This window comes from Apium graveolens, chromosome 11, assembly GCF_009905375.1.
Source record: "Apium graveolens cultivar Ventura chromosome 11, ASM990537v1, whole genome shotgun sequence".
In the NCBI taxonomy this organism is placed as follows: domain Eukaryota; kingdom Viridiplantae; phylum Streptophyta; class Magnoliopsida; order Apiales; family Apiaceae; genus Apium; species Apium graveolens.
Window position 1 is genome coordinate 44,754,440 of NC_133657.1, and position 72,089 is coordinate 44,826,528.

General features: G+C 35.2%; 1 non-coding gene across 1 annotated transcript; it reads right to left on the bottom strand.

Annotated features, from left to right (window-relative positions):
* Positions 1-25,393: 25,393 nt before the first annotated feature.
* Positions 25,394-25,500, bottom strand: LOC141699339 (small nucleolar RNA R71). Its single transcript, XR_012565808.1, has one exon. It is a non-coding gene; the product is annotated as a small nucleolar RNA R71 (small nucleolar RNA).
* Positions 25,501-72,089: the final 46,589 nt, after the last annotated feature.

Here is a 72,089-nt window from a genome sequence, read left to right on the forward strand (position 1 = left end):
AGTCAGGAATCTGAATCTGTCCCGCAGAACCAGCCCCATGCTAAGATTTTTAATAGATAGAAAAATTGATATATTTGTATACAATTTTAATGAAATATTCCAGATCCTAACATCTAACTCCAGTAAAAATATCATAAGCAAAGCTCGAGTTTAAGGTAGCAAAACAGGGCCTCTAACACAACACAACCTTCCCAGAATTTTCTGCGTATCATGCACGAAAACATATATATCTTTTAGCCCGTTAAAGGAAATTTTGAAATTCTTTTTTGTACTTGATCTAGAGTTCAAGGAGCACATTATTACAGAAATAATAATCATATAAATTGACTCAATGATCTCATAACTGTGCTACAAAAACAGACCAGCAGGAATCTGAAATTTTAGCTTAATTTTGTATAATTCTAAACATTTAATCCGCTACTTTCACTCTTAAAATACCATTCTAAAAACATATACACAGTCATCACACTCGTACAAATATTCTTAATTCAAAAGATTTGATATTTGATCATATACTCTAGTTAATACAAGTACACAACTCATATAGTTATATTACAAGTTAATATGGTAATTCTAAAATAAATTCAAATATCAACCAAGCACATAAATACAAGCTCATTAAATCATTTTAAAATACTCCCACCTCAAAATAAATCCAACTATCATTTTTAAAATGTCTCTAAGGGTATTTAAGAGTTAATAAAATAAGTTTTATGATTCGGTCATATAACGATGATTTAATACAAATATTTAAAAATCCATTAAACCACATTTTTCACACAATAAATCATTAAAATATATAAAAAAATATTTTGACCACAAAGTTACTCATTTATGAATCAAATAACACATAATCACATCTCTCAATTAATAAAATCTCATACTCACCAATTTTCTATTCAATCCTTTATTTGCAATTTATTTTGTATAATCACTGATCACACTTCAAACCTTATACTGACCAGCCAAACCGGAATAATTTATTTTTAAATATTTACTCACTAATTCACATAAATATCATAAAATTCAAATAACTCATATAATAATATTCACTTAACATGTACCAAAATAGTCATTATATACTATTTTTAAATATTTTCACAATTCACACGTTACGAGGAAGAATCTAGATAAAACCGAATATGTTATTGAAAATAGTATAAGTAATTAAATACTCTCACAATAATGACAGAGATCGAACTACAATTATCAATCATTTAAAAACACGAATTCATCAAAGAGGAATAAAATATCCACAACTTTATTCTCTCCCAATTTTATACAATCACATAAAATCATCCAGATACTAATATTATTAATTCCTAAAATTATGGGATATCACAATCTACCCCCCTTATAAGGATTCCGTCCTCGGAATCAGCAGAAGAAAGCACTGAGGAACTTTTTGCCAACTTTTCAATTCCTAATAATATCACTTCACTGAAATATCAGTTAGCACCCTACATTCCTCGTATGACACAATTATCATGAGTGCCGCACTTCACACTTCTATTTCTTCCTTTTAGAATTTTACCAACTTTTCAGTATAATCATTTTCACTGATAGAGAGAGAAAGATAGGGAGATAAAGAGAAGAGAAAGAAAGAGAGATGGAGAGAGAAATAGAGAAACCGACTAATTTTGCTACATAGCACTGAAATTTTAATCATATGGCAATCCACTGACATTCAGGGTAGCTCTAACACGAAGTCATATTGTTATATTGACCAGAGTGGCTTTTCCATACTTATTTGGCATACCTTTAATTATTTTGAGTAATAAAATCATGGAACTCTGGAAAGAAAAGGGTTCCAGATCATAATGGGTGTCCCACAATTGTGGTTACCAAATCTGAATTTAGAGAAAGTATTGTTGAAATGAAAGAATAACTGAGAGATCAATATGATCAAACGAACTTGGTGTTGCGTGCCCAAATTAAGACACTACTAAAGGTTATTAACCTTCTTGTAGTCACAACACACAAGAGTGATTGTGTCCATCCAACTCCTATCACACACACAGGTATACCTTGTGTCCCCTATTGTTAGGGTTGTTCATCTCAGTTAGAATAAAATAATATAAAATGAATTCAAAATTAAATGAATAATAACGGATTTCTATTAAATGACTTGTTAGGACAATCCTTGGATCAAAACTGAAATGGTTTCAAAGCTGATATTTCCTGGAGAAAATGAAATCCAAAAAACAAAATTCTAGCACGAAAATGGCCAAGTGGTGTCATGTCACCAATAAAACTATCCACCATATAAGAAAAGTGGAAGTCCAATATCACAACTTGACAGAGCTATCAAATCCTGAAAATAGGCATCATGACAGCCTCTAACACATTTAAACATAAATATGTTTGAAAATGAGTGTTAGGGATTATATCCTCCAACTGATACCTCTCCCTGAGAGATGTCAAATGAAGTTATAGAAATAGAAGGTATTGCCAAGGTCTTAATACTTATCTCCTTTTTGAACTCTTCGGTTGACTCGTTATCCGACTCTAGACACTTCTTCATGTTCTAAGGATATCGATAATCTTCATCGTCGTCAAATCGTAATAGCCTCGGTAGATTCCACAATAAACGTTTGCTGCTGCCAGGAGTTCTATCCAGCTCAACATAACTAACTCAAACTAACACGCCTATCTTAACTTAATCATTGGTACTATATCTATTAGTCCAATACGAACTCAATAAGAGCTCTATCGTCCTTAAATAACTATACCCACTCTTACACACTCTCGTTTCTAGGTTACTATAACCTTAGCTCTGATACCAACCTGAAACGCCCCCAAATCCAGGGTCAGGGGATTTGGTCGTCACTATGAAACCTTAATCTAAAATAACCTGTTTAATCAATAAACAAATGCCAGCAGAAGATATTTAGCATCTATGACCCCAAACTAATCCAAGATCTTTTAAGGTTACAGTTCTAGAAACAAGATATCCAAATTCCAAAAATAAATTTCTCTTTTTTTTTCTTTTCAAATCATTTTCAAACTCAATACTAAACCCGCTAGTATAATTTCGAAAAGAAGTATACTAGGCCAACGATTTAATAACATAACTAATATATACAAACAACTTTATACAATAGATTATACACTAATTCCTCAAACCCTAAACCAACCACCTTCCAAAAGCTTCTTCCTTCGCTTTATCGAATTATACAGCTAAACAACACAAGTTGATCCTCACTTGAAGATTAAATTTAAAAACAGGCAAGTATGAGCGAAAGAAATGCTCAGCAAGTTCATTATTGCATATATGGTCTTTTTGATATAAAACCGACACATGCACTAGAGCGGAACATTTTAAATCATTATGTAATATCCCATATTTGCAGATATTATTATTATTATATGAAATTGTTTATGTAATTTTATGTGAATTTTAGTGAATTATATGATAATTGGAATTGACGTTTGGATGTTTATATGTGATATTATTAGAGTATTTTTCTGGTAATTTTTGGATTGTTATATGATTTTATAATGATTTATAGATTTAATAATTATTTTCGTATAATTATAAAACTAATTTTATAAAACCGGGAATTGTCCAATCTCAGCCATTTTTACGTTTTTATAACCCGAAACTCTTTGTAAAACTCCTTCCTAACCTAATATGGTTATTCTGAACATTTTCCGTGTTTTAACTTTTTCAATCCGGGTTACGGTTTGACCCGTACGCGTCTCAGCATACAATTTTCGATACAATAATCATTTCGATAAATCAACAAAATCCGTATTCTTGAAAGGCGGGATAATATTACATTAGTTTTATAAGAAGCCCGAATTTGATGATTATCCAAATCGGGTTGATAATTATCCAAAACGGATCTTTTTTGCAGTTACTTAGCGGAAAAGTAACAAATTTATCGATCCAATAAGATCCAACACGAACCAATATTCCATAAACATATATAGCCATTTTCTTACTTTATTTTATTCGTTTAATCATAATCAGTCAATAATAATATAGAATTTACAGGGAAAACCCTAAGTATTCGTTACGTTCTTGAAAATCAAATGCACAAACGAAGGCGTTATCGAACTCCGGTTCGGGCGTGCCATATATCAAATCGAAGCTCTCGAAAAGTTCTTTCTGAATCAATCAACCATTTTAGTGCAGAAATCAAGGTGATTTTCTTATTTATTTATTTTAATTTGAATTATTTTGTGGCCCAGTAAAGATACAATTGTTTAAGGGGGATTGGATACAATTGTATAAATGTTTCGAACAAGTAATAAAAATATAACAGTTCTTTATATTTCTGATAAAAACTGTTACAAACTCTCTCAAGAAATGCTGATGTTCTTGAGAGCTGCTAGGTCGTACAATACTCAAGTTAATTCACTATGTGATGACCTAAACTGTGTTCATATAATACACAGCTGCTGTTAATCAATCTAAGATATGCATTAACAAAAACTAACCGAAACTGATACATATCTTCAACTGAATAGATAAAGTCCTATAACTCAGACGTAAGAGATATTTATTCAACAAACCAAGGAACAGAACAAATCTTCTAAGCTGACTGCCTCCAGATAATGATGACATACAAATGCTGATGATGTGTCAAATCCTGATGACACATCAAATACTGATGACATCCGAACACAGCCAGATCCTGAGCTTCTTCTGATCATTGAGAATTAGTACGTAACAATCTCCCCCAATTTATGCTTAATATAATGAAGCACCAATTTCATTCTCAATGATGACAAAACCAATTACAAAATGTACAAGAAGTAAAGCTTACTTCAGTATCTTTCCATAACTAACAATTGTTTCCAAAAAGTTTTTCAACCTTTGTTCCTCCTGTGTTGAAGGACTTTAATAAGCTTTTTCTTCAACTCTCTCTTCTCTCCAGTGTCTTCTCCAAGCTGATAGATGGCTGATCTTAGTTTAGAAATTGAGCTTTTCTTTATCTCAAGATCACCAATCAACATAAAGCTTAAACTGACATCTTCATGATCAGGACTGAAGGATAACTGAGGACTATTGAGAAAAACTTTTAGAACCGCAGCTCCCTTTTCCATCTTCATTTCTTGACCAGTATAAGTTTTGTACATAGGAACATAATCACCATTGTATTTATCATTCTTTGTCATGACTCTACTTCTGATGACTTCAAGTATCATAGAAGACCAATTTCTGGTGACACTGTTCTCAACTCTAAGAAGATAGTGAATGTATTTCAATTCTGTCACAATCTTCATCAAGAGTTGCTACAAGGTAAAACTCTTTACATTACCATCTCTCAAAAAGTACAGAATCTCTTCTCTAATATCATTATCATTTATCTTTCTATAAACAATCTTCACAGCTTCAACTTTCTCAAGATGTGAAGGAGAAATCCTTTCACCAAGATTATCAGTCAGAGTATTTGTATCCATCAAATCAAACCTTAGAACCTCCATTTCAGAATGACCAATACCTCCTCTGGTTCGAGTTTTGATAAATTTAGCTTTTCATTATATTCCACCCAAGAAGGTTTCTTGATGAAATTATCAACATCTTCTTATTCTGAAATAGAATCCCTTAGCCCTGCTGACATAAATTCAACATGCTTGAACCCTTTAAAAATATCTTTCCATCTTTTATCCTTCTTGCTGAGAGGAGCATGACTTGTAGACAAATCATGAATCTTTCCTTTTATTTTATGCCATAGCTCTTTCTTTTATTTTAGAACTCTCTGCACATAATCTTTGCATGCTTGATCAGCTTTCCTTCTGTCAGCTCTTTCTTTTTCATCAACCTCTGAATTATGAGAAATAACTACTGTAGTAAGAGCTGACACATTCAATGTTTTGATCACCTTTTCATCAGAGTCAAAATCAGCTATCAGGTTCATAGCATCAGGATCTGCTTTTACTTTAGGATTTATGTCTGCTTCAAGAGTTACATTCTGATTTGTTGTACCAGCTTGATCAATGTCAGTGGTCGATCTTTTCTTCCTTTGAATAATCAATTCTTCTGGCTTCTGAACTTCTTCTGCTCCTTCATGTCCTTGTACAGGAACATAACCTTCTCTGGATAGAACATTCAGAAATGCAGTTAAATGCAGTCACTTGACTTGGTTTAGAAGTCCTTCCTCTTCCTCCTCTTCCTCTAGCTCTTGTAGATTTTCCACCTCTTTTTCCTCTTCCTTTAGAAGTGTTGGCTTCAGCTTCGATTTGAGCCATTAACTCCTTCTATTGCATAACTGCTTCTTCAGCTATTAGATCAATAAATTCTTTAGTTATTGATCCAAGAGCACTCCTAGCATTCTTTTGCTCAAACCTCTTGTCTTTGTAGTACAATACAATCTCTTCACCTATTTCCTTGTGTATGTAAGGAAAGAATAACCCTTTAGCATCTGTTAAATTAGAGATTGTAACATCATCAGCCTCAGGAACATCAGTAGTAGTCTTGTGCTTAGCTTTATGAGCACCAGTAGACTTCCCTTGTCCTGAAGAACCAGTCTTCTTGGAATGTTAAGGTTGTTGAGCAGTAGAAGCAATTTGAACATCTGTAACTGGATTTTTATCACCATCATCATCAATACCTTTATCCTTTATCTGAATAAAATCTGGTGTAAATTTTTTAGCAACTATCTTCTCCCCCTTTTTGGCATCAATATTTGAAAGAAGAGAAAACATAGCATCCAGTTTATCAGCTATAGAAGATACCTTATCTTCTAAAGAGGAAAGTCTAGAGTCCATGCTGTGTTGAGATTGAACAACACCTTTAGTGACAGTTTTCACACTCATGATTTCAGCCGAGGTAGGTGTGTTGAGCATGAATGCATCAATTTTGTCCTTGCCAGCAGCATGAGACTTCTTCATATCATCAAGGTCAGAGTGAATTTCTTTGAAAGAAATAGTAGAGGCCTTAAGATGCAATTTCAGATCACGAGTTTGAATTTCATCATAGGCGCGATGAACATGTTGCAGGCCAGTAGTAGATGAGATAGTAGAATTTGCATGTCTCCACTTAAAATCCCATTCAGTCTGTCGAAACTGCTCAGCATCAGCTCTGCAATAAGAAGGATTTTTAATGAAATGTGAAGAAAAACCAATATTGGACTTCATAGATGCATCAATTGCAGTCTTAAGCTGAGTTGTGTCAGAATTATCATTATGACTGCCATCATCAGAATCAGACAGACCCTCAGAAGAATTTGCAGAACTAGGCAGAATTGCCTTGCCTTCAGAGAAATCCTTTGCAATAGGTGCATGTGGCTGATGAGATCCTGAAATATAAACATGGTAACACCTAAATCTCTCTTTTATTTTTAAGTGATCTCATCACTTCTCACACAATATATTAATTTTAAGAGTAATATGGTTCTCACAAAAGAAACTTTATAAGTAAGAGAAAAAAACTTATAAGATTCTTGTCTCAAAGCTACCTCTCCTTTTGCCAGTACAGGAGACTGCTACTCAAAAATTTAATTTTCTCACATGGTATTTTCACACAGTCTCACAGAAAGGCTCAGTCACAAATTTAGCAAAGAAATAAGAGATGGTTGAGAAGAGTAGTATACTTGTCATATAAATAGAGGCAACCTCAAACAAGAGACTATTTATAATCATACAAACATGAGAAATATATGTGAAAATTAGCAATACCTGAAGGTGAGTCCTCAAGTGGAAGTGATGATAGTGGAGGAACAAACATCACATCAGGATGCTTTTGCAAACTAGCAATCAGTAGGGGATCATCAATGGTAGCTGTTGCAGTTGAAGGATGAAACTCCGTAGAGTCTGATGTAACATCAGGATTTGACTTTTCAAGAAGAGGTGAGAGACCAACATCAGTACTTTGAACTGATGGTTCTTGTGGTTTTTGAGAAATGTGAGCTGCTTCAGCAAATGTTGGTGAAGGTTCTTGTGTGCTCTTCTAAAAAATAGGATCATTGATAATTGCATCCACCTTTGACAATATCTCCTGATGAACCTTCTTTTCTTTTAGTAGTTGATCAGAGTCGACAAGAAGATCACTCTGAGCAATATCAAAAATGATTTGTGGTGCCTCTTTGTCTCCATCTTCCCTTTAAAAAGATGGTTCTTGTGTGACTGGATGTGTTGCAGTTGCTAAATCCCTTTGAGACTTAGGTTCTTGTGGACTGACATCCATAGCAAGGGGCTGATTCTTTTTCTTCTTTTGGATTTACCCAACCATTTCTTCAATTTTTCTTTTCAGCTTTCTTGAGCACAGCAGTTTCTTTGATCACTGGAAGCTTGTTGAGCAGAGCACTAGCATCAGTAGTTGGCTCATTGGTTCCAGTAGTGTCAACAGAGTCATCAGGATGTTCAACAGTTGATTTCTTGATTTGCAACATAGACCCAATGGGCATCTAATCATCAGAGTTAGAATCATCTTTCAGTGTCAACATCTTTAATTCCATTTTTATAGCCAAGACATTCTTTCCAGTTTTTCTTTGAGATCATCTCATAAACCTTTTTTCCTGAATCATTCCAGGCTTTAAGGGTTTTTCTCTCATTTTCTAAATCCTTTTATAACATACTATACCTAGCCTCAAGGATCTTTACTGTATGTTTAGCTTTTTCACATTCTTTTTGAAATTCAATCTGATTTCTTAAGTCAGACTCTAACTGGTCATTCCTAGATTTTAAGATCTCAATTTTAGTTATAAGTCTATTATTCTCTAATGTTTTATTCTTAAAATTACCATACAGAGATTTAAGAATAGATTTCAATTCAGATATATCCTCAGTATCAAGAGAAAAGAAGGATGTTGATACCTTAGAATCAGGAGAAGCAGGATTACCAAAACTAGCCATCAGTGCATAGTTTGTTCCTTTAGCTTCAGAGTCAGTAGAGTCCATCCAGTCCTTGCTTGATGTGATCAAGGCTTTGTTTTTTCCTTTGTCATTTCTTGACTTCCTGCATTCAGTAGCAAAGTGACCAGGTTCATCACAATTGTAGCACTTGATCTTTTACCTGTCAACTTTTCCAACTTTCATATATTTTCCTTCTCTTCTTCCAGAAGGCTTCCTCTCTCCTCCAGTAAACTTCTTCTTGAAGCTTCTATTCTTCTGAGACTTCCTGGATCTCTTGAAGCCTTTAACCATCATAGCAGCCATTTTGCATGACATCAGAATCTATCATATTCTCATCAGTTTCAGAACCAGTATCATCATCAGGATTTGATGATGAATCATCAGTATCTGATTCTGGAAGATAGTTCTTCTTCCTTGTAGCTTCCACAGTCTTGTCTTTTGAAGCTTTAACATTCACCTTTAAGGCATCTAATTTTGCCTTGATGCTTTTCCTCTGTTTACTTTGCTGAACTTCCTAGTCATGAGTCTTCAGCATGCCATAGATTTCATCCACAGTGACATTTTCCAAATCATACTGGTGTCGTATGATTGAGGTTTGTGTCTCCCATTCCTCACTCAAATCTCTCAGAAACTTGGTGTTTGAATCTTCAAGATCATACACCTTTTCCACCAAAGATAAGTCATTGAGCAGAGTAAGAAACCTATCATAGATGTCTGTGAGACTCTCATTAGTCTTTGACTCGAAATGTTTATATTCTTGAAATAAACAACCCTTATGTTCTTCTTGATGGCTGTGGTTCCTTGGCATTGAGTCTCAAGAGCATCCTAGATTTCTCTGGCATTCTTGTAGGCTATAACCCCGTTTGACATCACAAAATCAAGACTGTTATGCAAAATGTTTCTTACCTTTGCATCTTTCAGTACAATGACTTTCTCTTCTAGTGTCCATTCACTCTTCTCCTTCAGCTGGAGATGTTCATCAACAGTAGGAGTTGCAGGTACCAATTTTGTTGGCTTGTAAGGTCCATCATTGATTACATCGAGATAGTCTGGATCTGTAGTTTCCAAGTGCATGAGCATCTCCACCTTCTATGTAGGATATTCAGCCTTCTTCAGAATGGGGATTTTAATACTTTCATACTTGTTTAGAGACATGTTTAGATCGATTCTGATAGTAAATTATCCTTCCGCTCTGATTCCAATTGTTGTCCAGTAAAGATACAATTGTTTTAATGGGGGTTGGATATAATTGTATAAATGTTTTAAACAAGTAATAAAAATATAACAGTTCTTTATATTTCTGATAAAAATAGTTACAAACTCTCTCAAGAAATACTGATGTTCTTGAGAGCTGAACTATGTTAATATAATACATAGCTGCTGCTAATCAATCTATGATATGGATTATCAAAAACTAACCGAAACTGATACATATCTTCAACTTAATTGATAAGGTCCTATAACTCAGACGTAAGAGATATTTATTCCCAAAACCAAGGAATAAAACAAATCTTCTAAGCTGACTGCCTCTAGATACTGATGACATACAAATGTTGATGATGTGTCAAATCCTGATGACACATCAAATACTGATGACATCCTAACTTAACCAGATCCCGAGCTTCTTCTGATCATTGAGAAATAGTACGTAACTGTTGAGTGGCATTTATGACATTTTATTATGCTCTAGTAAGCTTCGAATTGATGCATTTGTACTCAAGTTGTTAAGCGTTTTAATGTGTTTTCTAGTGTTTTTGCATTTCAGGCATTATCTAGGTAATCAGGTGAATTAGCATTGTTTTGGTGCTAATTTGGTGTCGAGGTGGTGTTGGAATAAAAGCTCGTGGAAAGCCAAATCGAAGCAGCAGGTAAAAGATGAAATCTGATTTTTTCCCAGAAGGACAGTGCTCCCGCGCTGTGATAGCGCGCGGCCGCGCCATGATTCCAGGAAGGCAGCGTGCCCGCGCTGTGATAGCGCGCGGCCGCGCCGGGTCATTTTTGAAGAATCCTGTATCTACTTTGATTCTAAAAGGGAAGACTTCCAGATTGTTTAGAGCTGCTATATATATTCAAATAAGGTCATTTTTAATAGAGGGACGTACCAGAGCGCAAGGAGAGCCGTAAGAAGACCGTTTTAGCATGGATTCAATGATGACATAGAAGATCTTGTTTTTACTTGTGAATCTTTGTTCTAAGTTGTAACTTGGATGCTAGTTTTCTTATTTGTAAACCTTACTCTTGTTTCGTACTTGGTTTATTCATTCATTATAAAGACTACATTTATTATACCATGCTTTCATCAGAACCGACGTTGATGATGAGTCCGATTATGGGCTAATCATTATCGTGGGGTTCTAGCGGATTTATTTATGGATTTCTTTAGTTAAATTTTTTGTGTGCCTTAGTGTGTGGTGATTGTATGATAACCTAGTATTGGTTGTACTTATTCGTCTTATAAGGGTCGCAAACTTGTAAGATAGCGTGCTAATTCTTAATGAAGCGACAGTGAATTTAAGGATTTAGAACTTGCCATGCTAGCATAGGTTCATGTGTTATTGGTACGCATGATTCGTAGGTAATTTTAACCATCTTACTTGCCCTATGTAATCATGATAGATAACTTGTGCTTTAAACCTTTATGTTGTCAAATTCTACAGACATGTAGGGTCTCAATATAATTGGTGTCTATTCAGCTTCTATCTCTTTTGTGGATGTCTGTTAGTATGTTCTTCATGCAACGAAAGTTGGCGATTATCAGTTTCGTGTTATCTAATTAGTGTCATCACCATTGCATGCTAAGGTTAAGAACAATAAGGCTATTGAATGAAGTATTTAATGAAGTTAGAATCTCATGTTTGTCTCATATAATTCACAACAATATTTATTCTCTTTGTATAATCATTAGCATAATTCGTAGTATAAACAACCCAAATTTGTTATCGTCTTAGCATTGGATAATAACCATATCATCGGTGCATAAATTACATAAGTTAACCAATTTAATCTCTGCGGGAATGAATTAGAAAAGATTCTATATTACTTGCGAATGCCTATACTTGCGTGAATTATTAGTGCATATTTTGTAATATCCGGGATATATCGTGCAACTATTTTTGCTAAAAGATAATTATTATATGTATTCAGTATCTATCCTGTGAATTAATTGTTAAGTGTTAAATGTGTTTGGATGTTTAAAAATATTATTAATTGAGTATTTCAATTTTTATATGCTCAAAATAAAATATAGATAATTGTCATATCTTCCTAATTATTTTTATGTTGATTTATGAATTTATAGGAATCATATGGATTTTATAAAATCTTTTTCCGGGTATTTAAAATCTATTTTATAAAAACGGGAACCAACCACCGTTACCCATTTTTACGTTTTTAGAACTCGAAACTCTTCCGAGAACTCCTTCCTAACCTAATTGTAATATTCTGAGCATTTTCCATGTTTTGACTTTTTCGATCCGGCATACGGTTCGTCCTGCGCGGGTCCCGGCGCAATATTTTCGATACAATATTCGTTTCGGTAAATCAATTAAACTCGTATTTTCGATAAACGGGAGCTTTTTTATTAAACTATAACAATTATCACTTCGTAATACGTGTAACCAGGCGCTGAGACCAAGACCGCAGTACAAATTGTACTGGTTTGGATAATTATCTCGAAAACCGGTACCGTTTGGATCAGTTTTTATAAATAAACGTACCATTTTATATCTGGAATGATCCAACGGGATACTAATTTCCCGTAATTATAAATAGCATCTACCTTATTTTATTTTGTACCGGAAATCATTTGCAAACAGTATTTACAGAATTTTTACAGAGAAAATACTATAATTCTATTTTGTTCTTCGTAATCAAACACAAATTCGGAGGCATTATCGATATCCGATTGTGGCGTACATATACTCAAAACGAAGCTACTGAAACCTAGAATCAAAATCTTCCATCAATTTCAACCCAGAAACATCAGGTGATTTTCTATTTAATTATTTTTATTCGAATTTCTTGCTATTTAAATTATGAATTTTTGTACGGATGGTTGTTTGAATGATTTGATGATTGTATGTTGTAGAGCTTGTTTTCCTGATCATTTTGGTATATTATACTTCGAATTTGGAGTTCAATAACATGTTCAAATTAGGGTTTGATTCTCGAATTGATGAACTAGGGTTTTTAGTAGTTTGAATGTTTTTAATTAGATTTAGGCGTTTCTTTGTTTGGGATTGAAAGCTGAAATTGATTACATCATTGAGTAGATCGTGGAAAAACAAATTGATTCATGTGTAGCTTGTTAACTGACGATCTCTGGATTGCGTAGTTCAAATTTTGCCGAAAAACGAACCCAGGCGGCGGCGGGATTTTCCCGTTCGTTTTTCCGACGATTGGCTGAATGGTTGACTGATTTGAGAATATATTTGAGTTCCTGGCAACGTAACGAGCAATCCCTGTCAATTTGGTGTGATTCTGGGCGGTGTTTCAGTACGCCGGAAAGCTTGGTGGTCGCCGTTAATGGCGGCCGGCCACCGGAGTTTGAACGGGGAAGACGACAGGGGAAAATTACAATTTGACCCCTGAAGTTTCCCTGTTCTGCAGAAATAGTATCCTACTTTTAAAAACTTTCAAAAATTGTATTACTGTTTTATTATTCTCAAAAACTGTATTTCCTTTTTATATTAATTTCAGAAATTGTTTTTAATTATTTTAAATTTCAAAAATTCATTATTTTAAATTCTGAAAAATTTATTTTAATTCAAAAATAAATCCAAATTATTTAGTTAATTAATTTTAGTTGATAAATAATTATTTAATTAGTCAATTAATTTAAATATTAATTGATTAATTAATTTAATTAGTTATTAATTAATTTTAATTATTTATTTAATTAGATTTAATTATTTAAAAATGATTTAAAAATTCTGAAAAATAGTTTCGAGCTTTAAAATATTATTCTAAATTATTTTCAAGGCTAGATAATTATTATAAAATTGTTTTGAAGCCAGAATTGGCCAACCGAACCCTGTTTATTACTCCAAAATTGATCCAACGACCCGTTTTAATTCCGAAAAATGTTTTAAAAATCATTTTAAGTAACCGAAAGCCTATTCATGACCCGGGACTTCTTTATAAATGATATGTCATTGATTATGTGACGTGCTATGTGTTATATGTAACTTGTTGGTTGACTGTCGGTTTATATATTCGGTGATTACTTGTTTATAGCATAACTTTCAATCCGTTAATCGGATTTGGGTGAAACGAAGGGTAGATAGAAGTGTATGTCAAATAGAATCGTATGAGCTAAATATTGATAGATATTTATAATGCCTAGCAGAGTAAGCAAGGCGTAAGAAAGGGAAGCAGGTGATCAGAAAATAGAATTGACATGTAGAAAATACAGCAAGTAATCAGATGATAGAAGCGAGGCATAAGAAAAGCAGACGAGTGATGATTGAATGGAGTCATTAGACAAGTACAAGTGAAGTTGAAATCGATTATGATAAGGCAAGTATTCCTAAACCTTTCTCGAGATATAATGCAAATGTTTTTAAAATTCTCTTGTGACATACTGTTAATACCCAAATAGCCCTGTTTTATACTGTAAATACTTTGAATCCTTCAGCCTTGAACCTGAGCCACATCATTTGATCTTTGAGCCGCAAGCCTTATTCTTTGTAAACCATTTCTTATTGATTTACCAGATAGTAAACCACATAAATACGATACTACTCCCTAAATATATAACCATTATATACCAAACACTGGAACAAAATTATTTAAACATACAGAAACATTCATACTCACCCATACCTTGTGATATCAAAGTACTAAAACCTTGTACAAACACTATTCATCTAATACCCGATTATCCTACCAGCTGGAGGCCACTTCTTTTATGTACTTTGACATACCCTTTCGATAACCATGAATTTTTATTATGCTCTTATACAAGTGTTTTATTGTTATTGATTATGATCCGGTTTATTGAACTCTCTTGTTTATTATATTGTAATGCTTTAGAATTGGATAGTTTTCTTTGTATGGACCAGATTCGTGGTCAGACCATATCGATGGTCAAGTTAGGCCAATGTGTGCCTTGGATCCAGTAGTTAGAGCAGTGCTGTGTACTCTGCTCGGGGTTACTGCGTGACTGATCAGCAGCCTAACCTTGGTTTTAAAAACTTAAAATGAATATCCAATTCTATTGGTTGTTTAACAAGAAACTTGATTCCTTTAAATCACCTCGTTTATTATAGTTTAACCTCAGTTATTGATAATATGACTTGCTGAGCTAGTGAGCTCACTCTTGCGAATCTTTTTATGTATTCTACAGTTAAGAAGGATACGGTTGATAGCGAGGTTTCCCAGTTCAATGTTCGAGCTAGTATTCCAGATTATGATTGATCGAGCTAGCAGGAGCTTAATGCAATAGTGAGATAGTAAGGTTGTAAGAATAATTTCATATCAGTTATAAATTAAATTAGTTGGGATTTGGTACATTGTAATAAAAGTTAAGGTTGTGGCTTGTTTTCATACTTTAACCTGTTGCGATCCGTGGTTAATTTAAGTAGGGTCATTACAAATAATATTTTATATACAGGTTTATATTTTTGTGTATGTGTTGTGGACCCCAAACTTCTGACCCGGGTTTGGAGGGCGTCACAGGTTGGTATCAGAGCTACAGGTTATAAGTCACTGAAACAAGCCAAGATTGTCGGGATTGGGTAGAGGGTTAGGATTAGGAATAGGAAATAGAAAAAAAAAATAGGACATCGTGAGGTTGAGTGCGACTGTAGAGTAGGTCTCCGGCACGGTTCGTGTTGCGATTCGGGATTCTTGACTATCGACGTGATATCCGGGCAACGGCAATGGCAGATCCTGATTTCCCTGCATCAACTGATCATTTGGAACCTTCCGTTTAAGGATCGTCATCTTCTCTCAGGTTCAATTTGCGCCTTGATCTTCCATCAGTATTAGCGGTATTACCTTCTGTTATGACAGTTACGCCTCTCCAAGTTATTCAACGCTATTCTATCATCTCTCGATATGAGACTACCTATTCAAGAACCTTCATTTGCTTATTCTTGTTCTTTTGAACATTCAACTATGAATGTATCTTTTCTGTTTATTATACACCATATTCTACATCTTTAGTTTAAAAACCTTTCCAATGAAACAACAGCGTTTACGAGAAGGGACGCAATAGCGGCAGTAAACGGTGAGTATTGAGATATAAATTAAGGTGAGAAGGAGTTTAGAAAGAAGATTCAAGTGTTCTGGAGGATGGCTGTTATCAGGTTACCAGAAGCTATTAGTAATTAGGCCACTCATGACTAGTTTGTGGAATAGAGTAGATAAGTGTTGAAGAGAGAGAGTTAGAGGAGATTAGGGATATGAAGATTTCTTGAAATTAATGGTATTGTAATGATATGATATATATTTTAACAAGATGATGTGACATTAGCTGATTTGTTGACTATTGGATAGTCTGTTTCCCTTATTGATTACAAAGTGGTTAACGAGAGTACTACCGGTATGGGAGCCTTAATGTGAAGCTGCGAATAGATAACGTGCAACGATAGCAGAAGTTTTCATTGATTACGGAAAGTAATAGACCCCAATAAAGGAAAAGAGATAAATGAAAGTGAATAGACCTTTGAGTGATCGTTCTTTAACTTGGTATTTGGTCATAAGAAGGACAACAACCAACTCATATAGTGAGGACAACCAGAGGTGTGATTTTCAAAATTTTCAAAATTTTTAACAAGTTTTCGAAAAAGATTTTTCCTCGCAAAATTTTTAAAAGCCTTTTTGAATAAAATAAGTTTTAAACCTTGGTTGTCAAGTTATTACTTGAGTTTCTTGTTTGTTAAAATACCCGGATTATCTAGAAGGATGTTGTTTCAGACTCAGTATTGTTAATTCGGAGAACGAGGTAACCTGTGATTATGAAGAAGTGGGTGCAAGTATGGTCTGATAGGATTAACAACAGAACCAGCGTACGAGTAACTATTCATCCAATTACTGGGATTATCAGAGTTCGAAGAATTTATTGATTAAATGGAAGCCTGAGCATGACCGAAGAAGATTGGGAAAATTTCCAGACTTTTCTAAAGGAAGAATATTATTAATAAAATGATCATTATGTTGAATGATTTATGGTTATTCCAAATTAAAAAGAGGAAACTCAAGGTTATCTGATAAGAACGCCATTATGATCGAATTGTTAAAGTATTATACGTGTAGGTGTGACGTTACAGACGCGAGCCTTAACAAGTAAGAATCTACCATAATGCTTAGTTGCGAAGAAATTTTACTATACTACTAAGGTTGTTATGTGATACAATTGGGAAATGATCGAGCAATCTCGAAAGATGAATACAAGTGAAATATGGATGGTGACCAATGGTATCATTCTTGTCCCCAACATTACAGCGTATATTCCTTTTTAATTCCTAAAAATGTATGAACTCCTTTTCTTAATAAATTCTTTCTGGTGACATCAAAATGGAGGATTTTGCATTCCTTTCAAATTTAATTGTTCCCCTCAAGTTTTGCTTTCTGATTGGGACAAACAGTGTTACGATGAGACACTTTATCGGAATGACGAAGAGTCGGGTGGGACGCCACCTAATCATGTGCTGTATGCCATACGGTATGAAAGACTGTCCATCTTAAGTACCGATGTTGTTGTCTCATTCATATTCAAATCATTACTTCTTCTTTCTCTTCAACTCCAAGTTTATTAAAATTGTGAATCCTTCTAGTTCTTTCGTTATACTGTTGTTCCTTACGAGAGCTTTTCAAACAAAAGTCAACGTATTATACACTCAGCGGGCAAAGTCTCATCTACCTCTCATGCATGGAAAGGAAACAAGGGCGTAAGGTGAGAATTGCAATTCACTGGCCCTAGCTAGGAATGCATTATGAGTCAAGGAAATCTACTTCAATAAGGAATACATCTCCGAGAACGAGAAATTGCGATTTTCCTGAGAAAGATGTTATTTAGAATATGAATGTGATAACGTGGAAGATTATTGCAGATACCTTATGCGTTAAAGTATTAAAAGATGTGGGAGCAACTTGATCGTATATCTCTCAAGGTTTTATTAATCAGATGAAGTATCTTGTCGAATCAATAAGTTTATGACTAAAGTACTAGCAAGTTAAGAATATACAGTTATTGAATAAGTAAGTATCAATGACGGAATCGATATTTCTGGCAATAAGTTGCAAAGAATTGATATCATTTGAGATAAGAGGATTTGACATTATTCTAAGGAGTGGATTAACTATTCAAGTGTGATGCCCAGGTAGACCGTCGTGCTGGAAGATAGTTTTGAAGACGCCAAATGAGAACATGAAGAAGTTTAAAGGACAAAGGAAAGTAAAGAACTTGTTAAGAATGATTTAGGATTGCAGTGACCAAAATATACGTGTTATGGCGATTATAAATAAGAATCAGGAGCAAACCGAACTTGAAGATTTTACAGTCTCAAGATATGTTTTCAGATGAGTTACCAATATTCCCTTTAGATAAAGAAAATGCGTTTATGATTGATTTATCACCTGAAATGAAGTCAGTGTCCAAAGCCCCGCACAGAATGGCACCAAATAAAATAAAGGAGTTACCAGAGCAAACGCAGGAGATAATTAAAAGAAACAGTAACTGGACCTAGCGTACCTCCTAAAGTGCACCGGCACGATGTGTTAATAAGAAAGATGGAAGTGTGAGATTATGTGTTAGCAAAAGCTCAATAAGTTTACTCTCAAGAGCAGATATCTGTTACCTCCAACCAATGATTTGTTTAATTAAATGAACGAAGCAAGGTATTTTTAGAAGATTGATTTAAGATTGGGTATATTACCAAGTGAAGATTGAACTTATGGACATATCCAAAGATAATTTTCAGAACTCAATATTGTTGTTATAAAATCCTAGAAATGTTAGTTAGGCGAACTGAGATACCATTGATATTTAAATTGGATGAGTAGAATATTGAAGGAGGAATTTGGATAAGATATACTTGTGTTAATTAAGAAGAACCATGCAACCTATATAATGATAGCTTAGAAGTCAAAGAAGAAAGAAGCGGTATAAAAAGTTTACCAGGTGAAAAACTTTAATGGCAGGAAGTATAATTCTTAGTATAGACAGTCAGTAAGGAGGAGACAAAAAGGGGATTCAGCAGAAAAATATAAAGATAGTATGAATAATAAAAAAAAACAGAAGCACCAACAAAAGTAAGAAGTTTTATCATGGGCCAGTTGCTATCAGAAATCTGTGCAAGATTTCTTGAAAGTTGCAATATGTTGGGATGAAGCTAACCAGGAAAAGCAAGAAGGTTATATGAAATGGAGAAGGGTGAAAAAAGTTTTGCGGAGTGAAATGAAAGAATGGTTACAACACCTATTTTATCACTTTGAGAGTATTAGGGAGATTTGTAGTCTATAGTGATATTTCTCGTAAGGGAATAGAATGTGTGTTGATGCAAAACAATAAAGTTATTGTATTTGCATCCAGACAACCGAAACCTTATAAGCAGAAGTACCCTACTCATAACTGGGAATTAAAAGCAACAATAATATTCATTTTGAAAGATTGGGAAATAATATAAGTATAGAGAAAGATGTGAGATATATACGGACCATAAAAGTTTGAAGTATGAACTCCTGAGAAAATAGCAAATGTAGTGGCAAGAGATGAGTAAAAAGAAGATAGAATGAACATAGAGATTATACCAGAAGAATTATCTATAAAATTCTAAAAGTTGAAATTGGGAGTCAGGGTTCATGATCCAAAAGGAGTAAGAATGTATAGTGACTTTCCAGTCGGAGTTGTTAGAAAAGATACGGAAGTGTCAAGAAGAGGTAATGGATTAGGATATAAATCATTTGGTAGATAAAGAATTGTGCACGCAAAAAGGATGATCAAGGTATTCTTAGGTTTTCTTCTAGAATTTGGATTCCACCAGTGACGAAATTGAAGAATGAAATTTTACAGAATGCTCATAATTCAAGGTATTCAATCTATTCAGGGAGTACCAAGATGTATAGAGAATTAAAGGAAAATTATTGGTTGCCAGATATAAAAAAGGGAAATTACGGAATGAATTAGCAGATGTTATTTATGTCAAAAAGTTAAAGTAGAATATCAGAGATCAAGTGGATTGCTACAGCCATTGGAGGTTCCAGAGTGGAAGTGAGAGCATGTCAGCATGGATTTCATAATTGGGTTACCAAGCACAAAAGCTAATCATGATACCATTTGGATTATAATGGATAGATTTACCAAGTCAGCCCATTTTCTGTCTATAAATGGAAGATTTTCCCTGGACAAGTCAGTTCATATGTACTTAACAGAAATCGTAGTTCATCATGAAATTCCTGTGTCCATCGTCTCCGATAGAGATCCAGGATTTAATTTAAGATTTTGGAAGAATTTTCAAGAATATTTGGAAACGGAACTGAATATGAGTACGGCTTACCATCCGCAGGCGGACGGCCAGAGTGAACGAACGATCCAGACAATCGAAGACATGTTACATGGTTGTGCTATTGATTTCAAAGGAAGTTGGAACAAGCATTTACCTCTAGTAGAATTTGCTTACAACAACAGTTATCACGCTAGAATTGGGACGCCACCCTACAAAATCCTTTATGGACGCAAACGCAGATCTCCAGTGTATTGAGATGATGTAGGTGAACGCAAAATACTTGGACTTAAATTAGTACAGCAGACAAAGGAAACTGTTAACATTATCCAGAAAAGAGTGATAGCAGCACAAGATCGTCAAAGAAAATATGCAGATTAATCAAGGAAAGATATGGAATTCGAAGAAGGAAGCTTGGTATTACTGAAACTACCACCATGAACAAAATTAGTGAGATTTGGAAAGAAAGGAAAGTTGAGCCCAAGATATGTCGGACCTTTTGAGATTCTAAAACGTATTGGCAAAGTAGCTTACGAGGTGACGTTACCTCCGCACATGGAGCACATTCACAATGTTTTTCACGTATCAATGCTTAAGAAATGTAATTTAGACTTCAGGCATGTAATATAATATGAGCCGATAGAGCTTCGGGTAGATTTGTCATATGTAGAGAATCCGATAGAGATTCTAAAGGAAAGAGATAAGGTATTGAGAAATAAAGTGATAAAATTAGTGAAAATATTGTGGAGAAACCCAAAGGTTGAAGAGTCAACCTGGGAGTTAGAAAGTAATATAAAGGAAAAGTACCCTCATTTATTTTCTTAGGAGATTCTGAGGACAGAATCCTTTTAAGGGGGGAAGGATGTAATATCCGGGATATATCGTGCAACTATTTTTACTAATAGATAATTATTATATGTATTCAGTATCTATCCTGTGAATTAATTGTTAAGTGTTAAATATGTTTGGATGTTTAAAAATATTATTAATTGAGTATTTCAATTTTTATATGCTCAAAATAAAATATAGATAATTGTCATATCTTCCTAATTATTTTTATGTTGATTTATGAATTTATAGGAATCATATGGATTTTATAAAATCTTTTTCCGGGTATTTAAAATCTATTTTATAAAAACGGGAACCAACCACCGTTACCCGTTTTTACGTTTTTAGAACCCGAAACTCTTCCGAGAACTCCTTCCTAACCTAATTGTAATATTCTGAGCATTTTCCATGTTTTGACTTTTTCGATCCGGCATACGGTTCGTCCTGCGCGGGTCCCGGCGCAATATTTTCGATACAATATTCGTTTCGGTAAATCAATTAAACTCGTATTTTTGATAAACGGGAGCTTTTTTATTAAACTATAACAATTATCACTTCGTAATACGTGTAACCAGGTGCTGAGACCAAGACTGCAGTACAAATTGTACTGGTTTGGATAATTATCTCGAAAACCGGTACCGTTTGGATCAGTTTTTATAAATAAACGTACCATTTTATATCTGGAATGATCCAACGGGATACTAATTTCCCGTAATTATAAATAGCATTTACCGTATTTTATTTTGTACCGGAAATCATTTGCAAATAGTATTTACAGAATTTTTACAGAGAAAATACTATAATTTTATTTTGTTCTTCGTAATCAAACACAAATTCGGAGGCGTTATCGATATCCGATTGTGGCGTACATATACTCAAAACGAAGCTACTGAAACCTAGAATCCAAATCTTCCATCAATTTCAACCCAGAAACATCAGGTGATTTTCTATTTAATTATTTATATTCGAATTTCTTGCTATTTAAATTATGAATTTTTGTACGGATGGTTGTTTGAATGATTTGATGATTGTATGTTGTAGAGCTTGTTTTCTTGATCATTTTGGTATATTATACTTCAAATTTGGAGTTCAATAACATGTTCAAATTAGGGTTTGATTCTCGAATTGATGAACTAGGGTTTTTAGTAGTTTGAATGTTCTTAATTAGATTTAGGCGTTTCTTTGTTTGGGATTGAAAGCTGAAATTGATTACATCATTGAGTAGATCGTGGAAAAACAAATTGATTCATGTGTAGCTTGTTAACTGACGATCTCTGGATTGCGTAGTTCGAATTTCGCCGGAAAACGAACCCAGGCGGCGGCGGGATTTTCCCGTTCGTTTTTCCGACGATTGGCTGAATGGTTGACTGATTTGAGAATATATTTGAGTTCCTGGCAACGTAACGAGCAATCCCTGTCAATTTGGTGTGATTCTGGGCGGTGTTTCAGTACGCCGGAAAGCTTGTTGACCGCCGTTAATGGCGGCCGGCCACCGGAGTTTGAACGGGGAAGACGACAGGGGCAAATTACAATTTGACCCCTGAAGTTTCCCTATTCTGCAGAAATAGTATCCTACTTTTAAAAACTTTCAAAAATTGTATTACTGTTTTATTATTCTCAAAAACTGTATTTCCTTTTTATATTAATTTCAGAAATTGTTTTTAATTATTTTAAGTTTCAAAAATTCATTATTTTAAATTCTGATAAATTTATTTTAATTCAAAAATAAATCCAAATTATTTAGTTAATTAATTTTAGTTGATAAATAATTATTTAATTAGTCAATTAATTTAAATATTAATTGATTAATTAATTTAATTAGTTATTAATTAATTTTAATTAATTATTTAATTAGATTTAATTATTTAAAAATGATTTAAAAATTCTAAAAAATAGTTTCGAGCTTTAAAATATTATTCTAAATTATTTTCAAGGCTCGATAATTATTATAAAATTGTTTTGAAGCCAGAATTGGCCAACCGAACCCTGTTTATTACTCCAAAATTGATCCAACGACCCGTTTTAATTTTGAAAAATGTTTTAAAAATCATTTTAAGTAACCGAAAGCCTATTCATGACCCGAGACTTCTTTATAAATGATATGTCATTGATTATGTGACGTGCTATGTGTTATATGTGACTTGTTGGTTGACTGTCGGTCTATATATTCCGTGATTACTTGTTTATAGCATAACTTTCAATCCGTTAATCGGATTTGGGTGAAACGAAGGGTAGATAGAAGTGTATGTCAAATAGAATCGTATGAGCTAAATATTGATAGATATTTATAATGCCTAGCAGAGTAAGCAAGGCGTAAGAAAGGGAAGCAGGTGATCAGAAAATAGAATTGACATGTAGAAAATACAGCAAGTAATCAGAGGATAGAAGCGAGGCATAAGAAAAGTAGACGAGTGATGATTGGATGGAGTCATTAGACAAGTACAAGTGAAGTTGAAATCGATTATGATAAGGCAAGTATTCCTAAACCTTTCTCGAGATATAATGCAAATGTTTTTAAAATTCTCTTGTGACATACTGTTAATACCCAAATAGCCCTGTTTTATACTGTAAATACTTTGAATCCTTCAGCCTTGAACCTGAGCCACATCATTTGATCTTTGAGCCGCAAGCCTTATTCTTTGTAAACCATTTCTTATTGATTTACCAGATATTAAACCACATAAATACTCCCTAAATATATAACCATCATATACCAAACACTGGAACAAAATTATTTAAACATACAGAAACATTCATACTCACCCATACCTTGTGATATCAAAGTACTAAAACCTTGTACAAACACTATTCATCTAATACCCGATTATCCTACCGGCTGGAGGCCACTTATTTTATGTACTTTGACATACCCTTTCGGTAACCATGAATTTTTATTGTGCTCTTATACAAGTGTTTTATTGTTATTGATTATGATCCGGTTTATTGAACTCTCTTGTTTATTATATTGTAATGCTTTAGAATTGGATAGTTTCCTTTGTATGGACTAGATTCGTGGTCAGACCATATCGATGGTCAAGTTAGGCCAATGTGTGCCTTGGATCCAGTAGTTAGAGCAGTGCTGTGTGCTCTGCTCGGGGTTAGTGCGTGACTGATCAGCAGCCTAACCTTGGTTTTAAAAACTTAAAATGAATATCCAATTCTATTGGTTGTTTAACAAGAAACTTGATTCCTTTAAATCACCACGTTTATTATTGTTTAACCTCAGTTATTGATAATATGACTTGCTGAGCTAGTTAGCTCACTCTTCCGAATCTTTTTATGTATTCTACAGTTAAGAAGGATACGGTTGATAGCGAGGTTTCCCAGTTCAATGTTCGAGCTAGGATTCCAGATTATGATTGATCGAGCTAGCATGAGCTTAATGCAATAGTGAGATAGTAAGGTTGTAAGAATAATTTCATATCAGTTGTAAATTAAATTAGTTGGGATTTGGTACGTTGTAATAAAAGTTAAGGTTGTGGCTTCTTTTCATACTTTAACCTGTTGCGATCCGTGGTTAATTTAAGTAGGGTCATTACAAATAATATTTTATATACAGGTTTATATTTTTATGTATATGTTGTGGACCCCAAACTTCTGACCCGGGTTTGGAGGGCGTCACATATTTTGCCCTAACAAGTTTTTGGCATCGCTGCTGGGGACTGCAGTGTTAACTTTTAGTTTATGTGTTTGTCATCAGTGATCGTTAAAGTTCATTGACTCGGATATTGTTACTTATACACTTTTTCTTTCTTGTTGTATTTCAGGTAATCTAGCGATCGTTTATGCAAACGCGTTCACGAGTTCATAGGAGAATTCTAGAAAAAGACGAGGAAGAAGTAGTAGTTGAACGTAGGGAATATTTTGAGGAAGAAGAGAAAGTAGCTGAAGAAGAGAAATTTGAAGAACCGCCTTTATTAGAGATGAAGGAGCAAGCAGATAATTATAAGGCTTTGATGGACTATTCTAAGCCTAAGATCAATGACATTCAGTCAAGCATCACCAGGACAGCCATTAAGGCTAACACTTTTGAGATAAAGTCGAGCACGATTCAGATGATACAGAACTCAGTTCAGTTTGGGGGTAATCCTACTGAAGATCCAAACATGCACATCATGGATTTCATCGAGATCTGTGACACTTTCAAGTTCAACGATGTATCTGAAGATGCCATTAAGCTGCGACTATTCCCATTCGCTTTGAGGGACAAAGCAAAGTGTTGGTTACATTCTCTACCACCAGGGTCTATCACTAAATGGGAGGATCTTACTCAAAAGTTTCTCACTAAATTCTTTCCTATGGCGAAGACTGCTGCAATCAGGAATGCTCTTACTCAGTTTGCTCAATAAACTGGTGAATCTCTATGTGAGGTTTGGGATCGTTATAAGGAGATGCTAAGGAAGTGCCCACACCACGGCATGCCTGATTGGATGATCATAAACTGTTTCTACAATGGTCTAGGTGCACATTTTAGACCTATGCTTGATGCAGCATCTGGTGGAACCTTATGGGCTAAAAGCTACAATGAAGCTTATGAGTTGATTGTGCTAATGGCAACCAATGAATACCAGAATCCTACGCAAAGAATGTTGCAAGGAAAGGTAGCAGGAATTCTAGAATTGGATCAAGCTACTGCTATAGCTGCTCTGTAATATACGGGACATAGCGTGTAATTATTTTTATTGATAAATGATTACTATGTGATTATTATGTGATTTTTGGTGAATTATCTGATGCTTGGTGTTGTTATGTGGATGTTTAAATGTGGTAAAGTATAAGTATGTTAATTTTATTATATACAGTGTCACACCCTCAACTTAACAATACATAATATAAAAACTATTACAATAATTAAAAGAAAGTAAATACGACTGAATCCAAGATCTTACAGTTTAGGGTTTTGAACAGCCCACCACTATTAACTATTACAACTGGTTTAAATATCGAGTCCTCACACAAAACTATCTCTTATTCTACCTGAGCTCGAACATAGGCATCGGCATCACAAATCTTACGTGCTGTCTGCTTGAATCTATCCATAGCTGCTAGCTGTAATATCAGAGTGAAAGCAAGTAGTGAGCCAAATGCTCAACAAGTGCTAAACAATACGATACAAAACATAAATCAAGTTATATGAGAATGACAATATGAAATTAGAGCTAAATAAGAGATGAACTTCTGGGTGATGACATCATTTGTTTGTATCAAAACATTTCCAAAATCATTTCTTAATCAAAAACCATTTTATGACGCTACGGATTATAGCTGGTGATCAGCCGCGAAGTAATCCTGAACCTCGCTGGGTTCTGAAACATTAATGGGATCCCTAGGCAACTTTTAAGCCTACAAATTAAGTGTGGAAAGGACTCGCGTCTCAGTCCAGATCCACTATTTAAAGGAAACATTTATCCCCCTTTGGCACTGAAAATCCAAATTTTTAATCATTTCAAAAACTGATGCCGATTGACAATTAATTTCTTAAATAGTAAACATCTTTATCAAGGGGTTATAGATCAACTTTGAAACACTGGAAATATGTCCACTAAATCTCAGGGTCATGATCCACTAGACGTTACTCTATCAGGGTAATTGAACTGTTTCTATTTACAAGGATTTTGACAAGGAGATTTAGTAAGGTTAGTGGATAATATGAAAGAGTAATGCCAGACTAGGCTTAAAGCAATAGTTTCAGATAAGGTATAGGTATTAAATTATCAAGAAGGTAAACATTACTGGTTCCGGGTCTGATATAGGTGTTAAACTACAGAGGAAGTGATTATCAACTCAAGGTATAACAGGGTATCAAGCTTTAGGGTAGGGATTGGGTTATCAACAATCATTAAAAAAATTTAAGAAATGACTGGCTTTTAGGCTTCAAGCTGAGGTGACTCAGTATAACTTACACATGGTTCAACATCACAATTACTTTGGTATGCTAACATAATATGACACTTAATCTACTTTCATAACAATCTTCAATGAGGCTAAATTACTTGCAATAGACACTTGGGGGTTCATGGAATTTCTATATAATACGAAGGTAGGTTTGAGAACCACTTGGTACATGTATAACAAGATAAATCAGAATACTCGCATCATATATATGAACTAGTTATCACACATTTGCAGTGTAAACTAAAAGCAGGTTGAATCACTTGCCTTGAGAAAGGCTGGACTGGACTGGCAGGTAGGAGCAACTGGAAGCTTTACTCGACCTTTATGGAAATTTTACCCTCGTATCGAGATCCTACACAATTAATAATAACCTCATTATAATATATTCTCACCCACTCAACCTATTTACAAAATGAAATTAAACACAATAGCACTTAGGCCTATATACACGTAATTTATAATCGCCTTATAAACATAATAGTACACATAGCCACATATGCTCACATACCATATTTAAGTACCAAATAATAACACACATACACCATATTGCAACACTAGGCTTGGATGATCTTGCTCCACAACTTCAGTCACTTGATCGCTAAACTAGACAAAACCTCCAAACTTTGGCCTCCTAACTCGATGTGCCTGTACTAAACCATCCAATTCCTATGGACCCTAACTAGGGCCTTTCATTCTACTGGCTTTATGCTATCTTGCAACTATAGTGGTCAACCTAGGCCTCACTCATAAGTGCTCTGAAACTATGTGGTAAGTGAAGGTGCTTATTATGGTAAATTTCAGAATGACATCTATGGTTTCTTGGGTGCATTAGACCCTCTTACACTTCACGTTTACCTCCAAAACTTCTACACTAGACTCTTTTGGTCAGAAGGCAACTCCTAAACTTGATGTGGCTCAAGGGCCTAGCTTGGGCCTCCCTAGGCCTAAGCTTAAAGTCCATGGTTCCCCTGTTTTTCTGGGCAGAAAAAGTCCTGACTTGAACTAACTTGTGACACATTATTCTAACTCAAATCCTATGAACTATGGCTGAAAAAACTCCTCTGACACTCCCTTTAACTAAGGCCCAACAGGGACTAATGAGGGCCTACCTATGACTGGTCAAAACTTCTCATTTCTAAGTTGTAACAAAACTGTCCCCTGCTGGACAGATTTTATGTTTCCACTCGTGCACCTAACCAAACGTCTTACAAACCTCCAACAAACACCTAAAACCTATTGTATACTCCTAGTGCTAGATTCTGGTGGCTTGGGCCTCGAAGTGCAAAACAAATGCCCAATCAAAACTTCCCCACAAACTAGTACAAAAATTCTGGAAAAATACAAACACTAACCAAACCCTTTCCACCTTAACGCCCACTTATTAACCAAGCATCCAACCTTTACCAAAGCATACCTAGTGCATCAACATCCTAAAATAGTGCCTCAATAGGAGTGGAGATCATCCATGCCCTAGAACACCTACATGCAAATAAAAATACAACATGCAACTCGTGGAAAACACTTAACAAGGTTTCGACTAAACATGGAGTTTAAATTCTTGTAAATTCGACTTGAACCTATTACCCAACCTTAAAAATCATGAAATATATCTTCTCTTAACTATTAATAAGCAATATATCATGGAAACAATCTATTTCAAGCACAAATAATTCGAATTTATAGGCTTTTAAACATGAAAACATGATTTCGAGAAGAGTAGCATACACAACATAGCTGATCATCATATTAATATCTTAAAACTAGCATGCATGGCTAAACATGATTATATAGTGAAATTTAAGTAGCATGCAAAGGTTTTTAAGGCATGGTTTCTCCATAAAACACTCGGTTAAAACATATATGAAATGTATCTCATAGAGAGCTCTTAAATTCATAAGAATCAAGAGTTTCTCTTTGGAGATCACACAAAAGCTACACATGCAACCATGAAACTTCATCTCCTAATCACAAAAATCTTGGGAAGTATATAAAATAAATGTAGGTAGGGGAATTACACTAGGGATGATGAGAAATGGGATGGAAAAATGGAAGGGAGTGGGGATGGGGGGTTTCGGCCGAGAGCAAGGAAGAGAGGGGGGAGGAAAAGAAAAAGAGAGAAGTGAGTTGGAGTAGAGTGAGTTTGGTTGAGTGTGAGTTTGAGTATGATCATGGAATTACTCATATACAATTTGTGAGTGAAGTGTATTTTTACCCTTCCCTCCCTTCTCTTCTTGAAAACAAACTTGCATGCAAGGGTATTCTAGTAAAATGGCCTTGGTAGGAGTGGTTAGTGGGGTGTTTATTGACTCTAGTGCCCTTGAGTTGTATTAGAAGTGATTTGCATGCATGGGCAAAAGAGTAAAATGCAAATTAAATAAACAATTAGTTGTAAAGAATAATTTTTATAAATAAAATTAATATTTCAAAAATTATAAAAGTTGTACCATAAAATAACTTGGATTTTTTTAAAAATTTTATTAGATCACTTTTGAAATTTGTGAATGAAATTATTTTTAAAAGAGAATTTTCCAAGGTATAGATTATTCCTTATAAATCAAAAATAAAGGCAAATAATAAAACTCTTGCTTTGAAAAATTTATAATCTTCATAAAGCAACTTATAACGCAGCAAATTCCATTCACGCAAACATACAATCATTAAGTATATTTATAATTGGCTCACATATTATACAAAGTTTACAAATAATATTAAACAAAATGCCGGTTGTAACATCCTCTCCCCCTTAAAGGATTCTGTCCCCAGAATCTAAGAAAATAGATGAGGATACCGGGAACGCATATCAGACTCTAACTCCCAGGTTAATTCTTCGACCTTAGGGTTCCTCCAAAGTACTTTCACTAACTTTACTGACTTATTCCTAAGACTCTTTACTTGCCAATCGAGTAATTTGACAGGTTGCTCCATAAATGACAGGTCTGCCTGAATTTCTACAGGTTCATATTCTATCACATGGTTGACATCAGGATTGTACTTCTTAAGCAATGACACATGGAACACATTATGCACATGCTGATACTGAGGTGGTAAGGCTAACTCGTAAGCCACCTTCCCCATTTGACTCAAAATTTCAAAAGGACCTATATATCTAGGTGCTAACTTCCCTTTCTTGCCAAATCTAGACAACCCTTTCCTTGCTGATACCTTTAGCAAAACGACTTCGCCTACTTGGAATCTAGCATCCTTACGCGCTGGATCCGAATACTTTCTCTGTCTATCTTGAGCAACAAGCAACCTTTTCTGAATTAATTTGACTGTCTCATGCAACTATTGTACCAATTCTGAGCCTAGAATCTTTCCTTCTCCTACTTCATTCCAACTTGTCGGTGATCTACATTTCCATCCGTATAAAGCTTCGTATGGTGGCATGCCAATACTGGAGTGATAGTTGTTGTTATAGGAGAATTCTACTAATGGCAAGTGGTCGTCCCAACTTCCTGCAAAATCGATTGCACAACTACGCAACATGTCTTCGATTGTTTAAATTGTCCTTTCGCTCTGACCATCAGTCTGCGGGTCATACGCCGTACTCATGTTCAACTTTATACCTAGACTCTCTTGAAATTGCTTCCAGAATCTCGAGTTAAATCGGGGATCTCTGTCTGAAACTATCTATACGGGTACTCCATGTCTTAGTACGATTTCACGCACATACAGATGAACCAATCTATCCAATGACGACTTCTCATTAATTGCAAGAAAATGCGTCGACTTCGTAAGGCAATCAACTATAACCCATATAGCGTCATGTCCGAATTTCGTTCGGCGTAGTCCTACTATAAAGTCCATAGCAATATTTTCCCATTTCCATTATGGAATCTTTAGGGGCTGAATTAATCTACTTGGTCTTTGATGTTCTGCCTTCACTTTCTGACAAGTATAACACTTCGCAACCTATTCTGCCACTTCTCGCTTCATATTTGGCCACCAAAAGTTCTGCTTTAAGTCTCGATACATCTTGGTGCTTCCCAGATGGATTGAAAATCTTGAATTGTGGGCTTCCTGCAAAATCTCATTCTTCAATTCAGGTACATGAGGAATCCAAATTCTTGAGGAATACCTTAGTATACCTTGCTCATCCTTTTTAGTACTAATCTCTTTTCCAGTTAGCTGATTTTTCTCTTCCCTCATTACTTTTTCCTGACATTTCCTTATCTTTTCCAATAATGTTGGCTGAAAAGTCATTGTACGACAAACCTCTTCAACTATTCCACAAATCACAAAGTTCCAATTCAAATCTCTTAATCTCTTCAGACAATTCTTTTGGTGTTGCTATCATATTCAATCTTTCCTTCCTACTCAAAGCATCGGCTACAACGTTTGCCTTTCCCGGATGATAATTTATCGAGCAATCATAGTCCTTAATAAATTCCAACCATCTCCTTTGCCTCATATTGATCTCCTTCTGAGTGAAAATATACTTTAAACTCTTGTGATACGTGTATATATCACACTTTCCTCCGTAGAGGTAATGTCTCCAAATCTTAAGTGCGATTACTATGGCTGCTAGTTCCAAGTCATGCGTAGGGTACTTCAATTCATGCAGTTTTAACTGTCTTGACGCATACGCGATCACCTTATTATGTTGCATTAGCACACAGCCCAATCCTTTATGTGAAGCATCACTAAAAATCACAAAGTTTCCTTGGTCGTCTAGTAGTACTAACACCGGAGATGTTACCAACCTCTGCTTCAACTCTTGAAAGCTATCCTCGCATTCTGCATTCCATTCGAACTTCTGATTCTTCCTGGTTAACTTAGTCAATGGCATGGCAATTTTCGAAAATCCTTGACAAATCTTCTATAATATCCTGCCAATCCTAGAAAACTTCACACTTCCGTACGTGTCTTTGGCATCTCCCAACTCATAATCGTCTCAATCTTTGTCGGATCTACTTTAACTCTTTCATCTCCAATGACGTGTTCCAAAAATTGAACTTCCTTTTACCAAAACTCACATTTAGAAAACTTGGCATACAGCTTCTCTTGTCGGAGTATCTCCAATGTTATCCATAGATGCTGCTCTTGTTCTTCTTCCGACTTTGAATAAATAAGGATGTCATCAATGAACACCACTATGAACTTGTCCAAATACTTTTTAAATACCCGATCCATCAGATCCATAAATGCTGCCGGGGCGTTAGTCAATCTAAAAGGCATTACTAAGAATTCATAATGTCCGTATCTTGTCCTGAATGTTGTCTTTGGAATATCTTCTTCTTTGATCTTTAATTGATGGTATCTTGATCTCAAGTCAATCTTTAAAAAGCACTTTGCTCCTTTCAGCTGATCAAATAGGTCATCTATTCTTGGTAGCGGGTAACGGTTCTTAATCGTCACCTTATTCAACTCCCGATAATCTATACATAACCGCATACTTCCATCTTTCTTCTTTACGAACAGAATAGGTGCTCCCCATGGCGACGTACTTGGCCGTATCACTCCTTTGTCCAACAATTCTTGTAGCTGGCTCGCCAACTCTTTCATTTCTGCTGGTGCCATCCTATATGGGGCCTTCGAAACTGGTCCTGTGCCTGGAGCAAGGTTGATCTCGAACTCGATTTGTCGATCTGGCGATAAGCCTGGTAGTTCATCTAGGAATACATCTAAGAATTCGTTGACTACAGGAATATCTTCTATGTTGAGGTTGTCCCTTTCTGAATCCACTACATAAGCTAGGAACGACTCACAACCATTCCTAAGTAACTTCTTAGCCCGAATAATTGTAAGAAACAGCTGTTCTTGCCTCTGTCCCTTAAATACTACTCTCTCTCCACTCTTCGTCTTTAAATACACCTTCTTGGACTTACAATTAATATGGGCGTTATTCCTCCCTAACCAATCCATGCCTAAAATTATATCAAACTCTCCCAACTTGAAGAGTATCAAGTCGGCTGAAAATTTATACCCCGAAATATCAGTCTCACACTTTGGACAGAGTTGACTCATAGGAATCTTCTCTTGATTCACAATTACCACATTTACTACCTCGTTCATAACCATTTTATCACATTGAAGTTTATTAACAAAATTTTCTGATATGAAATATCTCGTCACTCCAGAATCAATCAATACTTTAGCTTCGATATTATTTAGTAAAAGTGTACCTGCTATCACCTCAGAGTTCTAAACAGCGTCCTTTATTTTTAAATTAAATGTCCTTGTTGTTGCTTGCGGAGTTATTGTACGTGGTGGAGGTAAGGCCAATACCTCAGCTGGCACGCTTGCACTGGTACTTGCCACGTTCATCAGAGCTTTGACTGGTTATGTGTCCAGTCTGTCCACACTTGTAGCATGTAACTCCCGGCTTCGGCATCTTACACTCATTTTCCAAATGTCCCTTCTAGTTGCACCTATAGCATGTCATGCTCAGCTTATTACACACTCTGGGGTGCCTTCTTCCACAATGCTTGCATTCTGGTCTCTGAAATCTATTTTCTCCAACTTGTCTTTGGCTTGCCTGGTTGTTCCCCTTTGATTCTTGTCTTTTGCTCAAATTTCCCTTCTTTTGAAAAGTTTCGCCTTTATGGAATCCAATCTTCTTCATATTCCTATCTTGTGAATTTCCAGCTTCAGACTTTTCTCCATAGAATGGAACCTTTCTCTTCTTGTTAACCCTTTCCTTCTTTGACTGCATCCCATTACTCTCAATCAGAGCCGCCTTCTGCACTATGCCTGCATAAGTATCAAGCTCAAACATAGCCACTCTATCTCTGATCCAAGACTCTAATCCTTGTTCGAATCTCTTTGCTTTTTCCTCCTCACTGCTGGTATACTTTGTCACAAACCTTGACAACTCTGTGAACTTCTTCTCATACTCCAGTACAGACATACTCCCTTGCTTTAATTCAAGAAATTTAAGCTCCATCTGATTCTGCATGTACTCAGGGTAATACTTTTCCAGAAATAACTTCTTAAATCTTTCCCAAGAAACTTGCTGATTTGCTTCCATAGCTTTTACTGAATCCCACCAATAGATGACTTCGCCCTTCAGGAAGTAAGTAGCATATGGTGTCTTCTGATCATCCCCTAACTGTACCAATTCAAAAGTTCTTTCCATTTCCGTAATCCATGTGTTTGCTATTATTGGATCAGTGGTATCATGAAATGCAGGTGGATTCACATTCTGAAAAGCCTTGAAAGTAACAACTTATCGAGGTGGTACTGGTGGATCAGGTGGTTGGTGTGGTTCACGATTATCTTGGTTTTCAAGTTGTTGTTGAAGAGTTAGTTGTTGTTGAGCTATAGCATTTATTTTCTGTTGTAAGGTTTCCCGTAATCGAAGAATATTTGGATTTGTGGTAGATGTGGTTGTTGGGTTCTTTTTTTTGGGTGGCATGATCCTGAAATAAGAGTTACGTCAAAACAGGTATGAATAATGAAATAATTCGAGGGTGTCGCATGGCATTCTTATTCACATATGAGGTTAAGTTCAAATTAAACAAATAGGGTGATGCATATAAGCATAAAATAAACAATTGAAAGCAAACCGAACGATAGTGCATTGAAATTTAAGGTCACAATACATCATGATTAGAATAAGGTCTGAATTTAGGAATAACATGCTTATTTAAAGGAACAACAGGGAGTTCTACATAGTCAGATAATACAACAACATGAAAGGTAGATAATGGAAAGAACTAAGGCTCCACTCCATCAGAATGGGTTTGGTAGTCTTCTCCTCTCGAGGCGTCTTCACAATACTCTGGAGCTCATCCGACACCATCTGGATGATATACTGGCTGGTACGGTCTCGGTGCGATGACATTCCCTCAAGCTTAGTGTTGACGTATTGAACCAAAGTCTCAAGTCTCGCAGTCATCTGCTCCTTAGGCTTCCCTTCATAGTTTCGGCTGTCCAGATACACGTTCTTCAATCGATCTATCAGTCGGTCGTACTTGCCCTGAAGCATGTCAAACTCGCGCCTCAACTCAGCATACACGGAGAAAGCAATAGTGTCGTCTGACCCAGAGGATGACGAGGAGTGCGCCCTTTGCTGACAAACCATACATAGATATATAAGAGGAGTATTAATAATAAATTTACTTAACCTACTCTCTCGCATAATATCTATAACTTATACATATATCCTATAACCTATTTGGGCTGTACAGGGACTCTAAGCCGTGGTTCTGATACCAAAACCTGTCACACCCTCAACATAACAATACATAATATAAAAATTATTACAATAATTAAAAGAAAGTAAATATGACCGAATCCAAGATCTAACAGTTTAGGGTTTGGAACAGCCCAACACTATTAACTATTACAACTTGTTTAAATATTGAGTCCTCACACAAAACTATCTCTTATTGTACCTGAGCTCGAACATACGCATCGACATCACAAGTCTTACGTGTTGTCTGCTTGAATCTAACCATAGCTGCTAGCTGTAATATCAGGGTGAAAGCAAGTAGTGAGCCAAATGCTCAACAAGTGCTAAATAATACGATACAAAATATAAATTGAGTTATATGAGAATGACAATGTGAAGATAGAGCTAAATAAGAGATGAACTTTTGGGTGATGGCATCATTTGTTTGTATCAAAACATTTCCAAAATCATTTCTTAATCAAAAACCATTTTATGACGCTACAGATTACAGCCGATGATCAGCCGCGAAGTAATCCCGAACCTCATTGGGTTCTGAAACATTAATGGAATCCCTAGACAACTTTTAAGCCTACAAATTAAGTGTGGAAAGGACTCGCGTCTCAATCCAGATCCACTATTTAAAGAAAACATTTATCCCCCTTGGGACTGAAAATCCAAATTTTTAATCATTTCAAAAACTGATGCCGATTGACAATTAATTTCTTAAACAGTAAACATCTTTATCAAGGGGTTATAGATCAACTTAGAAACACTGGAAATATGTCCACTAAATCTCAGGGTCATGATCCACTAGACTTTACTCTATCAGGGTAATTGAACGGTTTCTATTTACAAGGATTCTGAGAAGGAGATTTAGTAAGGTTAGTGGATAATATGAAAGAGTAATGCCGGACTAGGCTTAAAGAAATAGTTTCAGATAAGGTATAGGTATTAAAATATCAAGAAGATAAGCATTACTGATTCCAGGTCCGATATAGGTCTTAAAATACAAAGGAAGCGATTATCAACTCAAGGTATAACAGGGTATCAAGCTTTAGGGTAAGGATAGGGTTATCAACAATCATTAAAATTTTTAAGGAATGACTGGCTTTTAGGCTTCAAGCTGAGGTGACTGAGTATAACTTACACATGGTTCAACATCACAATTACTTTGGTATGTTAACATAATAAGACACTTAATCTACTTTCATAAAATTCTTCAATGAGGCTAAATTACTTGCAATAGACACTTGAGGGTTCATGGCATTTCTATATAATACGAAGGTAGGTTTGAGAACCACTTGGTACATGTATAACAAGATAAATCAGAATACTCGCATCATATATAGGAACTAGTTATCACACATTTGCATTGTAAACTAAAAGCAGGTTGAATCACTTGCGTTGAGAAAGGCTGGACTGGACTAGCAGGTAGGAGCAACTGGAAGCTTTACTCGACCTTTATGGCAAGTTTACCCTCGTCTCAAGATCCTACACAATTAATAATAACCTCATTATAATATATTCTCACCAACTCAACCTATTTACAAACCGAAATTAAACACAATGGCACTTAGGCCTATATACACACAATTTATAATCACCTTATAAACATAATAGTACACATAGCCACATATGCTCACATACCATATTTAAGTACCAAATAATATCACACACACCATATTGCAACACTAGGCTTGGATGATCTTGCTCCACAACTTAAGTCACTTGATCGCTAAACTAGACAAAACCTCCAAATTTTGGCCTCCTAACTCGATGTGCCTTTACTAGACCATCAAATTCCTATGGACCCTCACTTGGGCCTTTCACTCTACTGGCTTTATGCTATCTTGTAACTATAGTGGTCAACCTAGGCCTCACTCATAAGTGCCCTAAAACTATGTGGTAAGTGAAGGTGCTTATTATGGTAAATTTCTAAAATATATGGTATCTTGGGTGCATTAGACCCTCTTACACTTCAATTTTACCTCCAAAACTTCTACACTAGACTCTTCTGGTCATAAGGCAACTCCCAAACTTGATGTGGCTCAAGGGTCAAGCTTGGGCCTCCCTAGGCCTAAGCTTAAAGTCCATGGTTCCCCTATTTTTCTGGGCAAAAATGGTCCTGACTTGAACTAACTTGTGACACATTATTCTAACTCCAATCCTATGAACTATGGCTGGAAAAACTCCTCTGAAACTCCCTCTAACTAAGGCCCAAAAGGGCATAATGAGGCCCTACCTATGACATGGTCAAAACTTCCAATTTCTAAGTTGCAACAAAACTGTCCCCTGCTGGACAGATTTTGTGTTTCCACTCGTGCACCTAACCAAACGTCTTACAAACCTCCAACAAACACCTAAAACCTATTGTATACTCCTAGTGATAGCTTCTGGTGACTTTGGCCTCGAAGTGCACAACAAATTCCCAATCAAAACTTTCCCACAAACTAGTACAAAAATTCTGGCAAAATGCAAACACTAACCAAACCCTTTCCACCGTAACTCCCACTTATTAACCAAGCATCCAACCTTTACCAAAGCAAACCTAGTGCATCAACATCCTAAAATAGTGCCTCAACAGGAGTGGAGATCATCCATGCCCTAGAACACCTACATACAAATAAAAATACAACATGCAACTCGTGGAAAACACTTGTTTCGACTAAACATGGAGTTTAAATTCTTGTAAATTCGACTTGAACCTATTACCCAACCTTAACAATCATGAAATATATCTTCTCTTAACTATTATTAAGCAATATATCATGGAAACAATCTATTTCAAGCACAAATAATTCGAATTTATAGGCTTTTAAACATGAAAACATGATTTCGAGAAGAGTAGCATACACAACATGGTTGATCATCATATTAACATCTTAAAACTAGCATGCATGGCTAAACATGATTATTTAGTGAAATTTAAGTAGCATGCAAAGGTTTTTAAGACATGGTTTCTCCATAAAACACTCGGTTAAAACATATATGAAATGTATCTCATAGAGAGCTCTTAAATTCACAAGAATCAAGAGTTTCTCTTTGGAGATCACACAAAAGCTACACATGCAACCATGAACCTTCATCTCCTAATCACAAAATTCTTGGGAAGTATATAAAATAAATGTAGGTAGGGGAATTACACTAGGGATGAAGAGAAATGGGATGGAAAAATGGAAGGGAGTGGGGATGGGGGGTTTCGGCCGAGAGCAAGGAAGAGAGGGGGAAGGAAAAGAAAAAGAGAGAAGTGAGTTGGAGTAGAGTGAGTTTGGTTGAGTGTGAGTTTGAGTATGATCATGGAATTACTCATATACAACTTGTGAGTGGAGTGTGTTTTTACCCTTCCCTCCCTTCTCTTCTTGAAAACAAACTTGCATGCAAGGGTATACTAGTAAAATGGCCTTGGTAGGAGTGGTTAGTGGGGTGTTTATTGACTCTAGTGCCCTTGAGTTGTATTAGAAGTTTGAATGCATGGGCAAGTAAAATGCAAATTAAATAAATAATTAGTTGTAAAGAATAATTTTTATAAATAAAATTAATATTTCAAAAATTATAAAAGTTGTACCATAAAATAACTTGGATTTTTTTTAAAATTTTGTGAGATCACTTTTGAAATTTGTGAATGAAATTATTTTTAAAAGAGAATTTTCCAAGGTATAGAATATTCCTTATAAATAAAAAATAAAGGCAAATAATAAAACTCTTGCCTTGAAAAATTTATAATCTTCATAAAGAAAATTATAACGCAGCAAATTCCATTCACACACACGTACAATCATTAAGTATATTTATAATTGGCTCTAATATTATACAAAGTTCACAAATAATATTACACAAAATGCCGGTCGTAACATCCTCTCCCGAAACTCTTCCGAAAACTCCTTCCTAACCTAATCTCGTAATCACGGACATTTTCCCTGTTTTGATTTTTCAATCTGGATTACGGTTTGACCTGTGCGCGGCCCGACGCAATATTTTCGATACGCTAACCCTTTTCGATAACATTATCTTCGAGTAAATCGTTTTATAAGAGCCCGGTTTTGATAATTATCCGAAATAGGATAATGCTTATCCAAAACAGGATAATACTTATCCAAAATAGGATAATGCTTATCCAAAACAAAATAGTGCTTATCCGAAAAGGATAATGTTTATCCAAAACAAATGTATTTATCGATCCAAAACGATCCATAACATATTAATATTCCGTAAATATAAATAGCCCTATCTTATGTCATTTTCACGCGTAAAATCATAATCAGACAGTACAAACCCTAAAAACCAGAGAAAACTTTATTAAAAACACCGTATTCTTGAAAATCAATCGCACAAACGAAGGCGTTATCGAACTCCGATTCGGGCGTGCAATATATCAAAACGAAGCTCTCGAAGTCCTCTTTTTGAATCAACCATCAGTTTTTTCCCAGAAATCAAGGTATTTTTCTAATTTAATTATTTTAATTTAAATTAAATATGGATTAAATTATGAATTTTTGTTCTTGATCTTTTTGATATGATTTGATGGCATAATTGTGTAGATCTTTTCTTCCTGGTCATTTTGGCATATTATATGTCAAAAACCGAGTTCAATAACACGCTTAAAATGTTGTTTGATTCTCTGATTAAAGAACTAGGGTTTATGCTCTTGAATGTTCTTAATTGAAAATTGGGCATTTCTTAACTAGGGGTTATTAGATTGAATTGGTTGCATCAGTGGATAGATCGTAGAACAAGGAATCGAATGGGTATAAATGGATTGAACGGAGGATTCCTGGAATAGGTTCGCCGGAAAATTTACCGCGGCGACGTCAAGATTTTTGAACGGATTTTCCAGGAGATTTAGAGATCGTTTGTTTGTTTTGATTACGCATAATTGTTCCTAGAAGCAAGGGCTTTAATCCTTGTTAATTTGACGACGATCTGGACTGTTTTTCTGTTACCGAAAAAGCTCGAGGTCGCCGTCAATGGAGACCGCCGGCGAAGGTGACGATGGGGAAGATGGCAATTTGCCATTTGAACCCCCCATCATATAATTGTTTTAAAATATTGCAGAAACAAGATTTATGTTATAATATTTTTTTCTAAAATTTTCAGAAATTGATTTTATTATTTTAAAAATTCAAAAAAATTATTAATTCTTTTCTGAAAATTATTTTTAATTACAAAATAAATCTTAAATATTTAATTAATTAATTTTAGTTAATAATTAATTATTTAATTGATCAATTAATTTAAATATTAATTGATTAATTAATTTAATTAGTTATTAATTACTTTTAATTGATTGAATAATTAGATTTTATTATTTAAAATTGATTTAAAAATCCTGAAAAATAGTTTCGAGCTTTAAAATATTATTTTAAATTATTTTCAAGGCTCGATAATTATTATAAAATTATTTTAAAGTCAGATTCGAGTGTTCGAACCCTATTATTTATTTATAAAATGATTTAGAGTCCCATTTTAATTTCGAAAAATGTTCAAAAATTTGTATTAAATGCCTGGAAAATCATTTTAACCCCGAATCTTCTTTGAAAAATTAATTTAATTGTATATCTTACGTGTTATGTGCTACGTGCTATCTGATTGATATGTTATATGCCTATGTAGTTGTTGTTTGACTATTTTGGTCATAACTTTTAATCTGTAAATTGGATTTCAGTAAAACGAGGTTGGATAAAAGCTTATGACGTCTATGTGACGATTAGAATAGTATGAGATTGAGTATTGATAGATGCTTGTGATGCCTAACAGAGTAAGCGAGGCATAGAAAAAGAAAGTCAGTGATCCGTAAATAGAATTGAAGCGTAGAAAGAGAAGGCAAGTGATTGACGAATAGAAGCAAGGCATAGAAAAAGAAGGAAAGTGAATGATAAGTAGAACTGTTAGATGAATACAAGTAAAGTTGGAAATCATTTATGATAAGGCAAGTCTTTCTAAACCTTTCTTCGAGATATATTATGAATATTTTTGAACCTTCTCATAATATGTTGTTATTATTCAAAATAAATCTTATTTTATATTGCAAGCGTTTTAAACTATTCAACCTTAAACCCTAATTCTTATTGATCTTGAGCCATAAGCCTTATTCTTCATAAACCATTGATTGTTGCCCGACTTTGTTGTGGTCGCCGCCCCTCGCTGCTACGGCGAAGTGCGTGGCACGTGTAAACATACGTGCGTGGTGGTGTATTTCGTGTGGGTAATTCAACTTTGTTGTTTTGTGTAGCCGCCTTTCTCCGATTTTCTGGCGAGATGGTGGCAACTTATGTGCGATTGTGATGCCTGTGTTTCCTGTGCAATGTCCGACTCATTTTCAGGCCAGCTTGGCTGTGTTCGGTTTCCGGTTTTGCTCCTTTTCTGGCCACTCGCGCCTGCGTGCGTGTGGTGGTGGTTTAGGAGTTTTTGATGGGTTGGTTATGTTGATGATTAATTAAATATTTATTCGAGATTTAATCCGTGAAATTTATGTGGAAACCCGAATAATATCGGGCACCAATAAGTTTTGTCGCCATCCGCGATGAATTATATCGGAAACCCGAATACATACACACCGTAAACCAAGTATTTCAACAGAATTTCTTGAGTACGCAAAAACTTATACACCCTGGAATACCTTAACACATTAAAGGTCAACACCCTATATTATCATTAAACCATTGCTCTTCCGATACTTGATTTTTTATCAGGCTTAAAGCCATTCTTCATATTTACACCTTGATATACCCTGGTGATACCTGCGAAATGTTTTATGCTCTATCAATGTTAATTATGATTATATTTTATTGAATTGCAATGTTTATCATATTGAATTATTTTAGAATTGGATGGTTTTATAAATGTGAACCAGATTCGTGGTCATATTAGGCCAATGCGTGGCTTGGATCCAGTATATAGAGCAAAGCTGGGAGCTTTGCTCGGGGATAATGCGTGACTGATCACCATCTTAACCTTGGTTTTTTAAAAAATGAAAAGAATATTCAATTCTATTCATTGCTTATCTAGAAACTTGATTCTTATGAATCATTTCAACTGATCATTGTTTAACCTCAGTTATTTTTATTATGACTTGCTGAGCTAGTTAGCTCACTCTTGCAAATCTGTTTATGTTATTTTACAGTTGAAAAGGAAATTGTTGGTAACGAGGATTCCCAATCCAGTGTGCGAGCTAGGATTCCAGGATAAGATGGACCGAGTTAGCAGGAGCTTTATAATATATATGAGTTATGTAGGATTATAAGAATGATATCATTATCAGTTGTAAGTGGAACTAGTTGGGATTTGGTATGATGTAATAAAAGTTAAGGTTGGGGCTTGTTTTCATACTTTAACCTGTTCCGATCCATAGTTATGGTAAGAAGGGTCTTTGTATATATTACTTTCATAAGTAGGTATTTATATATTGAGTGTGTGTATGTGTTGTGAACCCCAAACTTCTGAGCAGGGTTTGGAAAGCGTCACAGGTTTGGTATCAGAGCCACAAGTTATAAGTCACTGAAACAAGCCTAAATTGTCGGGAATGGGTAGAGGGTAAGATTAGAATTGAGAAATAGAAGAAAATAGAACGTCGAGGGGTAAGTGCGACCAAATAGTAGGTTTTAGTGTGGTCCGTGATGAGATTCGAGATCCTTATCTAGCGACGCGATTTCCAGATGGGGGCGATGGAAGATTCTTTTATCCAAGGATCGTCTGATCATTCAGAGCCTTTAGTCGGAGGACCATCATTTGATTCACATCCTGCTCATCCACCGATGTTAGCCATATCACCTCATGTTGCGACGGTTGCACCTTTTCAAGCTAGTATCTAATTTCCTGATGCGAGACTACCTATTCGAGAATTCCCCACATGGTGATTCTAGTTCTATCGGATATTCAGCTGTGAGCGCATCTCTTTTGTCTACCCTATGCCTTGTTTAATACCATCAGTTTAAAACCCGTCTTATGAAGTAACAACACCTAGAAGGATGAATTCGAGAGCTACAATATGTGGTGAATACACGAGATATTAAGAGGGGTAAGAAGATACCTAGAGATAGAATTTAGTTATTCCGAAGGAGATGCTACCAGGTTATATGGAGCTGCTAATGAATATACCACCTATGATTATCTTGTGAAGTGAGCTAGATGGATTTCTAAAGAAATTTGAGAGGATTGGAGTTTGAGAGTTTTCTTGGAATTAGATGATGTTATAATTAAGCATGATACGTGTAGAAGTAATGTGATCGACCTTGTGTAATAAAATAAATCTGATGATCGCAGAATAGATTTGTTATACTTAGTAATTGTAAGAGACGATGATGAGAATGTTATCAGTATGGAAGACAAGAAGTGAAGCAACGAATAAGATAATATGCAACGGTAACTGGAGTTTTTGTCGACCAATAAAGCTAAAATGGACCCAATAAGGGATAGAGGGTATATGGAAATGAATGGGTTGTTACCTGAGTGTTTCCCTAATTTGATACTTAGTAGTGAAGGATGACAACCAACTCATATAGTAATGACGATCAGGTGTATGATTTTTAAAATATTAAACAGTTTTCAAAAGAGATTTTCATAACAATATTTTTCCTAAAAGTCTTTGGAACAAAACAAGTTTTAAAACTTGGTTGTCAAACTACTACTTGAGTTTGTTGTTGTCATAAGATTCAAATTATCCAGGAGAATACTTGTCCTAGAAGTTAGTATGGTTCATTTAGAAGGCCAAGTGGGCCCACTATTATGGAGAAGATTTGATTGTTCTTAGCAGAAGAGTGAAAATATTATTCGATAAGTTTAACAACAAGACCAATGTACGGAGAAACTGTTTATTAAAGTTCTGAGACGATTAGAGTTCGAAGAATATGTCGATTCACGAGAAGTCGAGTATGAGCGAAGAAGATTAAGGAAATCTCCAGACTATCTAAAGGAAGAATGTTATTAGCAAGGGAGTGGATATGATCCGTAGTGTAAGCGGAATTTGGAAGTTGTCATTGTAAATTTCGTAAAGAATGCAAATAGGGTCAAATTATAGGAATATTGAACATGGAAGCATGACGCTAAAGATATAAGACCTAATAAAGGGGAAATTATCTTAATAATCAATTCAAGAAAGCCTTTCTGAGAACTTTCTAAAGTTGATATATGACTCAGAATGGGACCTATTGGTTGGACAAGCGTTGAAGCTGTAAACAGATGAAATATGGATGCCGACCAATGATATCATTCTTTTCTACAAAACCATATATATTCTTATGAATCTTGAATAAAGTATGAATTTCTTTCGTGATCAGCTTTATGAGGTGATAAGAAAATTGTTAAATTGCTTTCAAATTGTTCCTCCTTCAAATTATTGCTTTCTGATTGAGACAAGTAGTGTTATGGTATGACGCTTTGTTGAAATAATAAAGACTTTGGTGGGACATCACCTAATCATGTGTTGTATGCCATATTTTATAAAAGACTGGCCATCTTGAGTACAAATATGGTTGTCTCACTCATATCTAAATCATCATTCATTTTTCTTCTTCAATTTTGATTTCTTGATTTATAATCCTTCCGATTGTTTCCTTGTACTGTTACCGCTTACAAAAAGTTACCAATTAGAATCATATACACAAATTTCTTCTTATGTAAGGTCCATTCTTTGAATATTTCAAAAGGAAGTGAAACAAACCCGTATACCAGATGGGGTTATATGATAAGTATGCATAATTGCAAGCCAATAAATGGTGGACATATACGTGCAGAGAAGAACCCTTATACCAACGACGTGGTTGTTACGAGGATATCAAATCAGAGGCGAAAATCTGTATACATGATACGTTGCAAGTATGAGATTTTGGCGTGAATTGGAGTAGTTAGCGAACCGTATAAGGAAAATTAACTAGAGAAATAAGAAAGTAAAGTTGTGTATATCGGATAAGGCAAATGATTGATTGGATAACGGAAGCGAATGAAGAAATTTTTAATAATAACCAGATAATCGATTAATATATTGTGAAGATGAAGCATACCTCAATCATGTGGGAGATACTATCATGAAGGTTCAGTATATAAAGGCATAGGTATAGATGAAGATATGGTGATTCAACTGTGAATTTTTTTTATAATGCTTTAAAACCAAAGGAATTCCTTCATAAGATTATGAGAGTGTTGGTTGAGACCATGTGCTGGTTATCAGAAGTTGAACGAGTTAACTAATAAACACAAGTTTATATTGTCAAGGATATACGAATTGTTAATGAGAGAGCTTGAATTGAAACATGAACTAGAAGAATTTTGGAATAATTTATAATAGTACTCAATAGTGACATTCGGTTATAAATAAAGGATATGAGAAAGGGTATGATATAATAAGAATTGTTTGCTATAATATTAAGTTGAACTAAAATATGAGTTGTACTGGTTAGTATTATATGTGATGGTGAAATGGTGAGTTTAGAAGATGGAAGTTGATTGGTCTACTTGTGAGTTGATTGTTGGTTGTTTAATTGATTGTTGGTGTCGTCTTGAGTCCGGCTGGTAGTCAATAATATAAAGGAGATGCTGCCCAAATTTTCGGAAAATACCCTAATCTTAAAGATAGATAGTATACTTCCGTGTGTTATTGATATTCATGTTAATATTCTAAATGATTGTGATCTCGGTTCTTGAAAGAGGTTGTTACATCCAATCCAACTATATATAATTGGTCTTTGATTTCATTTAGCTAGTCATCAGTTGGTATAATTGATCAGTTAAGTAATTTAATTGGTTAATTTTCCCAATTAATGGTCAGTTAGATGGAAATCGATTCCAATTAGATTAAGTCAAATTTTGATGTGACATTCAAATCCGAAATCAAAGCAATGATGAATTCGGGGAAAGTAAGGACACCAGTAGAGTTCAGAAGTTGCTGCAAGTGTGTAAGGCTTTACATGGATGAATATGCCCTTAATAATGGACAAGAGAGATAGAAAATTACTTGTATGGATAGGAGAGAAGGATGTTTTTAAGAACGAAAGATTTAAGATAGAGCAAAGAGAAGGAAGGAGCGAAAGAAAGAAGGGAGATGGAATCAAGAAGAGATTTGTACCTACACCAATATGGATTTTATTAACCAATCAAAGAGATTCTATCATCTGCAATAAAGTTTTATTAAAGGATGTCTTATTCCCAAATTGTTTTGATAATCATACAATAAATGATTTATCAGGTATTTCTGTTTTGGATAAAATGTGACCTATAGTTTTAGTTCAGTTTTTGATTGATATTGATACTTAGGTTGTTGTTAAATATCAAAAGTGGTATTAATATAAATGATTGATGTTTACTTCAGTATGGGATGTTGTGAGCATCAAAGTTCGTATTGATATATAATTTGATATGACATCAAAATGAGTATTAATATCAGGAGTTCGGTTGTGAATGAGCTATGAGAATGAAGAACGGAAATAGGAAAGAAAGTGGAATCAAAAGGATGATAAAGAAAATTTATAGGTAGGATATTGTTAACATGAGGGAAAGAAGTAAGGTGAAAAATTTAGGAAACATTGGTAAATTGAGATAGGGAATGTGTCCCAGGAGTACGACTAAGTACCAAGGGCTAAAAGAAGATATCTAGTGATCAGAAATAATGATAAAATTGGGAGGAAACATGTAGATAAATGTTAGACCTACCCAAGAGCTAAGGCGGGACATCAAAGACTAGATGGATACATTTTGTCAGGAAACGTCGTAGTGACGTCACCTGAGAACCAAAGTTGTCTAATAAGTGGGTTAGTTGTTGCTTGAAGAAAGGGTGATACGTCATCCGATCCAGAAATTGATTGTAAATGATCCATATTATTTGATTTGAGAATTAACAGGAGTATTCAGAATGCGAGGAATTATGTCAAACTGAAATAGTATATACCACTCCTAGATGAACGAGCAGTAAGTAAGGAAGAACTAAAAGATAGGAATTTGGCTACAATAACACAAGGGATTCAAGCTACTCCGAGAATATGATACGAGACATGGATGTCAAAGAAGACTTTCTGATAGTATGGCACAAAGGAAGAATAAGCGTTATATGTGACTAGACATCAAGGAAGAGCATTACAGTCAGTTCATATACGAACTCCCTAAAACCAAAAATGATAATAAGAGTTAGAATATGTCGGTGATGCCTCCAGATTAGTATACATTCTTTTAAGTAGTAAGACAATTTCGCTCAGCAAATCTACTCGATTATGATTCAGGGAAATAAGGTATGATGTTACGGTTGTGCGCCAACCGTATCCAGTCCAGATTTACTCATTAATTCATAACTCTAGTGTAATTTCGAGAACGTTAGAAATCAAATACGCTCTAGTTTCAGTATATCACTCGCAGATGGACGAGAAGATTAAACAAACGATTAAAGAGCCTCGAATGTGATTGGAAGCAGTTACAAACTAGGTTAATTGAACAGAGAAACATGTGGGAATGAGATTCAACATCCAGTAACTATTGGAAATGTTCATGAGCACGAATTTCTAGAATTAGAAAGAAAAGAGAATTAATAGGCGTTATGCTGGCCCTTTTGAAACAGTAGAATAGGGAAGATAATTGTAAGTGAGTTGGCTTCACCGCCACACGTATAGCTGGTTCATAAGGTGTTAATATGTGTATATTCACGAAAAGTAACTAAGCTCCATTATATATAAAAGGGAGACTTGAGTTGAGTTATCAGAAAAATTAATAGAATATCATGTCCTGCGAAAGGCTGTTGCGTAATGAGTAATGTTGCGAGTAAAAGTTTATGAAAAATTGTAAGGTTGAGAGATTAACCTGTGGAAAATGGAAGTGAGATACTGGAATATATTATTATCTGATCCTTAGTGTGATTCTGAGGACATAATCCTTTTAAGGGGGGAGGATGTAATATCTGGGACATATCGTGTAATTACATTTATTAATAAAAGATTACGATGTGATTATTATGTGATTTTTGGTGAATTATCTTATGCTTGGTGTTGTTATGTGGATGTTTATATGTGGTAAAGTATAAGTATGTTAATTTTATTATGTACAGAATAAAATATAGATAATTAAGGTATTTTTCTGGTAATTTTTGGAGTGTTATATGATTTTATATTGATTTATGAATTTATTAATTATTTTTTAAATAATTATAAAATTATTTTATAAAGCCGGGAATCGTCCAACCTCAACCGTTTTTACGTTTTATAACCCGAAACTCGTTCGAAAACTCCTTCCTAACCTAATCTAGTAATTCCGGACATTTTCCATGTTTTGACTTTTTCGATCCGGATTACGGTTTGACCCGTACGCGGCCCAGCGCAATATTTTCGATACCCTAACCCTTTTCGATAACATTATCTTCGTGTAAATCGTTTTATAAAAGTCCGGTTTTGATAATTATCCGAAATAGGATAATGCTTATCCAAAACAGGATAGTACTTATCCAAAATAGAATAATGCTTATCTAAAACAGGATAGTGCTTATCCGAAAAGGATAATATTTATCCAAAACAAATGTATTTATCGATCCAACATGATCCAGAACGTACTAATATTCCGTAAATATAAATAGCCCTATATTATGTCATTTTCACGCGTAAAATTATAATCAGACAGTACAAACCCTGAAAACCAGAAAAAACTTTATTAAAAACACCGTATTCTTGAAAATCAATCGCACAAACGAAGGCGTTATCGAACTCCGATTCGGGCGTGCAATATATCAAAACGAAGCTCTCGAAATCCTCTTTCTGAATCAACCATCGGTTTTTGCCCAAATATCAAGGTATTTTTCTAATTTAATTATTTTAATTTGAATTAAATATGGATTAAATTATGAATTTTTGTTTTTGATATTTTTGATATGATTTGATGGCATAATTGTGTAGATCTTTTCTTCCTGGTCATTTTGGTATATTATATGTCAAAAACCGAGTTCAATAACATGCTTAAAATGATGTTTGATTCTCTGATTAAAGAACTAGGGTTTATGTTCTTGAATGTTCTTAATTGAAAATTGGGCATTTCTTAACTAGGGGTTATTAGATTGAATTGGTTACATCAGTAGATAGATCGTAGAACAAGGAATCAAATGGTATAAATGGATTGAACGGAGGATTCCTGGAATAGGTTCGCCGGAAAATTTACCGCGGCGGCATCGGGATTTTTGAACGGATTTTCCAGGAGATTTAGAGAACGTTTGTTTATTTTGATTACGGATAATTGTTCCTGGAAGCAATGGCTTGTTCCTGGAAGCAATGGCTTTAATACTTGTTAATTTGACGACGATCTAGACTGTTTTTCAGTCACCGAAAAAGCTCCGGGTCGCCGTCAATGGCGACCGCCGGCGAAGGTGACGATGGGAAAGATTGCAATTTGCCATTTGAACCCCATCTTTGCAAAATCTACATTCCAATCCTTTTCGTTTTAAAAAACTTATAAAAATCTTATTACTATTTTAAAATATTGCAGAAACAAGATTTCTGTTTTAATATCTTTTATAAAATTTTCAGAAATTAATTTTTTTATTTTAAAAATTCAAAAATTTCATTAATTCTTTTCTGAAAATTATTTTTAATTACAAAATAAATCTTAATTATTTAATTAATTAATTTTAGTTAATAATTAATTATTTAATTGATCAATTAATTTAAATATTAATTGATTAGCTAATTTAATTAGTTATTAATTAATTTTAATTGATTTATTATTTAGATTTAATTATTTAAAATTGACTTAAAAATCCTGAAAAATAGTTTCGAGCCTTAAAATATTATTTTAAATTATTTTCAAGGCTCGATAATTATTATAAAATTATTTTAAAGTCAGATTTGAGTGTTTGAAACCTATTATTTAATTATAAAATGATTTAGAGTCCCGTTTTAATTCCAAAAAATGTTGAAAAATTCATATTAAATACCTCAAAAATCATTTTGACCCTGAATCTTCTTTGAAAAATTATTTTAATTGAATACCTGGCATGTTATGGGCTACGTGCTATCTGATTGATGTGTTATATGCCTATATGGTTGTTGTTTGACTGTTGTGGTCATAACTTTCAATCTGTAAATTGGACTTGGGTAAAATGAAGGGTAGATAAAAGCGTATGATGTCTATCTGAAGATTAGAATAGTATGAGATTGAGTATTGATAGATGTTTGTGATTCCTAGCAGATTAAGAGAGGCATAGAAAAAGAAAGTCAGTGATCCTTAGATAGAATTGAAGCGTAGAAAGAGAAGACAAGTGATTGACGAATAGAATCAAGGCATAGAAAAAGAAGGAAAGTGAATGATGAGTAGAACTGTTAGATGAATACAAGTAAAGTAGGAAATCATCTATGATAAGGAAAGTCTTTCTGAACCTTTCTTCAAGATATATTGTGAATATTTTTGAACTTTCTCATAACATGTTGCTATTATTCAAAATAAATTTTGTTTTATATTGCAAGCATTTTAAACTATTCAACCTTAAACCCTGATTCTTATTGATCTTGAGCCATAAGCCTTATTCTTCATAAACCATTGATTGTTGAATTCTCAGATACGAGCCACACATATATGATACTACTCCACAAATATATATACACCGTAAACGAAGTATTTCAACAGAATTTCTTGAGTACGCAAAAACTTATACACCCTGTAATACCCTAACACATCAAAGGTCAATACCATGTATTATCATTGAACCATTATTCTTCTGATACTTGATTTTTCATCATGCTTAAATCCGTTCTTCATATTTACACCTTGATATACCCTGGTGATACCTGCGAAATGTTTTATGCTATATCAATATTAATTATGATTCTGTTTTGTTGAATTGCAATGGTTATCATATTGAATTGTTTTAGAATTGGATGGTTTTATAAATGTGGACCAGATTTGTGGTCATACCAGATTCGTGGTCATACCAGATTCGTGGTCATACCAGATTCGTGGTCAGACCAGATTCGTGGTCATATTAGGACAATGCGTGCGTTGGATCCTCGGGGTTAGTGCGTGACTGATCAGCAGCCTAACCTTGGTTTTTTAAAAAAATGAAAAGAATATTCAATTCTATTCATTGCTTATCTAGAAACTTGATTCTTATGAATTATTTCAACTGATCATTTTTAACCTCAGTTATTGTTATTATGACTTGTTGAGCTAGTTAGTTCACTCTTGCAAATCTGTTTATGTTATTTTACAGTTGAAAAGGAAATTGTTGGTAACGAGGATTCCCAGTCCAGTGTGCGAGCTAGGATTCCAGGATAAGATGGACCGAGTTAGCAGGAGCTTTATAATATATATGAGTTATGTAGGATTATAAGAATGATATCATTATCAGTTGTAAGCGGAACTAGTTGGGATTTGGTACGATATAATAAAAGTTAAGGTTGTGGCTTTTTTTCATACTTTAACCTGTTGCGATCCATGGTTATGGTAAGAAGGGTCTTTGTATATATTACTTTCATAAGCAGGTATTTATATATTGAGTGTGTGTATGTGTGTTGTGAACCCCAAACTTTTGATCCGGGTTTGGAAAGCGTCACATGCTCAACTACAATCTTTGACGATAAAAGTGGACTCTTTGGCCAATTATGGAGTTAATCAGATTACTAGTGTTTGTGAACTTTGGGCGGGCGTGCATGAAACTGAGTAGTGTGATACTTTCAGAGGTCACAACAATAAGCTCCAACCACTTATCATCCGAACAACCACAATCATCCTAATTTCAGTTGGAGCAACAATCAGAATATGGTGCAACAATCTTAGTAGCCATATACAGCAAGGCAATATAACCCTCCTGGTTTTCAGCAACCACAATATGTCCCGAAGCAACAACTTCAACTTCAGCAGTTACCTCAAGCTAATGAAAAATCTGAATTGGAGGAGTTGAGACTCATGTGCAAGAGCCAAGTTGTCTCTATCAAGACCTTGGAAAATCAAATTGGGCAAATTACGAATGCATTACTAAACCGCCAACCTGGCACACTTCCAAGTGATACTGAAGTTCCAGGCAAGAAGGAAGCTCAGGAGCATGTTAAATTAATTACATTGAGGTCTGGTAAGGTTGCGAATCCTGAAGTAGCTAAAATTCCAATTTCTGAAGTGGAGGCTGATGAAGAAGACGTGCAGAAGGAAGCCGAAGTGGAACCAAGGAAGACTACTATTGAGCACACTCCTCCTGAGGGTAATACAGGGGAAAAACAGATCTATCCTCCACCTCCTTTTCCTAAGAGGCTGCAGAAGAAGAAACTGGATAAGCAGTTTATGAAGTTTCTGGAGGTGTTCAAGAAATGTCACATCAATATACCTTTCGCTGAAGCTCTGGAACAAATGCCTAGTTACGCGAAATTTATGAAAGGTATTCTCTCTAGGAAGGTGAAGCTTGATGACTTAGAGACCGTTGCTCTCACGGAGAAATGCAGTGCTGTGCTGCAACGGAAATTGCCTCTAAAGCTTAAAGATCCTAGAAGCTTCACTATTCCTTGCACCATTGGAAAGGTGTCATTTGATAAATGTCTATGCGACTTGGGAGCTAGCATCAATCTGATGCCATTATCAATCTTCAAAAAGTTGGACTTGCCTGATCCAAGGCCTATATACATGACTTTGTAGTTGGTCGATCGTTCTATTACATATCCGCGAGGTATTATGGAGGATGTCTTGGTCAAGGTGGATAAACTCATTTTCCCTGCTGATTTTGTAATTCTTGATTTCGAGGAGGATAAGAAGTTTCCCATAATCTTGGGGAGACCTTTCTTGGCGACTGGCCGAACCTGGATAAATATGCAGAAAGGTGAGTTTACCATGCGAGTGATGGATCAGGATGTGATTTTTAATGTGTTTAATGCCATGAAATTCCCTACAGAAAATGAGGAGTGTTTTAAGGTGAAAATGTTCGATACTGTGGTTAATTCTGAACTTGATCGTTTGCTAAGGTCTGATGCCTTAGAGAAGGCCTTATTGGGGAATTCTAATAGTGAAGATGATGAGGGTGACGAGCACTTGCAATATTTGAATGCTTCTCCTTGGAAGCGAAAGATGGACATGCCTTTTGAATCTCTTGGATTAGAGGAGTTGAAAAGTTCTCTGAAATACCTCAAGCCATCTATTGAGGAAGCTCCTACTCTTGAGCTTAAGCCTTTACCTGAGCACTTGAGGTATGTATTTTTAGGTGAAACATCTACTTTGCCTGTTATTATTGCATCTGACCTTCCAGGTACTGATGAGGAAAAGTTGTTGAGGATTCTTAGAGAATTCAAATCCGTAATTGGTTGGACTATAGCAGATATCAAGGGAATCATCCCTTCTTATTGTATGCATAAAATTCTGCTAGAGGAAGGAAGCAAGCCTACTTTTGAGCAACAAAGAAGGCTAAATCTGATCATGAAAGAGGTCATGAAGAAGGAAATTCTCAAGTGGCTAGATGCAGGAATTATCTATCCTATTTTTTACAGTTCGTGGGTGAGCCCAGTTCAGTGTGTGACAAAGAAAGGTGGTATCACTGTGGTGGAAAATGAGAAGAATGACCTTATTCCGACATGAACAGTCACGGGGTGGAGAGTGTGCATGGATTATAGGAAGCTTAACAAAGTCACAAGGAAAGATCACTTCCCTCTTCCTTTCATTGATAAGATGCTTGAGAGATTGGTTGGGCATGATTACTATTGTCTTCTGGATGGCTACTCAGGTTATAATTAGATTTGTATCGCTCCAGAAGATCAAGAAAAGACTACATTCATATTTCCGTTTGGCACTTTTGCATTCCGAAGAGATCTTTTGGACTGTGTGGAGCGCCAACCACTTTTCAGAGATGTATGATGGCTATCTTCTCTGACATGATTAGAAATAATGTAGAAGTGTTCATGGACGATTTCTCGGTCTTTGGAACTTCTTACGATGATTGCTTGCATAATATGGGTTTTGTATTGAAAAGGTGCGTTGAGACCAACTTGGTTATTAATTGGGAGAAATGTCATTTTATGGTGCGCCAAGGCATCATTCTTGGGCACAAGGTTTCTAGCAAGGGTCATGAGGTGCACAAAGCTAATATGGGGGTGATCGAAAATCTTCCTCCACCCATATCTGTTAAGGGAATTCGCAGTTTTCTTGGTCATGTGGGTTTCTATAGGCGTTTCATCAAAGACTTCTCGAAGATTTCGAAGCCGTTGTGCAATTTGTTAGAGACAGACGTTCCTTTCAATTTTGATGTTTAGTGCCTTGTTGCTTTTGAGACATTGAAGAAGAGCTTGATTACGGCACCTGTCATAATTGTACCTGATTGGTCTGAACCATTTTAAATGATGTGCAATGCAAGCGACTATGCAGTTGGAGCAGTTCTTGGGCAACGCAAGAACAACATATTTCATGTAGTCTACTATGCTAGTAAGACTCTTAATGGTTGTCAACTGAATTACACCACTACTGAGAAAGAACTTTTGGCTATGTCTATGGTTTTGAGAAATTTAGATCATATCTCCTTGGGACGAATGTGACAGTTTTTACTGATAACGCTCCAATTCGATATAACATCTCGAAGAAGGATTCGAAGCCAAGGTTGATTCGATGGGTTCTTTTACTTCAGGAGTTTGAGCTAGATATCAAGGACAAAAAGGGGACTGAGAATCAAGTCGTCGATCATCTCTCGCGTTTAGAGGATCCAATTGCTATATCACAAGATAAGTCTTTGATTAATGAGTCTTTTCCCGATGAGCAGTTATTTGGAGTGCAAGCAGAAGAACTGTGGTTTGTAGATATTTTGAACTACCTTGTGAGTAATGTCATGCCTCCAGAATTGACTCCCGCTCAAAGGAAGAAGTTTCTATATGAAGTGAAGTGGTATATATGGGATGAGCCATTCTTTTTCACTAAGGAGTTGACCAAATCATCAGGAGATGTATTCCTTACAGCGAAACAGGGGGATCTTGCGAGATTTCCACTCAATGGTTTATGGAGGACATTATGGTGGAGAAAAGACAGCATCTCGTATTCTGCAAGCAGGTTTCTTTTAGCCAACATTGTTTAAGGATGCTCATCAGTTCGTTTTGAAATGTGATCGATGTCAACGAGTGGGGAATATGTCTAAAAGGGATGAGATGCCTCTTAATGTGCTTCTCGAGGTCGAAGTCTTTGATGTTTGGGGAATTGACTTCATGGGGACATATGTTTCATGTTGTAACAATTAGTATATCTTGTTGGTGGTTGATTATGTGTCGAAATGGGTTGAAGTTAAGGCGTTGCAAATGAACGATGCTATGGTAGTGCTTAATTTTCTTCACAAGCAGATATTCACAAGATTTGGGACTCCAAGAGTCATAATCAGTGATGAGGGGTTGCATTTCTGTAACCGCAAGTTCATTGCGATGATGAAAAGGTACAACGTGAATCATTGCATTGCTACGGCTTACCATCCTCAGACTAATGGTCAAGCCGAGGTATCAAACAGAGATATCAAGCGCATTCTAGAGAAGGTTGTGTGTCCATCGAGAATAGATTGGTCTTTGAAGCTTGATGAAGCTGTTTGGGCTTATAGAACAACGTACAAGACTCTGCTAGGAATGTCACCGTATTAGTTGGTTTATGGTAAGGGGTGTCATTTGCCGGTGGAGCCAGAGCATAAGGCATATTGGGCTTTGAAGAAATTGAATCTGAATTTGGATGTAGCTGAAAAGAAGAGGATGCTTCAATTAAATGAAATCGATGAGTTTCGACTTCAAGCTTATGTGAACAACAAAATGTATAAGGATAAAGTCAAGAGGTGGCACGATCGGGGTCTAGTGCTCAAATCATTTGTGCCGGGGAAACAAATTCTGTTGTTAAACTCTCGTCTCCGTATTTTTCCTAGAAAGTTGAAGTCAAGATGGCCAGGGCCGTTTACTTTCAAAACTGTGTTTCCATATGGAGCGGTGGAGATTTTTGAGAATGATTCGGGCCAAGCATTCAAGGTTAATGGTCAGAGGTTGAAGAACTACTATGGTGACACGGAAAACCACGAGGTGGTTAGTGCCGTTTTATTGTCCATTTGATCTCAAGTTCTACGTCAAGATAATGACGTAAAGCAAGCGCTTCTTGGGAGGCAACCCAAGTTTGTTATACATTAGTAAGTAGAGGAAGCAAGAAGAAAAGATAAAATCATAAAAAATTCAGAAAAATAAAAAAATTCAGGGCCAACTTTAGAAGCCTGGCGCGCCCGCGCTGTCCTAGCACGCAGCCATGCTGATTTCACAGAAACACGGCGCGCCCGCGCTTTTACAGCGCGTGGCCTCACTGGTTTGGCAGAAGTAGCGCGCGCCCGCGCCGTCCCAGCGCACGCCCGCGCCGTCCCAGCGCACGCCCGCGCCGTCCCCGCGCGCGCCCGCGCCGTCCCCGCGCGCGCCCGCGCCTTGTCCCGACTCTGGAAAAAAAATATAAGGCAGTTTGGGGGGAAAACGGGAATTTTGTCCCAAAATCAATTCCCAACCAAATTTTACTCCCCCACATCCCATAATTCCCTCTCCAAATCAAACCCATAACTCCCATTATTCCATAATCAAATCCCACTTCAATTCCATATATAATTCTCTTTTCACAACCTATATATACATACACCCCATACACAAACTTCTTCACCAATTCCCAACTTCTCAAAACACAAATTCTCTCTCAAACACAACTCTTATTCTCTCTAATCAATTTCCATGGCACCCAAGAGTCAAAGAACACAAGTTAGCAGTAGCACCACCGAATCATCGAGTGTGGGTGGTGTAAGGCTGAGGTTCTCCACTCCCGAGGCTGAAGCGGAGTATACTAGGCTTCTTTCAAAGCCAATCATCAAGGAGCGAGGCTTTCTTCCATCAGGGAAGGATGCTGAATTTGGTGCACATTACACAGTCTATGCAAAGAGCAAAAGATGCTACCACAACCATGCCCTCTAATGTTGGTGATGACATAGATTATGAGGCTGGTGGGTCAGAAGAATTCTTTGGTGATGAGGGTGAAGATAGTGAAGAGGAGCCACTGGACATAGGGGGAGAAATAAGCCCTAGTTCCAGATCATGTATGCCATCTTGGGCATTCTCCAAGAAATGTGATGAGCATCATTTCAAGACCACCCTCATCCAACTCATCAGTCAGACACAATCTGCTCTTCAATCAACAAACAACGATAGCACCAAGAAGCTCCTGTAGGCATACCTTGCTTCTCTCCAATTACAACAAATTTAAGGCTTTCAACATAGTCAGAATGTCTCTTCTCTCAAAAATGAAGTTGGTCAAATCAAGAAGGACATTTCAGAAATATTGGATGCTAAACTTCCAGAAGCCACAATGACTGATATTAAGAGACAACTGAGGAAGAACTCTGATCTTGCTATAAAGGTTGAATCCCTGGATAAAAGAATGGTTGCTATGGAAGCTTATCTAACAGCAATTCATTTACATCAAACACAACAGACAGATCTGCTACAAAAGCTAGTGGCTGCACAAACCTCTTATTCTACTCAACTTGCTGATAACAAAAAGGGGGAGAAAGAAAGTTCTATTGTCCCAATCAGTCAAGAGGGATCAAGGAGTGAAGGGGAGCAAAAAGTGCTAAATATTCAAGTAAGCAAAGCAATTGTGCCAGCAATTGCCTTTATAAAGCCACCTGCTGTAGATAGCATTGATCTGATCAATCAAGTAGCAGCCAAACTGAAAGCAGCAGCTGAAAAGAAGCCAGTGAGCCCAATAAACTGGTAGCAAATTGATGATGATATTCAAAAGAAATTTGGTCCAATTCAGAAGCCAGACAAAACAGTCATTCATCACTCTCAAGTCAAGAATATCTCTGTGAATGAAATGAGTATGAATTATCTGGAAAGAGGCCAAATATCCTGCATCAAATCTCTAAAGGCAAAACTGATCATGAAGCCAAAAAGGAACTACTCAAAGCTTTCAGACAAAAATCCTTTGGATACAGTGTATGAGACACCTAGGCCAGATGAGAAGAAGCTGTTGTCAAGGTTAATAGCATTTTACAAAGATCCAGCTGATCCAGTACTGAAAAGAAGGATTTCCAAGGTTTTTAGAAATGGTAAAGAAATCTGTGTGGTGGCTGGACACCCTTAGTTTATAGAAGCGAAAAGCGAAGAGAAAGAAAGATTAAGGCAAGAAAAGAAGCAAGCTGCCCTAGATGCAAGGAAACTCAAACAAAAGAAGGAGCAAGCTGCTATCTTGGCCAAGCTTCAAGCTGTGAAGACCACAAAAGAGATTCCTGAACAACCATCTAAAGTTGTTGAATCTAAAGATCAGAAAATGCAGGATACACCTCAACAGATAAAGAAACCAAGGTACAAGAGAAGAGTTAAGAAGAAATTGGACTTCAGTGATGAGGAAATGGAAGACTACTTTCCTATAAAGTCTACTACTACAACTCAGACATCCATGCCCTATGTGGTACATGAGGAATTCAAGGTGGATCCATTCAAGAACTTTCATGGTGAACCTATCATTCCAAAGAATGAGCCAATAGACTGGGATAGTCTACCAATTCCTGAGTTAAACATTCCTTTATTCAAGAAGCCAAAGAAAACAAATATTAGAGTAATCAAGAAAGTGAAGCCTTCAACTCTCAGACCCAAGTCCCTAACCAAAGCTCAACCCAAAGTCAACAAGGGAGATATCATGTACATTTGTGATATCAAGGAATTCTCTGACCTAAACCTCTACCTGGATGAACTGGAAGAAGTTAGAGGGATTGATGCTTACAGGAATCTACCCGAAAGGCTAGTATTCAGGTATAAGAGAGGAAAAGAGATCATATGGCCACTTCACAGGATTCTTCAAGAAAGCCAATCAGTACTGATAAAGGTCTATTCATCCTTCAAGAAGAACTTTGGATTCAATGTGACTGCTAGAAGACTAGTTCTAAAGAAGATTGAAGAACTGAGGAGTATTAGAGCTAAAGATGCACTCCAGGGTTTGCGGACTAGTGCGAGTTCTATTATGTAAATTTGTTTATACTATATTATATTACAGTTGTGTATTATATATTTGGGCCTAGTACATTTCTTTTTGAAGTTATACTAGCGGGTCAAGTTTTGAGTTTTGAAATATGTTGAAAAGAGTTTTAAGAGAAAGTAAAAGAAAGTGAAAAAAATTATTTGTGGAATTCTTGTTTCTAAAAATGTAACATTAAAAGATCTTGATTAGTTTGGAGTCATAGATGTTAAATATCTTCCGCTGGCATTTGCATTTTGATTAAACATGTTAATTTGGATTGAGGTTTTGTCGTGACGACCAAATCCTCTAACCCCGAATTTGGGGGCGTTACACATAATTGGTGAACCATAAAAGTTTTAGTTAAGGAACCCCAGAATTGGTTCCTTAAATGTATTTAAAATCCTTTTGATATTTTTCGAGTGAAAATGCTTCAGCAATACTTTGAATATTGACGTGAATAAAACTCGTAAAATAGTGTTTACATAAATATCATAAACAACAATATAAAAGTGTGATTATGGACTGAATCAAAATCTCATTCAAAACCCAACTCTTGATATTAATACTCATTTTGATGTCATATCAAATTAGATAGCAATACGAACTTTGATGCTCACAACATCCTATACTGAAGTCAACATCAATCATCTATATCAAAACCACCTTTGATATTTAACAACAGCTTAAGTATCAACATCAATCAGAAACTCAATCAAAACTGCATTTCACCTTTTATCCAAAACCAAAATACTTGATGAATAATTTATTTATGATTATCAAAATAATAAAGAATTTTAGATATTAATTTAGATTGGAACCAATTATACTTCATGATGTTCCTGATGATCAGTCACGAAACAACACAGGTATCCCGCAGCCATACCGTAAATAAGGTACGGTATCCCGCAGCCATACCGTACCTATAGGATATCCACAAAAGGCATATATTCGCCTTGCAAGATATTACACTTTCATAAAATAGCTCACACTGGACCGGTGCATCGGCCTCTTAGTATACGCAACCAGTAACCATCCAATCTTAAAATATTTTATTGAGAGGGGTCATAATAATTGACACCCTTATAAATTTTATTCCCCCATTCACTTGGCGGGAATACTCACAACAAAATCACTTTTTTTCTCAAAGTATAAAACATTTATAATTTGGTATTTGGATAAGTACAAATACTTAAGTACAAACACTTAACTATTCTGAACCTCGAATAGCAGAAGAGTATTTGCATAATCAGAAGAAATCGCTTTGATAGGTGAAGCATCTAACTATTCTGGAATTAGAATAGCATAGAAAACTTGCATAATAGGATTCAAAATAAATATCACTTGAACGATAAGTGAAGATAAGGATACTTGCCTTTCATGTTTAACATTTAGTCACACTCACAATAACACAATTATTTTGTCATTCTACCTCAAGACATCACTATCATTTACTTTGTTAATTCTCTAGTCTGCTGCTCATGTTGTTGGTACAAGCCTTGTTGGGAATATGTTGTAAAGTTGATGATTAGATTAACAAAACACTTTAGTAGATTCAACTTAGTGGATTTTGTAGCACTCAACGGATGCTCAATTATAATCCTGACGGATGAACATTAAAGTCCCGATGGATGACTAGTTGTCATCCGTCGAGTTGGTAGCTTATGTAATAAATAAGATTTGTAGCACATTTCTGTAAACAACTTTGTGCAAATTCTGTAAAATAAATGAGTCATGTTGACTACTAGTGGATATACAGAATAGGTTAATTAATTGTAAATAATTGATGTCTTGTAATTCGGTATAAGTGAAATAGAGTCAAGTGACAATAGCTATCCGACGGATAATCAACAAAGCTATCCGACGGATGATCAACAAAGCCACCCGACGGATGATCAATAAAGCTACCCGACGGATGATCTACAAGACTTCCGACGGATGATAAAATTCATATATCTGTTGACAGTGACAACACAGTCACATGCGTCGGGTGTTTGCAAAAGGAATGTGGCAGCCTGTTAAGCAGGAAATTGAGAACAAAGAAGCATTACCATTTCCATGCAATTGTGAAGATATTCGAAGATGCTGGAATAGAGTAGTTAAGCAGCATGGAATTAGACTATATATATTTTATTTTATTATCTTGTCTATTATCATGTGAACTTGGTGATATATAAACCAAGTGTAGCTAGTAGAACAATTAACTAAGCAAACACATTTTCAAAGAGAGATAGATAAAGTTGTACTTGTTAAGAAACTCTCTGTAGTTTGATTATTTAACTTGTAAAGCAGCTGTGAGCCATTTGAGTTTCACAGAGATCTATTTGATATATATATATATATATATATATATATATATATATATATCTGGTGGATACTTTCAAATCCACCAGAAAGTTTTAGAAGGATTTGTTTTTATTGCTTTCATATTTTATCAAGTAAGAACAGTTTTTAGTTTTGAAAAAGTTCTAAGAATTACATTCAACCCCCCTTCTGTAATTCTTGTTGTATTGTTAGGGACTAACAATCCTGATATACAATACCATTCCATTTCACTCTTTATCCAATATCCGGTTCTGATCGTCTCGAATGACCCACATCTATAATTAAAATATAGTACTTTAATCATCTAAGCGATAATTATCCGATAAATTTCGCGTCAAAACTCTATCGTCTACCCATACGATAGCCCGCATATAAAGATAACAGTCAAACACAAGACTCTTGACCCACGTATGCACATAATTCACATAACATATATACACATAACACGTAGACATGTTTCAGTGATATGAAAACTAAAGATCTATTTATATAACAAACTTATTCACATCAAATAAATGGATAGAAAATCTACCGAAAATTCGGCAGCATTTCCTCTATTTATCGGACTATCCACCTGTTTCCAATCTAAATCAACAATCCAATATATAGTAAAAAAAATCAGTCTTGACTTGTTGTAAACAAATAAGAAAATCAGCCTTGACTTGCAGTAAACACATAAGAAAATCTTCCTTGACTTGTAGTAAACACATAAGAAAATCTGCCTTGACTTGCAGTAAACATATAAGAAAATCTTTAACTTCATTTAATAGCATTTAACCATATCGCATTATACACCCACATTTAATCATATAAATGCAAACAAATCTCCAACTTCATTCTCAAGTATTCATGTTCATATAGGATCAATAAAATAGATAATTAAGTATTTATATTCATATACAGAAAGCACAAGTGAGTGTAAATAATCGTTGGACTGTATATATTATCTCTTAACGCATTGGCTTACGTACTAGTTCAACTAGCAGACATTTAGCACTTATGACTTTATTTAAAACCCAAGCATACCTAACATGATTGCCATCTTTAAATCCTTAATCCAAACTCAGTACTCAGCAAATACTAATCCGACATAAATTAAAACACCATTATATTTCACTAGATCATACTGCATCTTTATACTCATAACGAATAGAAATTTTCAGTATATATGGATAGAAAATATTCGAAAAATCAAATTATATATATACATCTAATCTAACAAAAACTTAAATTCCTCAATCCTCATTTAATCATTATTTATCAATTATATACAATTAACCAAATATAAAGTCATATTATGCACTAATAAAGAAAGAAAACCAGAACAAATATTTCAAACAATCCTCACTCAATGATTTTTAATAAAATGAATTTTTATTTTGTTTCTATATGAAATTTTTATGAGATACTCCTAAGCATTATTCAAATCTACTATAAAAATTTTAAAAGCAAATTCCATGTTTAAGGCAGTAAAACATGGTCTGCAAGACAGGGATCTGAATCTATCCCGCAGAACCAGCCCCACGCTAAGATTTTTAATAAATAGAAAAATTGGTCTATTTGTATAAACTTTTAATGACATATTACTGATATTAAAATCTAACTCCCTTAAAAATATCATAAGCAAAGCTCGAGTTTAAGGTAGCAAAATAGGGCCTCTAACATGACATAACCTGCCCAGAATTTTCTGCGCATGTTGCACTAAAACATATATATCTTTTAGCTCGTTAAAGGAAACTTTGAAATATTTTTTCGTACTTGATCTATATTTAAAGGAGCATATTATTACAGAAATAATAATTATATAAATTGACTCAGTGATCCCAGAACTGTGCTATAAAAATAGACAAGCAGGAATCTGAAATTTCAGCTTGATTTTGTATAATTCTAAATATTTTATTCTCTACTTTCACTCTTAAAATACCATTCTAACAACATATACACAATCATAACACTCATATACATATTATTAATTCAAAAGATTTGATATCAGATCATATATTCTAGTTAATACAAATACACAACTCATCTAGTTATACTACAAGTTAACGTAGTAATTGTAAAATAAATTCAAATATCAACCAAGCACATATATACAAACCAGTATACACATATATGTATATACACGCAGCAGATGAAAACACACATATATATACGCAATCAAACAGAGAACACGCCTCGGGGAGAAGAGAGAGACACAAATCGAACCTAAAATCGAAGAAAGTAGCAAGATTCGATGGCGATTGTGTTCTAGTGCAAAAGAAAAAAGAGAGAAAACCCGAGAGAGACAAGGAGGATCCAAGAGATTGATCGTGGAAATCCAGAAGAACGGAGCCTACCGGTTTTTGATTATAAAGCCCAGGGGCATTTTTGTCCTTTAGCAATTAAAACTGAATTTTTACTTATATAATTCAAATGCTGAAAATCCTCAAAACGAACTTGAAATATATAAACCTGCTCATAAATATTTCATAATTTTTCAAATATTATTTTTTAAATATAGAGTATAAAATTACCTTTCTTCCCATATATTTTATGAGCGTACGATTCATTTTATAAGAATTTTACAAGATAATGCTCAAAAACAGAAATAAAGCTCATTAAATCATTTTAAAATACTCTAACCTCAAAATAAATCCAACTATCATTTTTAAAATTTCTCTAAGGGTATTTTAGAGTTAATAAAATAAGTTTCATGATTCAATCATATACCGATGATTTAATACAAATATTTAAAAATCCATTAAACCCCATTTTCACACAATAAATCATTAAAATATATATCAAAAAAAAATTTTGACCACAAAGTCACTCATTTATGAATCGAGTAAAACATAATCAAATCTCTCAGTTAATAAAATCTCATACTCACCAATTTCCTATTTAATCCTTTATTTATAATTTCTTTTGTATAATCACTGATCACACTTCAAACTTTATACTGACTCGCCAAACCAGAATAATTTATTTTCAAAATTTACTTACTAATTCACATAAATATCATAAAATTCAAATAATTCATATAAAATATTCACTTAACATGTACCAAAATAGTCATTATATACTATTTTTGAATATTTGAAGAATCTAGATAAAACTGAATATGTTTTCGAAAATAGTATAACTAATTAAATATTCTCACAATAATGACAGGGATTGATACTATAATTATCAATCATTTAAAAGAATGAATTTATCAAAGAGGAATAAAATATCCAGAACTTTATTCTCTCCCAATTTTAAACAATCACATAAAATCATCCATATATTAATAATATTAATTTCTAAAATTACGGGATATCACAGAATTTCATTGGACAAGTTGGTTCACATGTATTTGAAGGAAATAGTAGTTCGGCATGGATTCCTTGTGTCTATTGTATCGGATCGAGATCCACGATTCAATTCAAGATTTTGGAGAAGTTTTCAGGAATGTTTGGGAACCAAGTTAAATATGAGTATAGCTTATCATCCATAGACTGACGGCCAAAGCGAAAGAACAATTCAGACAATTGAAGACATGTTACGTGTTGGTGCCATTGATTTCAAAGGAAATTGGGATGAGCATTTGCCCTTAGTAGAATTTGCTTACAACAACAATTATCACACCAGTATCGGAATGCCTCCCTATGAAACTCTTTATGTAAATGTCGATCACCGGTATATTGAGATTAAGTAGGAGAACGAAAGATACTTGGACCCGAGTTGGTGCAACAGACAAAAGAAGTTGTCAAGGTTATTCAGAAAAGGCTGATTGCAGCACAAGATTGTTAAAGGAAATACGCAGATCAAGCCAGGAAGGACATGGAATTTGAAGAAGGAGATCTAGTATTACTGAAAGTGTCATCATGGAAAGGATTTTCTAGATTTGGAAAGAAAGGGAAGATTAGTCCTAGATACGTTGGACCTTTTGAAATTTTGAACCGTGTCGGGAAGGTAGCATACGAACTGGCGTTACCCCCGCATATGGAGCACATTCATAACGTCTTTCACGTGTTAATGCTTAAGAAGTATTTCGGGCATGTAATCGAGTATGAGCCGATAGAACTTCAGGCAGATTTGTCTTATGTAGAAAATCCAATAGAGATTCTAGAAAAGAGAGAGAAAGTGTTAAGGAATAAATTGTAAATTTAGTAAGAGTGCTGTGGAGAAACCCAAGGGTTGAAGAATAAACTTGGGAGTTAGAAAGCGATATGCGTGAAAAGTACCCTCGGTTGTTTATTTAGGAGATTCTGAGGACAGAATCCTTTTAAAGGGGGAAGGATGTAATATCCGAGAAATATCGTGTAATTATTTTTTTCAATAAATGATTATTATATCATTATTATGTGAATTTTGGAGAATTATCTGATAATTGAAATTGATGTTTGGATGTTTATAGGTGATAAAATTTGAGTATTTTAATTTTTATATGTCTAGAATAAAGTATAGATAATTTTGATATTTTATGGTAATTTATATGTTGTTATATGATTTTATAAATAATTTATGGATTGTTGTACAAGACATGTCTGTGATATAACAAGACTAAGCCAAATTGACAGCCCTAAGTAAGTTGTATGATAATATAAGATTGCATTTTGTATTGTATCACTTAAGTCTGTAAAAGTATAAATAGATTAGACTGGAGTATTTTTCTATAAACAGTATCAAGCCTAAGAATAAACTCTAGAAGAAGATCAAGAAGATCATGCCTCGGAGAAAGTGTGAAGAAGCTTGGAGTTGAATAAATATGTTTTAGGAAAAATATTCTAAGTCAAGAAATCTACAAGTCACAGATTAAGTCTTATAGAGAAGTTATTCGAGAACTCCAGAATGACTTATCGAGAAGTCAAGGAAAGCTTACAGAGAAGTCTCAGAGATATCGACAAGCCAAAATGAAGACATGAAGATTGGAGATATTGACAAGTTAAATTATCATTAGAGATCTCAGAGATAACGATAAGTCAAAATATCACTAGAGATCTCTGAGATATCGACAAGTCATTTCTACACTAGAGATCTCAGAGATATCGACAAGCCAAAATGAAGACATGAAGATTAGAGACCTCGACAAGCCTAATTCTCATATAGAGAACACATAGACTTAGATAAGTCAAAACAACTATAGAATAATAAGAGATCTCGATAAGTCATTATACTTATCGATATGTCGAGTTCTCTATATGACAAACTGGAGATCTCGATATAAAACTCAAAGTACAAAATGCAGATCAGTTAAATATCCAGGATTATTAATCAACAAACAAATCAATCACTCATTTGAAAAGTCTACAAAAAGCAGCTTGAAGAGTCCAAGATCAAAGGCCAAGATTAACTGACAAAGTAAAGTCACAGACATGCACGATTTGTAAAGATTCACTAAGCCTGAAATAGAAAGTTTTAGTTAACTTAAAGTAGGGTTTAGTACATGCTATTGCATGATGTGTAAAACCTGTGTTTACTGTTCTATAAAGTAAACACTGGTTGCTTTGTTTGAGAAGTAACAAAATAGATCTAGAAAATCTTGTAACTCTCAGGAGAGAAGCTGAGTTATTTATGAACAAAGAATCCAGAAATTTAGAAGACATACTTGATTTTAATATAAAATTAAGTGAGTTTTGAAAGATAGTGTGTTCATGTGCATGTATTATTATTCTTGTTAAAGCATTTTATCTCTACAGGGCATATTACTTTGTTGACCCTTCATAACAGTTCAAAAGGCTTAAAATTAACTTAAACACATTCACCCCCTGTGTTGTATTAAATACCTAACAAGTGGTATTCGATATGGGCCTAAATATAGCCTAGATAAATAATTAATGTCAAATTAATTAGGCCTGATATGGTCCAGTAACGAAGCCCAGTTAACAAGGCCCAAAACCCTGAATATTAATTAATTTCGTAATTAATTAATAAGGGAGAAAAATAGCTATTAAGATGAGTCCTAGTGGGGATATAAATCCTTGTAGATTGGCCTCCAAGGAACCTCAAGAGATAGGGAATCAGCTTCCTACTTCCTAGGACTCCAAAGTCCATTCTAATTCAGAGACTTGCCTACCAAGTCTCCTAAGCCTAGTCCAATTCAAGGACTCCCAATGTATATAAAAGGGGTCTCACCCCCAATAATCAGAACTACGTTTTTTAACTTGATCCTTGGCAATCAGCAAGGTACGTAGGCATCTTGTTAAGGCAGATTGAGTCACGAAACACAAGAGCAGTCAAATCGAGCCTCGAAGCTCACGTTCCTTAGTAATAGATACAGCAATTATTATACCTTAGTTTTTGATCCATAACATTTTGCGCCGTCTGTGAGAAAGCATAACAACAACCATGGCCAGAACACCGAGAACAAGCAGCGCCCTTGAAGGAGGAACACCCGCGGTGACAACCCAAGCGATTTCGTCAATCGTGGAGGTACCTCCGTATTCAACCTATGCCGCCACCCAAGGAGGAGCCTGTAGTGGTGAAGAAGGCCAATGGAAAATGGAGGATGTGTGTGGACTTCACTGATCTGAATGACGCATGCCCGAAGGACTGTTTCCCGTTGCTAAGGATAGATACTTTGATAGATGCCACTGCTGGACATGAGATGATGAGCTTCATGGATGGATTTAGTGGATACAATCAGATCAACATGCAGAAGGACGACATCCCAAAGGTATCATTCATCACTGACTTTGGTGTTTATTTTTATCTTGTTATGGCATTTGGTCACAAGAATGTAGGAGCCACCTATCAAAGGTTGGTAAATAAAATCTTTAAGGATCTTATTGGCGAGACCATGGAAGTTTATATTGATGACATGTTAGTCAAGAGTCTAGTGAAGACTGAACATATAACCCATTTGAGGGAAGCCTTTGAGGTCCTGAGATAGCACAAGATGATGTTAAATCCCTGTGAAGTGTGATTTCGGAGTAGGATCTGGAAAATTTTTAGGATTGATGGTCTCCAGGAGGGGAATCGAGGCCAATCACGACAATATAAAGGCAATCCTAGACATGGAACCACCAAAAACTATTAAAGATGTTCAAAAATTCATTGGAGGGTTGCAGCGTTGGGACGATTCATCTCCAAATCTGGGGACAAATGCTTGTCATTTTTCAAGTCCTTAAAGAAGGTAAAGGATTTTGTATGGAGTGAAGAAAGCCAGAAGGCATTCGAGGAATTAAAGAGATATATGGCCCAGGCCCCGTTGTTGGCCAAACCAGCTCTGAACGAAGTTTTATACTTGTACTTGGCTGTTTCAGAGAATGCCTTGAGCACTGTATTGGTTAAGGAGGAACTTAAAATCCAGAAACCCGTATACTATGTTAGAAAAATCCTACATGGAGCTGAGTTGAATTATTCGACTATTGAGAAGTTTGCTCAAGCCTTGGTAATGGCTTCAAGAAAGTTACGTCCTTACTTTCAGGCTCATCAAATTGAGGTGCTAATAAATCGGCCCCTTAGAAATATCATTCATAGTCCCAAGGCTAGTGGGAGGTTGATCAAGTGGGCAATAGAGCTGGGAGAATTTGACATCAAGTATAAGCCACGAATGACAATAAAAGCCAAAGAATTGGCCGACTTCGTGTTGCAATGTACCATTCCCAAATAAGAAGTCGGGGGGTAGGAAGATACCATACCTCAAGACAAGGAAGTTGATAAGGGGGACAAAGAAAAGGATGATAAGGAGAAGGAATATTGGGTTCTCTATTTTGATGGAGCATCAAAAACAAATTCAAGTGGAGCAGGTTTGGTTTTACAAAGCCCCGATGGGTTCTTAATTAAATATGCTATGAAGTTAGATTTTCCAACCACAAACAATGAGGTAGAATATGAAGCTCTGATAGCTGGCCTCGGCCTAGCAGGGATACTAAGAGTCAAGAACTTGAAGGTCTGTGGAGACTCGAAGTTGGTCATATCGCAAGTGAAGGGAGAGTTTGAGGCAAGGGATGATACGATGGTTAAATATGTCCTCTTAGTAAGGGCTGTGATGACCCATTTTGATGAATGCCATGTTGAGCACATTCCAAGGGAGGAAAATGCTAAGGCAGATGCCTTATCAAAGTTTGCTTCATCGGAGATAGAGGAAAGTTCAGGAAGTGTATACTTCCGCGTTCTGAAGACACAGAGCATTGATGTTAAGCTTGTAGCTCCTATAGGTCTGGGGACATAATGGATAGATCCCATTAAGACTCATATTCAAACCGGTTGGTTGCCAAATGATGCTACTGAAGCACGGAAGTTGGCTGTTCGACCACTAAGATACTCCTTGATAGATGGGATTTTGTATAAAAGATCTTATGTAGTTCCTTACCTAAGATGTCTCAGGCCCGATGAGGCACGCTTGGCTCTTACAGAAGTGCATGAAGGTATATGTGGGCAACACTTGGGGGCAGAGCACTAGCTCATAATATAACCCGTTTAGGCTTCTATTGGCCAGAAATGATGGTTGATGCCAAAGAGTATGTGAAGAAGTGCGACCACTGTCAGAAGCATGCACCTGTCATTAGACAACCCCCCCCCCCCCCCCGAGATGCTGACCTCCATCAACTCACCCATCCCCTTTGCTATGTGGGGAATGGATATACTTGGGCCTTTTCCCATGGCCACGACACAAAAAAAGTTCCTGATTGTAGCCATTGATTATTTTACTAAGTGGATTGAAGCCAAGCCTTTGGCCAAAATCACAACTAAGCAGGTTGCACAATTCCTGTGGGAAAACATCGTGCCGTTATGGAATTCCTCGTATCCTGGTTACCGAAATTGGAACAAGTATTGCGATGAGAATGAGATTGAGTTACGATTTACCTCTGTATCTGTAACAACTCGAATTTTTTAGATTTTGTAAAAACGTTTATTAAATAGTAACCCTGATGGACGGGGAAAACTTTTTAGCCCACACTATGTAGTGCACGAGAAAATGAGTTTCGGAGTTGATATTATGATTATACGCACCAAATGAGTGTATGTAAACGCTATTAGTTTTCGAAGAAAACGAACTTTGAAAAATGACCATATTTACGAATCATCGAGGATTACGGGAATCACAATATAATTATTAATTTAAAACCCTACGGATTTATATTCAAGCATGATAATTCAAAACACAAGGAATAAATACGAAAGGATTTACGTCACGAACCATTTACGAGAAAGTATTACGAAAACATTTAAGCGACCGAGCGAACGGGCAAACGATTAAATAAACATAATGCACTAACTAACCACGGTAGAAAAGTAACGATGGTTACTTTATCAAATAATAAGCTAAGCATAGGATGATCAACCAAGGGCTAGCAGATAGTGAGCTAAAGAGCTAAACCAAGTGGCTTAGCTTGTAATCTACCAATGCTAGCTAGTTTTGTCTCCAAGATTGGCAACCAAGATCAAATCATAAGATATATACTAAGGAATAAAAATCAACTACAATATATCACCACATTATTTCAAGAAGCTCCCAAGAAGCAACATAAAAACTCTCTCTTCCCACTTCATCATCTTCATTCGGCCCTTTACAAAAAAATCAAGAAATCAAATTCAAATCTCCAAGCTCTAGCCATGGGTAAATCCTCCCATTAATTCTCAAGCTTACTACCAACCAAACTTTGAGCTCTTTTTATCAAGGTTTGATGGGTGAAATAAAATCAAGAAAGATGATAATGAATAGTATGAATAGTAACTTTTGTTTTGTTTCTTGATTTTAATGGTTATTTTAGGTTCCAAAACCCATACTAAGCTCTCCCAAGACTTCACCATCATCAAGAACACATCTCAAGCTCTCAATAAAGGTATAAATCTTTGACCCAACCTTATTTAATATTTAAGTTCAAGATCCTTTTAGAATATAGTTGTAAACCTAGTTTTGGTGGGAGTATTGTTGTAATCTTGATGTTTTGCTAAGTAGATTTAAAGTTGATTGTTTTTGTCTCAAGAACATGATGTTCTTGAGAGGATTTAGCGTGGTGATGATGATATGTTGATTGTTGGTGGTAGTATAAAGGTTTAAGGCATAAACGAAACTCCGATTGTAACCGTAATCTCACTAAAATGAACAAAACGTAACTTTAAGTTTCTGCAGAAAGTCCTGAAGATTTAACTGTAGTTTCTTGACAAATAACGATTGATTATGATAGAAAATATTATAAGGATCGTTTAGGTGCTTGAATCGCTTGATTCCGATTTACGGATCAAAAGTTATGGTCGTTTTACTAAAAGTGATTTACGCGACAAAAACTGCTACGAATTACGAACTTTGAAAATAAAAAGGATCGACTTAAAAATGTTCATAAATCATGAAATTTTTACAGAGAGTGAGAAATAGAGTTTATTTTCTGCCATAATCAACTAAAAATGTTGATTTTTCAATTTTATAAAAATGTCGGAGTCGAGGTCGCGCGGAGTACGAATGTCAAAAACAACCCCCTGTTAGGAAACTGTCACTTCGCGATTTTCACCCCTGTTACCAGAAAACCATTTTCCAAATAATATGTTCTAAATTTTGTCTATATCTTGCACACGAAAACGATGCATCAATTGAGTTAACTGTTTGAGAGATATCAACGTTTTAGTGAAAGCGGTTTAAATAGTAAAACTCCGTAGTTGACCGAACCTTTGAAATGCTTTTGACCTAATTAAATTCATTTTATCAAAATGAAAATTTTAGGATAAATATTACAAGCACTCAAGAAGCCCCTCGTGGTGGTTTTGTATTAAAATATTAATTTTACAATTTATTAAAAATGATAGAGTGCGAGTCGCGTAATAGTAATATTCGGTAAAGTCAATTCTAAAAGACC